Source organism: Neodiprion lecontei, chromosome 5 (genome assembly GCF_021901455.1).
Source record: "Neodiprion lecontei isolate iyNeoLeco1 chromosome 5, iyNeoLeco1.1, whole genome shotgun sequence".
Lineage (NCBI taxonomy): Eukaryota > Metazoa > Arthropoda > Insecta > Hymenoptera > Diprionidae > Neodiprion > Neodiprion lecontei.
Window position 1 is genome coordinate 36359643 of NC_060264.1, and position 55996 is coordinate 36415638.

Sequence of the window (55996 nt, forward strand, 5' to 3'; positions counted from 1 at the left end):
GACATAATTTTGTAATAATGCAAGGGCAATCGATTGCGTTAATCAGTCTCGGTTCGCTGCGAACAGCGGATCAAAAGTTACTGCAAATACATGAAATTTGCACAGGGCTTTTCAAGAGGTGGGGAAGAAAAATTGCAATTTCATAGCTAAAAACTTCCAGATACAGTCCAGTTTCAGTTTATCGAATATGCCTTGTAGTACGAATGTTCGGGTTTCAGTGTGCAGGAAATAGCCAAATAGTATTAACATGAAAGAGAAAAAGAAGTGCAAAAAAGTGATGGGTTATTACATAAGAAATTTTATTATTATATAAGGAAAAAATAGATACATTATCTTAAGCAGAATATGAGAAATATTGTTTCAAGTAGCCATTAACGTAGTTTGTAAGTATCCATTATTCAAGTACCGACCTGCGTACAGTTACAACGCACCTTTGCAGGACATGATATATCATGCATCTATTGTATTTTTACTATTTTATGTAACCTGGATTAACTCGAATAAATAATCGAATTTCTCCGTATTTTCTTCCTAGTTTCTCTGCTGTCAGTCCTATGATGCTCTAAAGGCTATTTTTGCAATCCTTGGGATCTAATTTATAGTTCTAAAAGGGTGTATCGAATCAATTTAACTCGCTGTGAACAACGGATCACAACTCACAGCCAAAAAAACCTAAAATTTCTTAGAAATTTCTTCGTATATTCTCAGCTGTTGGTCCAACAACGCTTAAAAGTTTGTTGTTTTTTTGCGTACTCTGAGGTGCAATTAGCCTAGAAAGAGTCGTTTGAAGAGATTCTCAGACAAAAACGTTTTTGAACTCATGAATCACAAAAAAAGGAAGGCTTTTAATTTTTGCAGTCGAAAATTGCCCTATTCCAAATAAGATAGGATCAATTGTTTAATACACTGTTGCTGCGAGCAACGGATTAATAGATACAGCCGTAAAAACGAAAAATGTCTCCGTATTTTCTCCGCATAGACTTATATGCAACGGAATGATTGTAAAATTTGAGAGTAAGCAATTGGCGCAATATTATTATAGCATTGTCAAACAGCTGCTATTGTAGTTTTACAGTAAAGTTTATACATTTTTACTGCAGTTAGGCACGAAGAGTAACGACGTATTAAGAAGTAATTTTGAAGTGACGATATGAGCAGGTATAGCGAAAATGGCAGCCTACTAGCAAAGTTACTCGTAATGTGTAATAGTTATATAACGGATACCCTGCGCCCAAGTCGAACAGTTAACTGATTTAAATGATGAAATTCAGCCTGCTAACAGCATGGTGTAAGGTAACTAGTTGCGTTTTTGCGCATCCCCGCCGCTTACATGACGTTATTTTGAGCACTATTTTTAAAAGCTATAAAACAGCCGTTCATTTTTACGTTCGTACCGTATTTGACGGGGCCGGGAATAATATTGAAATGTTAAATAATCGGTTACAGAAGTTATGTTGTACTTTTTACGGGAGAAACGGAATTCTTGTCGTGATGCCATGTGGGGATTACGTGACATTACTACTGCGCATCTCCGTTTAGAGCACACCTTGTTTCCTTACACCGCGGCTAACAGCATGGCACAGATCATAACTCACGTCCGGAAAAATTCAGCCATACCACATCCGCGAGTATACGAAATACTCACGTAACATAAATACATAATATAATTCCCCGTCGCCACTTTTTTACGAACTATTATTACATTACAGGGGCAATTTAATGATTCGCGCATGTGTGTGCGGTATCTGTTCAACCGTAATTGGTTCGCCGTAATATGAAACAGGAACCTATAATAGTTCACGATTCATATGCATCCTCCACTACTTTGTAAGCACGTTAGGCAACTGCCAGTTATCCTTTATGCTATAATACAGCGCTCGCACCGCCCGTTCAACACGGGTATAAATGCTAGGCGCATCACGCGCCCAGCAGCAATACATACGGTTGTCATGTTTGCTAGCAGGACGTGTATCCCTGCGCTTGTTTCTTCGAGTCTTCTCATTTTTTCGTTAATTCTCGAGTAACAATCATATCAACGAGATCCAAAAATGGGTGGACTATCAAGCTGTGATAGGTGAGAAGTATATACCGGCCCGACTGGGTATCGGAACTATTACTGAAATTTGGTCCATTGTGCTGGAGGACTTTTTTCGTCGAAACCCGCTTTCGAATTGTTAAAAACAATGCTCATCACTTCTCTCATCCGTAGTGTAAATATTGCCACTAGATTTTTATATTTTCGTGTTTTCACCACATTAAGTGGTTAATTTGAATCGTTTTTTAACTGCATAATACCAAGCTCGTAAAATGAAATATCTGGTTATGAATGCATAATTACGTGGATTTCATTTTCTCTTCCGTTACAGCGAATTTCAAGATACAGTGGCCTTCACCATAAATGGCGTGCCGTATACAGGTTGGTAATTACGAAAGGAGTTCCTGCAAATCTAATAAATCACAGTCTTAACGCAAACGATTATCTGCACGTGAAGTATGGTAAAAATTATATATGATAAGCTTGCTATAATTGTACAAGGTGATTCTTTACAAATAGTAGAGACGGTTATGAAAGAACACGGGGTTCATTCTATCATTAGCAACTAAGTGATATTCTACGGAACGCAACATTTAAGCGGTTACATGGGTTTTGAAGAGCAAAGAAAAAAAAAAATATATACATATTTTCTCTAATTTTTAAAAATTTATTAAAAGAATTATTATATTCCAACTTTAAGCATATCAAAGAACAATATTGAAACAATATTTTATAAAATTTCTATCCAAAAATTTGAAAACCCAGCTGTTGAAAGCTGGTTTTCGGAGACCCCTTAGAAAAAATATACCTTGTGGCGGTCAGGATAACTTATGATGCTTTTGCGTGAAATCAAAAAAGCAAATATTTTCTGTTAGTAAACGGAGAGAAAAATCTGAGAAAAATTACCCTGCTGTTATAATCGTGATGTAAAAGACACCTAATGCAGTTTTTACCGTGCTGAATCAGAAAAATGCGTCTTCACTTTTTAAATTTTGTGCTGCCGAAATACATAGTTTCTAAGCGAGGTAGTAATTTTTTTCATAAAAACCTATAATTTTTTTAACATGCATCAATAAAAACTGCATAGGCGTCTTTTACATCACGATTAGTAACAGCAGGGTAATTTTTCTCAGATTTTTCTCTCCGTGTAGATGAGTAGGGCAGAGCGGGGTCTGTTGAGCCGCGGGGTCTAGTGCTCCACCTATAGTATTATGCACACGGTGTGTGATATCTACGGGTGGGTGGTATAAGACGAAGCAGGGGGTTGAGGGACCCGCGCCACTGTTGCATTAGTCGCCGGCCGGCATTTGTTTTGGGTAGGAGCACGTGATGTTGGAAGTTTAGTGCTAAAAGTAAAAAAACATCGTGCCACTGAAATTTGGTTTAAAAACTACGAATATTATCATACGGTCATCAAGTAAGTATATTGTGATTTTAACATGATTACTGTTAATGTTTTAAGTTTCATAAATAAATTATTTTCAATAAATTTTTAGTTATTTAACATATTAAATGAAATTCGGGGAAGGGGTCATTTGAGACACAACAATTGGGGTCGAATGAGCCATGTTTAGTCATGTTCAAATGACTTCTAATATTTAGTCACGTTAAGAAAAATGATAAAAAGTTTAATAAGAAAAAGAAAAAAAATGTAAAGAAAACAAAACTTCCGTCAGACACCAAAGAGGATGATTATTTTTGTCTAGTGTGCGCTGAGTCCTATTCAATCAGTCTCCCAGGAGAAGAGTGGGTTCAATGCACTAGTTGCCGAGATTGGGCTCATGATAAGTGCACTTCTGGTGTCAGTGCATTTTATGTTTGCATGAACTGTGACAGTAACTAAACTATTTAAGTGTTTTTTTTTTCAATACGAAATTTATTTAAGTTTGTTTTTGTTTCTATGTTTCATATATTTTAATATGACAAGTTAGTATAACCCAATGGCTCTAGTGACCCCGTTGGATGGTTCAAAAGACCCGGCCTGTGGGGTCTTATGAGCCATATGACTGTTTTCATTATAAGGTAAATTTAGTATAGTAAACAACGGATTTGTTAAAGTTTTTTGATCTCAATATGTAGTCCAATACATAAACGACTGATTTAAAATTAACTCTTTTGTTATTATTTCTTTGAATGCACCTTACACTGATTTGAACAAAATGCGGATCAAGTGACCCCGCCTGCCCTACCTACAGCTTGTGATGAAACGAAGGTTTCAACAAAAAATTGAAATTATAATTTTTGTTATAGTCTTATACGGAACTTGTACGATTTTAGGGAAAAATTTAGACCATGTATTGTCTTGCAAAGCAAATTTTGATGAAAGAAAAAAGGATCCTTCGTTCAATTATGAGTTATACTCACGTGCTAACAGAAAGTATTTGCGTTTTTGATTTCATGTGAAGCTATCATGACTTATCCTGACCACTGTGCGGATAATTTTTTCTAAGGGATCTTCGAAAACCAATACTCAACGGCCAAAATTTCATATTTTTTAATAAAAATTTTATAAAATATTGTTTTTTTATATTTTATTAAAATGTGTCATTTATTACATTAAAAAAAAATTAGAGAAGATATACTTTTTTTGGCCTTTAAAACCTATGTAACCCCTTAATTAAGCATAAGCAAATAATACATTTTTTGCAAGTACAACGTAAAATTATGTGTATAATACTGCTGTATAATACACCGAATTAACGAACTGCATCCCTTAGTTGACGAAAGTACACCATCTGGCACATCATTGAACGTATACCTTCGCGAGCATGCAAACCTCCGGGGCACTAAAGCTATGTGCCTCGAGGGTGGGTGCGGAGTATGCATTGTGGCCGTGAATATTGGCGGCAATACAATGGCAGTCAACTCCTGTCTGGTTCCCATTCTAATCTGTCATGGGTGAGTGTAAAACTATACTAGAATGCCAAAAATATTTATTATTCTATCCGTTATAGTTGCAACTTTGTACATGTGGTTCTTGATAATCATATGAATATTATATGTGCAGCATAGTGTAGATCAAGGTATAATTATCCAATATCTTCAGCTTTTTGTTCTTGAATGGTAGGTGGGAAATTACGACGATAGAAGGCGTAGGCAACCGCGGCTCGGGGTACCACCCGGTGCAAGCAAGATTGGCCCAATTTAATGGTTCGCAATGTGGTTATTGCTCACCTGGGATGGTTATGAATATGTACAGGTAATGATGATTTACACGCTGTCACGCAGATATTATCGGCTTACGTTCAACGTGGCCGTCAAGAGGGACATTTTATGAACAATATGTGTCGGTTCCAATTGTTCTAGCTTGTCGCGGGAAAAAAAACAGCCGACAATGAAGGATGTTGAAAACTCGTTTGGAGGTAACATATGTAGGTGCACTGGGTACAGACCGATTCTAGATGCTTTTAAGTCACTCGCGTCAGACGCTAATTTGGAATTAACACAGAAGGTTCGAGACATTGAGGTGAAATACGATTTGAGTTCAAAGATACAAAAATTACCACAAGTCACTTTGAAATTCCGAATTTTATGAAGGATGAAAATATGTTTGTAGGAGTTGTGTGACATAAAGGTTTGTTCAAAAACCGAGCAAAGCTGCAGCGGTTCGTGCGCAACGATACAAAAGAGCAAAGGCATCGGGTTTCGGCACATAATATTTGACAATGCTGAGTTCTACAAAGTTCCTACCGTAGACGGGTTGTTTTCGATTTTTGAGAAATATCCTGACGCAAGCTACGTTCTTCACGGTGGCAATACAGCTCATGGTGATGATACAGCAAACAACTGCCGTTAATATTATTCCCAGGTACAAGTATAATCGCAGTTTTTGTATTTTTAGGAGTATACAGGAGTAAGAAGTCTCAGCTTTACATCGATGTGAATGATATACCTGATTTGCACCGGGTCGAGTTAACCAAGATCGGTTTGGCATTTGGCGCTAACTTAACACTGACGAAAGCCATGCAGAGTTTTAAGAAATATTCAACCTACAAGGGATTCAAATATTTGAATCTGTTAGCGGATCATATCGATCTGATCGCTAGTGTCCCCGTACGCAACGTAAGCTATGTCATACTACTGTCGAGGATAGAGGTATATGTTTAATGGTTTGCATTTGATTTGCAAATTGGAGAAAAATTTCAGATAGGCACTTTGGCTGGTAACTTGATGATAAAACATCAGCACCATGAATTCCCATCCGATATTTTTCTGATCCTCGAAACCGTTGGTGTTCAACTCCACATCCGTAAGAATTTTGACAATTTTGTGACGTTACACTACATTAATCGTGTTGACTGCATTACACGTAGAAATCTTGGATAACAATTGATAATTTTCAGTTGAAAATCCTACAGACAAGCTGAGTGTGAATCTTATACAGTTTCTTGAAATGGATATGAGACATAAACTTATATACAGCATTATTTTACCGCCCCTCGAAAGCGAGTACGAATTCAGATCCTTCAAGGTATACTAATTGTAAATCTATTTACTGTTTAACGGCTGTAAATGCCATGCAATTACTATGCATTGTATACCTCCAGTTGTGAAACTCAGCTATTCTTATTGTTCGACGTGATTCGTACGTCATCAAATTCTTTTTAACTTGGAACAGATAATGCCTAGAGCGCAGAACGCGCATGCGCACGTTAACGCTGGATTTCTTTTCAAACTTGACGAAGGTGGGAAGGTTTTAGAAATGCCAAACATTATCATCGGTGGAATCAGAAATGATTTTGTGAGTATCTTCGGTGCATCCAAACGAGCCCCCAACTGAAATGTTGTAAATAATTACAGCTTCACGCGCGCAAAACAGAAGAATATTTGAAGGGTAAAAACTTGTTGACCAACGATGTCTTCCAGAGGGCGATCCAAGTTTTGCACAACGAACTCAACCCAGATCACATACTTCCCGATTATTCTTCCGAATTTCGGAAAATATTGGCTGAAGGTTTATTCTACAAAGTAAGTTGTACTGGAACAATTATGTTGTATTGTTAGGAGTCGCGGACGTATTAAACAATCGTGATGACAGATAATCGTTCCCGGGTTTCAGTATGTTTTAAGCATAAACCCGAACAATATTGACCCAAGACTGCGAAGCGGGGGAATGATTTTAGAACGAGGGTTATCAACGGGCAAGCAGGATTTTGATACGGATAGAAATATATGGCCCCTGAATAAGCCACTGCCGAAACTTGAGGCCATATACCAAACATCAGGCGAGGCTCACTATATTAACGACATCAAGACAATGCCAGACGAAGTACATTGTGCCTTTGTACTGACTGACGTTGCGAATGGGTACATCGAGCACGTCGACACAACGGAGGTTATGGTAGGAATGATATTATTGTGTTTCGATTGTCTTGCCCTTGACTATTGTATTTTTTACCCTCTCGTGACACGCGCGACGTCCATAAGATCAGAGCGGTAATCTGCATATACGTAATTTCAGAAAATGAAAGGTGTTATTGCCTTTTATGACGTATCGGATGTGCCGGGAAAAAACGTATTCATACCAAAAGAAGCAGAGATATTTTATCTGCCCTTCAATGAACCCGTAAGCTGCCATATATATATTTGTAGATTATTCTATTGCTTACTATATGGAGTAGCTGCGAGTTTGTATCAAAAAACGTACTAACAATTTCCCAAGACGCGAATTGTTCAAGTATCTGCAAGTATGATTTCAATTTCAAAACTTACTGGCACTTTTTCACGACAATCAGATCTTGGAAACTTTCCAAACATTAATTAACAAATTCACAATATTGACTTCACTTCAAGGCTAGCAAATTTTTAATTAAACCGTGCAGGTACTTTCTGCCTCTGCGAAAATAAATTTTACATCACTGATTTTTTGAGACCGAAATATTTACTGTCGAAAAAAACTTGCACAAGTTTTTTATTGTAAATACCTCCGTAAGCTATTCGCCATGAGGAAAATTCTTTCGTCCAAAAATCAAACTTAACCTTGACTTGACTGAGCTAGTCGATACGAATTATGTACGTCCAATACAAGATATGCAACTACAATATTGTTACTACGGCATTACTGACGTCCACTTTCTTTGAACGTACTCCAGTTGTTTGCGGATAAGGAAGTTCTGTACGCCGGTCAACCGCTTGGGATGATAGTTGCATCGAGTAACGCAATTGCTAACGAAGCCGTGAACAAAGTAAAAGTAATTTATACCGGGTCATTTGAAAAAAAGGCAATCATCTCCATCGAAGATGCAATTGCCTCGAAAGATGACAGCCGAATATCTACTCCGGTCGTTATACCAGCTGAAAGTAGAGGTATAGTACTGGGGAAATCCCATCTAATTGCACCTGACCCGGCCGACTAGCACTGATAGTGAACTGACTGAACACGAACAAAGCGATACCACTAACCGGGTCTCAAAATGGATGCGTTCCGAAACTACCTGGCAACGTTAAAGACTCCCTAGAACAGATGCAGAGCTACTCATGAACTTGGAAGCGCAAAACAGATGAAAGACAGCACTGGGAGTTAATATCGGAACGCACCCAATGAAGAAATAAACCACGGTCTTCAATACAGGTCTGGAAACTCCAGTGGACGGGGTAAGTCGCTTATTGAAACTCGTTGGTAGCTCACTGGTCGCCACTAGGTTCGCTGCGATCTTCATATCTTCACCGGCGCGGGCAAGAACGGCCCGGGGGTTCGTATGTAAGATGGTGGTTCAGACAAGGACAGCACTAGTCGCCAAACGCGGTTTATACCAATATTGAGGTTATGTATATCACGATATTGTAACCGCAGCGACAACTAGTGGCCCCACTAGGACCGAAACTTGTCGTTGCTAAAGTACGCATATGATCGTATGCTCCCAGCATAGGAGTTGCCAGACCTGTATGTAAGACCGTGATACCGTTTTATGTATACATACGTACGCTTGTGTTAATTATGGTGTGCAGGAACTGACACTAAATACGTGATCAAGGGGGATTTCGTCTGCGGCGGACAATATCACTATACAATGGAGACTCAGACTTGTGTCTGTTTGCCCGTCGAAGATGGTATAGACGTATACACGTCGACACAAAATATTGACCTCAATCAAATTGCTATTGCGACATGCCTGGGTGTACCGCAAAACAGGTGAGCTGGTGCATGCAAGATTTCGTACCACGGATATCTTACATTCAACTTTCATCATTATATACTTATGTTGCACCCTCTTGGCCACGTGTTCGTCACGTATCCCTGTCGTTGGGGCGTCGTCAATGCCTGCGTTTGAAGTCAAATGGGATTAAATTGTTCCAAAGTTGACGCTAGAACACGTGGTCATGGGATCATACATGCAGGGTCATTCGTCGAATACTGGTCACGAGTGCGAATGAGGTAGCCGATGCTACCTGAAGCCCGGGCGACCTTTGTCTTAACATTGTTGCAGCAACAATGACCGCATGGTTAGGAAACTCAATGGTCGACATGTGGATCTTCCTCGAACCACGTGACAGCCGCGCCCACCAATCCCGGGACGCATTTACGATCTAGTATACCACGAATCTCGGGAAAGGCCCGTTTAAACGCCACCCGATTATACACCAATTGTGTTGTTGGACATCAAACATAATCGAAGGTGGACACATACCAATTCGACACAGATATTTATTGGACACAGTCCGATTGGATATCAAGTTTTATTCGACACAGCCCGATCGGACACCAGCGGTATTCTGGACACACCTTCAACAGACACCAAATATTGAATCAAAAACGGAACTTCTAAGACAAGAATCTTTCGTTTTCCGCATTCAGTCTGAAAATGGAATTTCAGCGTTACTTTTCCAGGTCTGACAATTTTGGTTTCAATTGACTATATTAAATATATTTATTCAATCTGTGGCGCTAGATGGATGGCCGCGCCCGCAGTCCCGCTTGTGTCAGCCGATCGGGCTGTGTAGAATCGATCTGCGTCAGCTGAATCTCGTGTCCAATACAGCTTTCGATAATTTTTGATGTACCGATAATGCTGATATCTAGGTAATCGAGTGGTGTCCAAACGGGGTTGACTTCGAATCTCTACTCATTTCCTCATTGACATATCGCTTGTGTTCAGAAAAGAATAAGGGTTCTTGTAGATTCACAGATTCACTTGTATTCCAAATCTGTATGAAAGCATGGATTTGAAAAATGTAACAATCCTTACCCCTAGCATCAACATACGCGTAAAGCGATTAGGCGGTGGCTACGGGGCTAAGATATCGCGTGCAGCCCAGGTAGCCTGCGCATGTGCCCTGGCTTGCCACAAATTGAACCGACCGGCCAGATTCGTGATGACACTCGAGAGTAACATGAGCTCGATTGGGAAACGATCTCCGTCGTATCACGAGTACGAGGTCGGCGTTGACATTAACGGGAAGATACAGTATCTAAACGTAAAACACTGGTCCAATTCCGGTGCAATTTTCAACGAATCTTCAAGTCCCGTAATAGCTTATCACTGTGGTAACTGTTACGACACAAGTACATGGACCCGCGAGGCATATGAGGTCAGAACCGACCTACCTACAAACACCTACTGCCGAGCGCCGGGTGCGTAGAATATAATTATAATTTGGCAGGAGTACTGTTCAAACACGCATGTATTTTCCGCATGACTAACATACTGCATCGTATTCTGTAGCCTCCACGGAGGGTATAGCCCTGGCTGAGAATGTAATGGAACATGTTGCTAGGGAGCTTGGTAAAGACCCCATGGATATTCGAAGTGTAAACATGAACCCGGCCGACAATTGCATTATGAACGAACTTATCGAGGACTTGAAAGTAACTGCCGACTATAACATGAGAAGGAAGGCCGTGGAGAGTTTCAATCGTGTACGTGTAGAAACGAAAGTTTATCCTCATTGAAGTTCAACTTTGGAAAGATTTGGGTTAGTTGTACATAATGCAGAGCGATTTTCTCTTCGCAGGAGAATCGATGGAAGAAAAAAGGTATTGCTATGGTACCTATGAAGTACCCGTTCACATTCTACGGACAATTTAATGTCCTGGTGTCTGTTTATGCTCGTGATGGAACAGTAGCAATTACTCACGGGGGTATCGAATGTGGTCAAGGAATCAATACAAAGGTACGCAGATAACTGACAGTGTGCATAACTTTACGAGTGATGTTATTTGCACGATGCACGATTTAAAACGAGGCGTATAACTTAAGTATACACGTGCGTGCTTGAGTGATCTTCATTTGGTATCGTATGCTTTAGGTTGCTCAAACGGCTGCCTATATTCTTGGCATTGATTTGGAGATGATTTCGATAAAGCCAACCACCAATCTGACATCACCTAATAATACTGTGACTGGAGGCAGCTGGACCAGCGATTCCTGTGCATACGTCAGTACTTTTGTCTTGTCAACACACCTACAACCCATACTCTTACACAGACGCGCGCACACACGCACAGAGCCACAGATACCTCTTTATCGATGGTACGTATTTTGGTGGGCCAGATAGTACGGACGTATTCTGCCGGGTAACCTGGAACGGACATATCTCAAAAGATGCTTCAAGCTCTGTATACACTTGCTGTAGCATCTTTTGAGATATGACTGTTCTATCTGGTCCGCCAAAATACGTTCTGTTTCCGTAGGACCTGTCGAATATGTGTACAGTCGGACCTCAACTCTCCTCCCTTATGGCAAGAGTGGGGGTAGATGGGATCTATGGAAGGGGTCTGAGGTAACGCCGAGATTGGTTCTCTGGGAACCTGGATTCTGTGGAATCCGATCCCAAGTTATCCATAGAATCGAGGTCCGGCTGTGTGTGGTCGGCTGACCATCTAGAGAAGGACAATGGACATACAGGGTGAGTCAATTGAAACGCCGAGAATGGGAGGCGCTTAGTTGATGAATTAGACCGTACCCCTCAGCCAATCTGGAGTGAGTCGATTGAAACTCCGAGAATGGGAGGAGCTTAGTTGTGTTGATATGGAAGTAAGGTTCGAAGTCTGCATGTAGATACTCACTGTGAATGAGAAACAATAATATGTGTCAATAAAGAATGAGAGCAGTTTGAACACTGTTTAATTTAATACAATTTACCAGCCATCATTATTAACACAACTCTTGTTGTCATATCGTGACTATATTTCTCATTATCACTGAATACCTGTATGTAAACTTCGAACCTTACTTTGATCAACACAACTGAGCTTCTCCCATTCTCGGAGTTTCAATTGACTCACACCGGATTGGCTGAGGGTTACGGCTTAATTCATCAACCAAGCTCCTCCCATTCTCGGCGTTTCAATTGAATCACCCTGTATAATGGATATCTGGTGCATGAAACGTGGCAAGGTATACATGCGTGGTTTTCGATCTATCCCTGAACGATTCTTTGAAATATATCGCTGTCATAACTATATTTTCCTAAATGCTTCCTTTGTACAAGTGTACATTGTGTCTAAAGCACATCTGTAATTGGACCTTTAATGATCTAATGTTCATTGACAGGCTACGATGATGGCGTGCAAAGAGCTAATCAAGAGGTTGGAACCAATTAAAACAGAATTGCAGGAACCAACGTGGAAAGATCTGGTGTTCGCGGCTCATCAGAAGGACGTTGATTTATGTGCACGGTACATGTAAGTAAGACGCTAGACGGTTCGACTGCATATTCAAGTTGTACATTAATCATGACCTATAATACATTCACTCGTTATTCGAAAATATACAATAATAAATGCACATTGCACATACATAAGACATGAACTGAGGGTACTTCAATGTACCAGGTTCGCCGCAACGAAGGATGACGTGAAACCTTACGCTATCTGGGGATGCGCTGTAGGTGAGGTAGAAGTGGATTTGCTTACTGGCCAGCACGTCGTAACCAGAGTTGACCTAATGGTTGACGCAGGCATCAGCATGAGTCCGGAGGTGGATATTGGACAAGCTGAAGGCGCTTTTATCATGGGTCTTGGATATTGGACCAGTGAGGATTTAATATACGACCCAGAGACAGGAGTTCTGACGAACAATAGAACTTGGGTATAACTTTTCGTTACATACATACGGGTGGTCCCTAATGTTGTTCTCACCCTACGAATTCATGCGCGAGGAGTTCAAACTAGGCGTAACAATGCTTTGCAGAATTATAAACCACCCGGAGCCAAGGATATACCTATTGATTTTCGCATCTCACTTCGCAGAAATGCTCCGAATCCACTTGGAGTTCTGAGGGCTAAAGGTATAGTGGTATTTTTGTCTTATTCGTGATACAAAGTAAGAAACGTAAGAATGGTATACAGCTCTATACCTAATTGGTTCTAGAACAGAATTCCTGTTTTTTCCGGCCTGTTTACCGGGTTCCTATGGGTTTGACAAACCTAATATCTTTGATCTTATATTGTTCTATCTAAAACCAATAACCAGCTGTAGCTGTAACCATGTGCAAAAATTAAATGCCAGAATGTTATCAAAATACGTTGATTATAAATCACGGCGAATATTATAACTTAGTTTTGTTTTTTGATTCATTTGCTTGCGAAATGAGACTGCTCGAACAATTATTCCGTAAATGCGAACTCGAATAGAAATCCCCGAATCTTGCATACCCGCTGTTATCATCTTTTGTGGTTGACTCAAGCTTGAGGGTTTTACATGAAAAGTGTACAGTAATGTTTGATTACATTTTTGAAAGTTCCTACCGGACTGATAAATCTCAATTTGTGAAAAGGATTGAAACGTTGTCACACCGTTGTAAAAGGTCGCATCACAAACCATATTACAGTCTTTAATACATATCCATATACTACCAACTACCGAACTTGGCATGCGGCGGAGACGTAAAATAATCTATTATATCAGCGGTCGCAGGCGTAGCGTTTATTTTTTAAGCTCTCACATTTCCACCCATACTTTCGACTAGCTAGTATCATTTACCTAAGAGCTATTAAAATATGCGAAAACGCGACATGAAAGTTAAGTGATTGACCTGCGGCTATTGTACATCCACAAATTTTGGATCCACAGCTACCGGTGAGCCGTCATTGTGTACGAGCTGCGTAATTATGTTTGCGATTCGTAACGCCATAAACGCTGCCAGGGCTGATGCTGGAAATACTGAGAAGTGGTACGATCTACGTAAGTACCTTTATCTATAAGTAGGTACCTCTATCTAAACAATTTGTAGCTGCTATAAACATCGTCAGTCGCCCGTAACCCCCCTCCTCTGCACCTCCCCCACTGCAACCAGATCTGGCGCTGGCAGCTAATCTCGTGCACTCAAGAGTTACTAATTTATATACATATTATGTTTCGTTCAGCTGCTCCGATAACAACCGAACGGATCCTGTTAAGCAGTTTGACCAACAAAGAGCAGATGGTTATTTAACGTTTAAAATTTAAATTAAAGACGGAACAATGATTATACAACCTTAGGAAACAAAAGCATTCAGTACCGCACAGATTATCATTACCCACGGTTTCAGTATTTTATCCGAGGAAGCTCAATCGTGAATCTATAAGCAATTAGCTATACTGTTAAATTTAGTATAACAGCATAAATCCACATATCATGCCTAGTATCTGTTTCATTATTATTTTCCCAAAGACAAAGTTAACACAGTAGAATTACATTATCTCATTGTTTTGTTTTTATGCGCAATAATGTAGACTACCAAGTAGATATAAACTGTACAAGTAATGTATAAAAATATACTCAACTTACTTATTTATACTTTGTAAAAATTATCACTCACTAACGTTTTTCAACTGGGACCGCGTATTGAGCGTTCATACACAGGCCGATATTCCCATTCAGCCATTATTGTAATTCCAGACTCTCTTCGTTACCTCTAAGTTTCTCCCATCGATTTATTTTTTCCAAAGGGTAGCAGATAACTGCTGAAATGAGCATCAGCGAGCCAGAAATGTAAAACGAAACGTCATAACTTCCAGTAATATTCATGAAGACACCTGCAATTCGATATACAGATGTAGACAAATTATCTTTGCTACAGCTTCTCACCTTCGAAAAGACTGCCCATTTATAAATCTGGATATTGGCACTTTTCTCTTACCAGAAAGAGGTGTACCAATAGCCGCAGCGACACCTTGAAATAATAGCGCCAACCCGAAGGCATTCGTTAATTTCTCCAACCCTATCAAATCGACAATCAAGATGGTCCTGAGTGCGGCAAATACAGCTAAAAAAGTAAATTGTATCAATCGTACATCTGGAAAAACCTTGATAATGATCAATGTATCTAGCCCTGATCTATACTTATAATACAATATTCATTATATCGGTATAATATGTATATTAAATTTTCATCGAGTTTAATTGGACTTTTATTCAAGTCTGTTTCAATGCTGGTTTCACTGCAATGGATCAACAACCAGACGAAGCATACAAAATGTGAAAGTATATAAATTGACGACTATCAGAATTATATCATCATAGTGTGACCGGCCTCGAATTGTGCGGGAGCTGAGTTTAATCGGTATCACACACCTGCACTGATAGCTCAACCTCAACATTTCGTATAAAGCGTAGGAAAGTAAACAGACTTGAATAACGAAGCTCTTAGTATTATTCAGTACCATGTGGTATCACTCACAAATACTGAAGCCGAAGACGGCTGCATAAATGAACTGATACTCCGTGCTAAAAGACAATCCGGACCCGATTGTGGCGATACCAGCAATACTGATGAACACGTTGTTTACGAGTAGAGCGTTGACACCTGGTAAGCTCGTGACAAGACCGCAGACAACACGCCCAATAGTGTTGGTTATACCAATAACGGACAATAGGAACGTGGCTGTTCCCTCGTCGATACCGGATATTATAGCTCTGTCTGGAATCGAATTAATATGAACCACCTTTCGTGCAATATCGATTATAAACAGCTATGCCGTAAAGCAATTGACGAGGTAAATAGATAGTAAGTCGGCCCGTGGTTGTAGGTTACCTGGGAGATACGTGAAAGGCGTATAGAATCCCATCATGGTTAAAGAGCCACTGAAGGCCAGAGTTAGGAATGAGGGACTTTTGAGAAGGCTAAAGTCCAGCATTGTCACCAATATACGTCGCACTCCTTCGGGGCACAAGTAGCAAGCTCCACTCTTCTCCTCGTCCACGTCTGCTTCTGTTGGGAGTCGCGTCACCGACATGTGATATCCAACCGAAGACGTCTGATTGAAACGAAATATCTTCGTTAAACTATCAACAATGACCGATAAAAGAACCGTACTGTTACAGGTACTATTTTTTACCTGTGACTTGTAGTGAGACAACCTCCTCAATGAACCACCGTAGAATATGTCATCCCTATAAAATGGTCTCTGTATGTTGTCTTTGCTAGCAGTGGCCGGTCTTGATTTGTAAAACTTTTGACTTGTGTCGGAATTGGATCTGTCTCGGCGAACGCACACTGTATGTCTTCGTTCATTCTGGATACAGTAAAATATTTTAAAATGATTCACGAGTACAAACGTATATCAAATCCCAACTACTACCGAGAGTCAAATTATTTACTGTCGGTACACGCCCATTGAGACGCTCCAAGTCACCGCTCAGCAAATTGTTTTCCTCCTCGACGGTTTTCAATTCTTGATCAGAAAGAATTTTCACATCTGGATATAGTACGGGTTCCGACAATCTGTCGAGACTACTGTGATTGGATTTCACTTGCTTTCCCATTCTGTGGCTCTCTTTGTGAAGTGAATGCAATGATCTGCAGCTATAACAGGATGCATGAGCAACAAATCTGAAGATATATGCATAATAGATGGCTGTCATCCATCGGGATTTTTGCTTACAATTAGTCGATTTTGCGCAGAATTAATTAACATATATCAGCTAAAGTGCATAATGGAAAGAGATATCTCCACACGGAACTTGTACCTCTAATAGACGTACCATGGACATCCGTGATGGATATGCAATACCTCTATTAGACATCCATTTAAACCAATTAATTAAATACCAAAATTATGTACATCAGAGCTTTATTGGAGACCTAAATGTCCGCTTGTTATACGTCTAATAGAACTGTACTAGATATTCAAATAGGTCTCCATTAGAAATTTCATGAATTTTGTGGAGAATAAATTTGGATCTCCAATGGACGTTCTTTCTATCATCTTTCTATCTTCTATCAGATCTTGATTGGAGATATCATGGATTTAATGGGTCAGAAATTATTACCTTTAGTCGACGTTATTTTTATGTCATCTACTCGAAAAGTCTAAGACCTATACAACACAGACTAGACACGTAAGGATAGCCGAATACGTAAATATTGGGTGGAATTCGAAGTAAAAGAAAAGTCAGAATTGCTGGTAGCTTGTATAATTTGGAGGTTTCTTTTATATTGAGAGAAGGGAACGACCATTCGCCGCCTGGTGACTGTCTATAGTATATCCACTTATGTGCATGGATATTCATAGACATCCAGTGGATATCCATCACTGGCTTTAATCTGACCGTAAATATAGGGAATTTCTACAAAGGTCTATTAGAGATCCACCGTGGATATGAACCACTCATAGGGTTGTGGATCATGTATATGGGCCTCTGATAAATAAGAGTGTTCCGTGTGGGTAGGACTGGGTGGGAGAATAATTTAGGACGCATATCAAGTGTAATCTGTACTGCAAAATATTATATCTCTTCTATTCAAAAAAGGTATGATGGATTGAAAATTATCCGCTTAATCCCTTTTAAATCTCTGTTCGTCTGTGTTTCAAAATATACGGTATAATTGTAGTATATCCTGTAGTTGCGAAAGTTTGGAAAATGAGATTTCATTACTTTACGATATTAGGGCTGCTACCAAGCAACTGTGTGGCGGTCGCAAATTCAGTATTGTTGTTTGTACCAAGGAGTCGGCGTCCGGATGGCTGTGTCGTGTAGAGGCAACCCGCAGAACCAGATTTCCTGGACAATGGCACCATCTCAATCTCGGTCTTCTCCTCAGTAGCTTTATAAACCTTCACGCAGGACGGTGCCAAGGGTCGAAGCAACGCTCCGAAAACCGCACAATTCAGCAGCATTCCTGCACCGTGACAACATCAAGTTAACATGCCTGTATGTGTTTATCTACGGTATATGCCAGTGCCGTAGGTATATACCTGGTATATACGGGGTCATTTATTGGTTGCTGAAGCCTGACCCTTAAGCAATTAGAGAGAGCTGCTTATACGAATTTCAGGTGAAATCGACTACGTTAGTCGCAATTGTATATAACGACAACCGATAAATAGCCCTGTATGTATTACATGTAAGGCCAGACGTGTATGCACGATAAGAAAAGTAGGTGTGTCCAGTAAATTGAAAATTAATACATAACAGACTGAATAAGTAGATGAGCAGACCCGCTTGAATGAGAAATGCTCCTCTCCAACCGTAGTGATTAATTAAGATTTTAGTGATTGGCGCTAGTATAAATGCACCAATTCCTGATCCGCAAACTGCTATGCCTGTTGCTAAAGCACGCCAACGTTCAAAATAAAATCCAGCTGATATCACGGCAGGGACGTAAATGAGACCAGCTCCTATCCCACCTGATGAAAATAATATCAGTAAAGAGTCGATCAGACATGTTATATGTAGAGGGAAGTTAAAAGAAAAGACAAGGTGCTAGATATTTTGCAACACTGAGTAAAATGGATAAATCGTAATTACCCAAAACACCGTATGAGATGCACAAAAGTTCAATCGACTGGCCGAAGAATGCCAGAATTAGAGCTGAACAACTTATGACACTGCCAAGCATCGCTACCAGCCTAAATCCGTACTTGTTAGCTAGCGCCGACACGAACGGGCCTGAAAAATACCATGCAAATTTATCACCAGACTCGACTGTTGTCCGATGCTTGATGATGTTAAAAATAGTTTGTACAAATCTTAGGCTTTACGGGCAACATATATTGTGCAACGAGTTGGCAAAAGGCAAGATTCTCAGCGAGTGCGGTTATCACACGCACTCAGAATCATCATTGCCCACGAGTTGCACATGATATTTTTCACGATAAAAATGTAAAATTAGGCGATTTTTGCCTCCTGCTGAAAATACACAAAATAGACGATCTGCCCACTAGTGGCAAAATATTCCTCCGCCAGTAGACAAAAACAGTTTTACACAACGCGAGTATGGTTTACGAGTTTTTCTATGCGTGTTTTCCGTACAAAAAGTACCCGTTTCTATGACGGTCGAGTGAATCTGCGCATGCGCATACGCGGTGTACCGTAAAGACCACTTTCAAGTCCTAGGAGTTAAAAGTGGTCTTTGTTGTACTTCGCCCATGCGCTGTGGCGAACAAATTTGACATTACGCGACCCTAACCCCAATCTCGCGTTTTCTGAAAAAACATGTAACACACTCTTGTTGTATAAAGAATCGTGTGCAACAAGGAGGTAACGGTTTTTTCACCTCGCGTGTTTGAAATATTCGTCTTCGGCTGACTTACGACTCATATCACAAACTTGGGCTCGGTCCGAAAAGATCGAGTTTGTCTCCTTGTTACACATTATACTACTTGCCCACAGTGGAGAAATAGCGCCCTTTGTTCATTTCCAGCTGGTGGCCAAAACCACCTGGTTTTACGTTTGAGTATGTGAAAAAATTATTTCCCGTAAGATACATACGCCCGGATTTCTCTTTCAACGTTGGTGGGAAATTTCCGAAACAAACTAACCAGTGATCAGGTAGAATCCACTCTGCAGAGAGCCCACAAGGGCGACTTGTGCCTTTGAAACGGATAATTCTTCGCAAATGTGAACTAGAAATACGCCGAAGCTAAAGATGATGCCATCCACAACCAAGTTACACATGAAAGAAGCTGCAACTATGACCCAACCCCAGCCACCATCCGGTGGAACGACCATCTGCACCTCGACTTCCTGATTAATTAAAATGAGATTCAGGAGAATAGTTAACACCACTTTGGTATAACTCAGGAGTTTCCAAAATGACAGCTCTTGTTTTTTCAGGTATTCTACTATATAAAAATCCTTTGTGACAACAATAAACTGCACTCTGTTCGCATCGTGTCAGTTTTTTCAAAACCACTGCTGCTTTGGTCAGAGCATTGAACTAGTATATTATATTTTATAAAAAGGCACTGCATATTTCCGGCACAGCAACTTCATGTTACCCGAACAGTTTCCAAGTCAAGTTGCCACTCTAAACCTAAAAACTTTGTTCTTACAATCGATGTGAATAAGATATCAAAACTTCCGTTGCTAAAAGATAGACATTATTGCACTGGCTTGAAGTGTTCTTTTTTATGCTAGCCGTAAGAATTTTCATAACATCAGAGAAAAAAAGTTACATTCATCAAAAAGATGTTCGTAAATAATTTTTTCGGTTACGGAGTACAGTGAAGCAATATACTCGATCAGCATACTCTTTAAATTTCTTTGAAGTGAAAACAACCAAACTCGAATGATAGAATCAATATTCACTCCTTAAGAGTGAACTTTTGGACTCCAAACGCTTGGAGTGAATAAAATTACTCTGAATTTCACTCGACTTGGAATTGCGCTGTTTCCACTATCGCTTAGTGGTTTTTCATGCCATTGGAGCGAATTCTCACTCCAAGAGATCGAGGGAGATGCTGCTGAAAGCTATCAGCTGTTTTTTATTTCAAACTCACTCTGTTATCTGCTATTACCGCAATGCGTTTCACCCAACTCTGACCTGGCAAGACCGAGCCCTCCCAAGATGGTTAAAAACATACTCAATCAACCCGATTTTTTCTGTACGAGTAAAATTCAACATTCCTCAACGCAAACACACCCAAGAAATCAGGCAAGTTTAAATGTTTACTTTATTTTCGTCACGAATAATTTGAATCTTACCTGAAAAATTTCTTGATCGTCATCCATTTCCCTTTCCGAACAACCCCCTTTGCTATGACGACGGCCGTAACTCCGACTTTCAGAAATGTCCTCCACCTCCATGCACTCATTCCTGGAGTGATCTTTGCAGGAAGTTTTCTTCATCGTATTATATCTGCATTAAATCGCACACAGTGTAGGTTAACGAACGTGTAGATCGTGAATCAACATTATGATATCAAAGAACCGATTTTTCACGTTATAGGTTTACAACACATTGCGATATAGAATTTTATAGCACTGCAACGAGGAAGAAATCGATTGATGCAACTAAATATGCATAGGCGGTCCTGGGTCACTAACAACAAGTATAAATGTATTTGTTGCTATTGCCCGTCAGTTCATATACGCTAACGAACGCATCAACGATTGGATCATCTTATGTCTATATACTAGTTGCGGTGACTAAATCCGGATTGATGGAATCCACTCCGATCCCGAAGGAATACTATACAACAGTCTTGCGGGTATCTCGGTTTCAACACGTGAACAAGTATTACCTCCGAGCCTATGACGATTGACTCTCACAGGTAATTCTTTATTGGATGCTGATTTTACAAAGCGCTCTGCCTTGGCCAATCTCAACTATTTTGGAAGTAAGTATAATACCTACTCTGCACAGAAACTGCAGTTACGTTTGGTGCAGATACGTATAATATTATAAAAATTTACACACTATTCTACATGCATAATGTGATCATATTGTTGTGAAATAATTTTGACATACTGGTTACAGCGAGGAATTATACCATATAGCTCAATGAATATTTTATTCTCTTCTCAATATCCCCCTCATGTCTTATATGCAATGAAAAATGTTGATTGTATTCTTTTGGTATCCCCTTCATGTTTGAGCAGTTTGCAAGAATATTTTACGGTGATTGGCCTGAAATATGATCGTCTTTAAGACCCTGGATGCCCCGTACATAAGCAACGGTTGAAGATGATCGAATAAATCACGTTGTCATTATTTAAAGTCTAAAGGTCAAATGATAAGAGATGCCTCCGAGCTTCAAGTTAAACGTTCACCCAGTTGACCTTAACATATAAATACGTAATTTAATTCGAATCGAGATTATTATTCAAAGTCTATTTCTATTCTCTCGTTGCAGCAACGTGGAATGTTATGCACGCACCACAAATGTTCATTAAATTACAAGTGTATGTATATCTATTTTAAAATACTCGCCTATACTTCGCAAATAATTCAACTGCTGAAGTAATATCGTTGTCGGCTGAGAAGATAAATGTACAGAAGTGTAAAGAAATCATGTACATGCATGAGATATAGGTTTCATAAAGCAGACTGAATCACGATGCATTTCAAGAATTTAATGTACAGAGAAACGTGTTTTTTCTTCAACAACCATATGACCTATAATAGTGCAGAAACTACAGAACTTTTTCACAATTCAATCAATGCCGCAAACTGCAGCTATCAGGGGACACTTGTACGCTTCAGTGAATTCGTGAAGGTAAACGCTGATGAAAAAATTCGAACTGCTAGAATTTCCAGGACGAAGCAATTGCAGCTGAACCGGTCAGCGAACATACGTTAGAATGTGACATTATATTGCACGTATGGGCTGTACATGGTTACGAGAAAAAGTAAGGAAGGCGATGATATCTTTTATTAATGCCGTCCAAATATCAAAAACATAAACAATGGCCGTATCAATGGTCAATATACTGCGTTATCGTTTTATCACTCTATTCGAAACAAAGACTCGCTGCGATACTGTAGCATATATTACAGGATGTTGGAATCAAACATGATACAAATGCACATTTATATCATCATGCACACATTCTACCATAATTTTCGATCGGACATTACAATATTCCATAACACCAGGTGTTATCCGTACAGCGTGTAGAGATCATACGAAACTCGTAATTGGAATACCTATGCAACTATGTGTGGCTCTAGGCAGTTGCATTCTTGACCCTAAATCACCGTTAAAATAATTCCACTAAAGAGACACACCTAGACGCATCAGCAAGTAGAGGCATGAGTAATGTACAATACATACATATCTGAAAATATATCGTACCTGATTTATACAAATCTAAGAAAGCACCTATTTTATACATGCAGTGCGTGCGTGTGTGTGTGTTGTATGGTGTAGTGTATTATATCATGCAGAAGGCTGAGGTGCGTCGTATTTTACTACGGGCAAACGTATCACCCTTCAAAAATGCAGTTTGCAGATTCACAGGATTCAAACTATATAACTTTACTCTGTTACCAGAAATTTCAACATACGTTATTAAAGTAGCCGAAAGCTATAAAGCAAAGACGACGATACGCTACATTAAAACGCATCTTCCATTTGTCGCATGAATTGAAAATCTTGTACATACGCGTATGGCCATAAATAAGAAAAATACATAGACATAATATTGAAACGGCTTGACACACGTATAAAGTACGCACGCGCGCGTGAGTGTGTGAGTACAAGTGTGATATAAAACCATTAGCAATCAGCAGTAGGTGTTAAATGATCGTAGCACAAAAACTCCACGCACCAATTCACACGCACGTCGTTTGGCTGCGAAATAAGAGAAATACTAAGGCTGTGCTCTCTTCCCGCGGGTTCATTTACCACTCACTGCTCGTGCAGCGGTTGTATCTACTATGCTGCTGTCTCCGGGGAGCTGATCCGCGGTGACTTAATTCCCTATTTCCGATAAGACAGAAAGTAATACTGCGACCACCACGGTTTGTTACCGAAAGTACGAACTGAAATTTGAAATTAAATTGTCAAAAATTTGCCGCAGTAATGCCCGCGGTGTAATGCGGTAAACGCATAATTTACAGACGTACATCTAAATGGGTCAACATTCTTTGTCATAAAAGCAAAATATTGATCCTTGCGCGACTCAATCTTCTCTTACGCTTTCCCGTGCAACTTTATCTACTGATGATCGTTCCAAAGATATATCGTATTATAAATTATACCAGTCGTGAATTTATAGTTTGAATTCCCGTTGACAGTTGCTTATCAATGCCCTGAAACGCAACCGTACACCTGGTCGTGAAAACTTCGAAGGATTTTAATTTGGATGTAATTTTTCGTCTCATTATAGTTTACAAGTAAAACTTTTAAAACCGTACGGATAATGTTAATATTTACTTTAAAAAAATGTGGTAAAGTCCGTTCGTTGTATGTACCTATAATCACCCAATGTCACATGTCATGATACGAATGATATTGAATGGCGCAGAGAGGAACGTCGGGGAGTTGGGCGATAAACACCATTTTGACCAATCGGTGGGCAGATTCAAAAGAACAAACTGCTTTATATCACCCTGACGCAAAATGAAAAGTATATACTATACTATAGGTATATAGAACACTACAAGCCTACATTATGATTGCTTTTCAGCAAGCTGTCAGAATCATTGACGCGCGACAACGGAGAGCGATATCATTCGATGTATCTACTTAGCTTGTCAGTATAACCTGGAAGGCATCCACTGTACATAGCTGTACATACTTAACAACATAATATAGTCGGTTATCATAATACGTCTGTGATATAACCCATGCTGCATGACATCTATTGTACCTACTACACCTACGCTTTCAGGGTGGCTAATTCTGGCAAAGATAGGGTATATGCGCTCCTATATAGGTATGTCAGTTACATGTTTAAACAGTATCAAGTATCCTATAGTTATCATAAATAGTAATGTCCTTTGACGGCTCCCACTTCTTCTGGCGTACTTAGAATTTACATGAATTGTGTAAATTGGGGGCAAACTCAGTGCAATACAATTCATAATTAATGTATTAGATTCTGACCGGACAGTGGCAGTGGAAAAACACTATAATAAACATATTATCATACACAACAATGATTCACGCCTCATTTGCAGACATGATTCAATATTATTGGGCACACATCAAGTACTGTGCAGTGTACAAAGAATAGAACAATGCGTAATAAAAATTCATATTTAATTCCAAATAAGCATTACCTAAAACATATCAACTTTGTACCATTGTGTATATACGTGTGTGTGTGTGCGCGCGCGCGCGCGCGTGTGTGTATATACCACTAATAATTGTGCTTGCTTGTTTCGACTGAAAAAATAATTATATATAAAATTTGTAATTTAATACTATTCACGGAAATTTCTATAATATATTGATTTATTATATATGTATCTGTAGTTCATAGATTCAAACATAACGGCCTAATATCATTTTTTTTTCACATGTTCTTCGTATTACCAAGCATAAAATGTTAATTATACGTATGTATTTTAAATTTCAAACAGTAGAGTTGTGTTTCTGCTATACACAATTATATTTTATAATACATTATTACACTACCTATGTATGTCAGAAATTTACAATTATTGTTGAATAGTATTCTTGAATTTTCTTTTATTTCTTTCTTTTTCTTACAACTATAGAAATCATATAATTTCAACGAACAATAAGTCCTTCAAATGATAAGCCGCAGTAATGTATTTTACACTAATTTATTAAAGTATTGGAATTCCAACACGCACGAAGTGTTTTTGTCGACGAATAAGAAATGCGGGAATCAACATATTATTAAATTGACATTATTTTGAACATTTTATGAATGCGAAGGGAATTCTCACACCGACACATTTTGACAGATGGTCAAGTTAAACTCTGAATGCGAGTCATAATACAGGGTATTCATGTTAAATCTGCTTATACTTCTAGGGTGTATAGGGGCTGCCTAGGCAAACATTTCGAGGCAAGACACCCATGGCCGGAAACTCATCCTAACGGCTGTGCGGGGCTTTGAAGCATTTGGTACCGCACGCGTGTTCGTAGTGTACGCAATGAATCAAATATGATCACTTTCGACCCAACGTTTTATTCAGCCGTAAACGATAATAAAAAGTTCTCGTGTGAAGTCAACAAAACGACAAGCTTTGGAAAAACGATAAACAATGAGAAAAATAACAAGACAAGCTTCTGTAGTACGGAATATGTAAAATTTCACATGTTCAAACGGATCTTTCACAATCAGTGTTCAAAGTGTCCGCCATCTTAAAGAAGGCACCTCGTGAAATGTCTGTTCATTGCCTCAGGTATTCCAGTGAGTTTATAGTTTTGTTGACTTCACGACTTCACATGAGAACTTTGTACTGTTGTTTATGGCTGAATAAAAGGTTGGGTCGAAAGTGATCGCATCTGATTCATTACACTACGAACGAGCGCGCGGTACCAATTGCTTCAAAGCACTCCACAACCGTTAGGATGAATTTCCGACTACGAGTGTCTTACCTCAAAATGCTTGCCTGGGCAGCCCCTACAGACATTAGAATTGTTTAGACTTAACATAAATACCCTGTATTAAGAAACAAGCTTTGCATCCTAGTTAACTGAGCAAGAGTGAAAATTTGGGCAATTCTACAAGATTTCGTGGCAATGCAGGCACTAAAATGTGTTTCATGCAGAGATACAAGTCTTGACTTGAAAGAAAATCGAGGAACGCCGGGTGAAAAAAATTGTCTAAGCTTCTCTTGCGTCTGCTGTTGCCTATATCCTCGACCTACAATACACTGTATGTATGTATATATAGGTATGTACCAGACTCAGATTAGGTATAGTCAAAAGTGGATGTACATAGTAAACCGAGAGAAGCAAATGCTGGGTGGATCCTCGTTTTGTCTTAGAAATGGTATGCCGACATCCGCACAAGATACTTATTGCATTGTAAATTTACAATGAACCATAATTTATCAAATATATTTTGAACAATTACATAACGCCTAAATATAATTGCAACAATCGCCTCGGACAGCTGACAACTGCTTTACAAGTGTGTGCATAATTAACCCTTTCTTCCTTCGTTATGAACTATAATTGAGATGAGAATTTGATCATCAATAACCTACATACATTACAATTTATAAGTATAAGGGGGATGCTAGCTGTAACGACTCGCTTTGGGGAATGTGATCACTTTGTTTTTCTTCGTTTCCTCCCAGTTAAATATCTTCCGAACCACTTGAAATTGGATCCTACTATATATAAGTCTGTAGAAACTCTTGTTGATTAGCTATAAACCAACTCTGAAGTACCGTTAAAATCGGTGACCCATACGTGTAGAAAAGGTATATATCTGCTTGAGTTAGCATGTCCAACGTATATAGGTATAATAAATTCACTAAACAGATTGCAGGGTTTATTGAAACTTGCTAATCCAAAAATTCTCTATCGAGGGGTCTAATTTAGTATTACTACGTTGTGTTTGGTAGTAACAGGGTGGCCACTAAACCTCCATAATGAAATCCCCTAACATTTCCAGGTTTTCCAGAAGAAATTTTGTAATTTTCTCTGACCATTCGCATAAATTGCCTGTAGCAAATTAATAAAAATATACGTATTTTTTTTTTTTTTTAAGTAAGGCATTTCATTTGGGTCACACTGTCCCATCTAGCCGACGTGCACAATCGTTTGTAAGGTCATATTAAGGAATATTCAAAGATTGAAGAGATCCTTTCCGCAATGGTAAAAAAATTTGTATTAGATTTAATTTATCTAAAGCTTTAAAACATAGTGGGACGTATTCGTATGAAGAAGAAAATAGTAAACGATCCCCTGACTTTCCACAAAAACCCCTGACATATCCCTGACTATTCCAGAATTTCAGAATTCCATGACATTTCCAGGTTTTCCAGAATTCCGTGACCAGTGGCCACCCTGAGTAAATACTTCGTTTGTGTAGTCCATATTTCATTATTGATTTCAGATAAAAATTAAAGTATTAAATCTCTAAAATTACAACTTATGGCAAAGTATTAAAATTTCCCCTAGGCGAAATTTAATTAATTTTTATTTTTTTTCAAATTAATAAGCAAACAGGACCGCAGGTACGAAACGAAATGATATACAATCACTTTCACATTAAAGATAACAGTCTACCCACGGTAGACATAACATAAATACATGTAAAATGTTTAAATAAGTACTGTGAGCCTGGCTTTACATTTCTTAATTGGCAATAGTTTCGTTCACATCATGTTGTATTTCAGACTCGAAGCGTGTCCGAAAGTCCACCAAATAATTTTGCACACACACATATATATATATATATATATATATATATATATATATATGTATATTCTAATTAAAAAAAAAATGGACTGAGCTAAACAATAAGCAAACTGAAATAAAACTCAAATTGTACTACCTATACGTGTGTGGATAGTTCTTCCGTAACCCGATAGACTTTCTGTTTTCATAGGCGCTGACTTTTTATGACTTTACAATTCACTACACTGATATATAAGTTTTATATATATATATATATCACTGATTCTCGCTAGGATACATTTTACTACACTGTGTGTAGGTATTTTAAACTTTCCAATTCATTAACTGTGGCGTTGCACCAATGATTTTTAAAAATGGCTGAGAACTGTTTCGAAAATGATTTCTTTCTACCAAGTGAGGTAAGAGAGGATAGTACAAAATTTAGTCTTATGTGGAAAAAAAATGCTTAATTTTTCTAGCTTATGTTAGAGCACCTAGAACGTATCAAAACGCATAAAGCTAACATAACGATTAATATTGTCGTCTCAACTTACGATTGCAATTCCTAATTTATGAACGTATTGTTTTACCTATTTTGACTGCGAGCCTAACTGGTATTAGAAACAATTTTTGCCGCCATTCGCTATACATTTCGGAAAAAGGGCGCACAAGTGTTTCTTTAATTTACAGACTCGTACAATTATCCCCTTTCGTCGCATCGGGCATATAAAAGCTTCGAATGAAATAATGGGCCTCGTTGTCAGATAACTAAGCAGCTAAGCGCCGGGTGTACAGCGTTTAAAAACTCTCCAAGAATTCAACGTATTACGCAAATTAAATTTCCACAAATTTCCCCCTTTCCAGGATAGAAAATTAACCATCACACAGGACAGTTCGACTCAGTGGGCAAGCCCTTTTCATCGGTCTCTTTTCAAATACAAACGTGGTGTGGTGTCACGAATTATGAAGAGAATGAAATTTATAATAGAAAAAACGTAGTCATCGTGGCCAACAGAAACTCGCCTGCCCTTCAATTATCCATCATCCGCTGACTCTTGCACTTGATAAATTTGAAGCAGAAAACAGTGAATAACATAAATAAATCAGAAAAGTGGCTGTGTTAACTTGACTCTGCTCATGGTAAACGTGTCATATAAAAGGCAGGCAATAGCCTGTGCGCTTGAAGCTATCAGATTGTGCCGTAAAGTGATTAGAAATCGTAGCATTACCAGATAGTAAGTTAGACGCACAATTATCCGTAGATGGTACTGTAGGTATGTACAAATGTATCTATGTATGTACACATAGCATATTGTACTGTACATACATCACATGGTGATCTGTTGCGATTTGCTATTTGAAAAATTATACACCATGAAACATTGCACACTGTTCATTCAAAGATCTCGCTGCAGGAGTAGAATTCTGATATCTTTTTTCAACGTTAACTCGCGGCCGAAGAGGAAGTAGAACTGATATTCATATGCGACGTGAATTTTCATACTTTTCTTAGCAAAAAAACACGCACCCTACAAAAATATTAAACACCCTCTCACACCGGGCAATAGAGACAAAAAAAAAGCCGTCAAAAGAATATCCCTCATTTCAATTTATATTTTTCACGTCAATAACGACATTAAAACTACACGGTAAGGCAAATTGTTAATAATATATTCCCAAACATAGTTGCATGACATTATTGCTTGCAAAACTATTGCATCACATGGTACAGAGTCGTAACTGACTTGTCCTGACTTGTACGGAGTGGGTGTACAGATTTTGTTTAATGTAGGTCACTTTCAATTCTCATCGAAAAATCAACCTTATTTACAAAGGGCAGAGGCGCAAAACAATTGGTCGCGAAATGTGCATATATTTTTTTAAGTGCGCTAAACACTTACGAACATTGAAAACTGTGCAAATTTATGTGAGACGTCTATACAAGGAGTTTATGTGGAATCGAAACACTTTACTCTCCTACAAGCAAGCAATCCAAATGTACGACAACGTGGTACTTGCTCAACTGACATCATTTGGTTGACCACTCGTAGATGAGTAGGTTGATTCGTTTCCACACATTACAAAGACATTCTACTCCCAGCAGAAATAAAAGACACTGCTAAATCCCGTAGCTTCTAAAGCCATTCAAAAATGCATAATACTGATTATTCATCATTTATATTCATATTCAGAAAGTTAGTGTTGACTAAACATTTCAATTGAATGTTCATACAATATTTATCTTGTTCAACTTCGGCCTCTGATTCCAAGAATATCAATATACTTCTGGTAGTTCAAAGACTAGTTCAGCTTCTCCTGCCTAGGTACAGGAAAGACTACCTGCGTTTACTGAAGTGCCGGTTTCATAAAAAAAAAGCAAGGAGCCTACACTTTCAACCCATAATTACATTCTTCGGGGTTTTCATGAAAAAAATCATAATCAAGAATTTTTTTAAATAGCTTAAAGCAAAGTGTACAATCCCAAACAAGACGCTATGTGTTCAATGAACAAATTGCCTCTGTAGTTAAAAGAATAGAAAATAAAATATCACAAACAGCAATGAAAGTACAACGAGTTCACTCAACCATAGCAGGGCTCCGTTAGAAAACTATAGTCTAGGGACTAGGGAGGCAGTTTACGTATTATATGCCTTATTATTATTTCCAGCCACGATAACTCCGCCATACTCGTTTGCGACTTGCACCGTCGTGGTTGTCGCCCGGAAGGTAGATTTTCTTCACTAACCAACTTGTTAATCGAAATTCCGATGTAAATTTTATCGGTAGTTGCAGGACAGTGTAATTTTCCATGGAACCTCAGTACGTCATTTAAAAAAAAAATCTCGACATAATAGATCCTGTAACGGTTCGCAGTCTGAACATCAAAGAAAATGATGCATACTGCGTATTACTACATGATTACGTGAAGTCTCATTTCCCTCGTTGCATGGTCCTATTGTCAATGAATTGGAATTGAATCCACTCGCCAGTCGAAAAGTCGTACAGTATCGATTAAAAAATATACAAGAGACGATTCATGTTCTGAAATTCTCAATGAAGAAAAATAACTTTTTTTACTCTGTAAAATATGAGTAACTTCTTAACCATTAAAGATACAATCTTCGGTAAGCTTTTAAAATTTTTAACTTTCTGCAAAGCATATTGTGAGAATTTTTTTCTTTTTTTTTATGTGCCCAAATTGTCGATATATAGATCTTTCTTAATTCAATTTTTGGCAACGAAAAAGTAGTTCAAAAATTTTCAATCTTTCTTTCTCCAAAAGTTAGATTCAATACCAATCAAATGATCAGGTTTGTTTTTGTTGATACGACTTTTCAACTCCGGGATATCCTTGTTGAAAAATCCTTCAATTTCAGGAATTACCAACATTGACTGCAAAAACTTCTGGAACGGCAATACGAAAATCACGTGGTATAAAGAAATCTCATAAGAGAAGAAAAACGGAAGGTGTTGAGATCTGGAGGGTAGTTGAGTTGAGCTCGATTTCCCCTTACACATATTCCGTAAAGCATCACCGATGCGAAAATGCCGCAGTCAGCGCGGTTCTACATGGAATGCCGATTGAAAGTACCCATAAAGATTTGTTTAGCGCCATAACAATGCCAAGAAATGTATTCCTGTGATTCAATTACCACTTATTAGAGGAATATATTTTCCGGCCATATGTTCGCACGAAACAAAAAAATTTTCACATATTTTTGCTTGGCATTACACGTAGAATTGCGCTAACTGCGACATTTTCGCATAAGTGTTGCGTAGACTTATTGTTAGATAATACTAATTGTAAGAAAAACTGACATTTTACTCCAACGGTAAGGCTGAACATAGAGCATCCTGGCTACCAATTTTCTGTACGCAAAAGCAATTTACACTTTTCTGAACAATCAAAAAATAATTGCAGTACTTAATGTGGATTGTACGTGGAAAGGATGAGTGGCACGATCCTGTACAACTTCGCACGCCGTGTTTAAAATCAACCATTGCCGCTGCAATTATAAATCATTGCCATTAATATTTCAGCCACCCGCATATTTCGAAGTAAGAGACTTCGTCCTCTTCCTACTCCTGCCCTTGACCGGCGTACGTGATATCCAGTGCTTTTGGAGCACAAAGCTATTTATTGTGAGATAAATTTATTCCAAATCACCTATGTTGACCGAATGAATTTACAGTAGAACCTCGATTGTCCAAATCAATTCGGACCGAGCCTAGTTCGGATTAGCGAAAGTTCGAATAATGGAACAGTAATGTCAAATGTAACGATGCTACAATATGATAAAGAATATTAGAAACATTACGCATGTATTTCTTTTTTGTTACTTTAACAAACTGAACGTCTAACTGTAACATACATCGCATCGTTATGACTCTGATTACACCTGAAGTTAATTAAAATATGGGTAATTTTAACGTAGCGCTATAAACAGACTTTCTCCGATGTTTTTTTACTAATAGGGTAGTTACATACGTTCTAAAATTTCAAGACATCATTCGAATAAAGTAGATCGTGCTTCGGATGATAGGGGGTTTGGATAATCGAGATTTTGCTGTATTTTGGTAGCAGTAATTGGTCTTAAAAAATTTGCGAATGTAATTTGAGAATACGCGAAACCCACTATTTTCTCAACACTACTGAAAAGGGAGGATGACCAGTACCCTTAAGAACGTGCAAACATTTACCCCAAAATCTGAAGTTGACAGCTGATCCCCGCTTTATCATCATATTCCGTACGAGCGGGTTATGCTTAAGTTTTACTCTACTCTAATCTACTCTCTCTCTCTCTCTCTCTCTTTCTCTCCTGCGCACACTTTCTACCTCCTCTTCTTTTTTGAGATTCATACTCTCAAGAAACCGGGTACATTCGAGCATGAAAATGTATTTGTTTCAGTTTGCCGCGCCCTCGCCATATCGTACTCCCTCGTCTCTTTGTCGATTCTCGCACTCACTCTCTCACTCAACCATTTAATCTTCACTCTTTCAACCTGTTTCTCACAGAATTTTTTACTAAGTTAATATTTTATATATTTCTCGATTATCTCGATCACAGTATAAAATAAATAATAATTGCCGTACAAGCTCTACAAGTGTGAACCCGTTTGTTGACATAGGAATTGATAGAAGGTCGTAAACTGAACGCAATCCCGGTAACATTTGCAACATTGCTCGCATCATGTCCGTTAACGTACACTTCTTTCAGCTTGCAGGTCCAATTAAGCACAACGTTTTACTTCAACGTTTAAGTGACTATAAAAATCGAGTTTCAAATTCATTGTGAAATTTCTTTAACAGCTTATTCGCCTTGCATTGACCATCAATCTGGGACGCTCGTCGAAGAAATAAAGCACACAAAGGCTTTCGGCAATTATTATAAAACAGATTCAATCTGTTTGATTTCCTTTTCTTGGGGTTCTTGAGGCGACGCAGCCGTCTCAACGATCTCTGGGATATCATCTTCATTTTCCTCTTCAATATCTTCGTCAATAGGCGTTAATGTATCCATTATGACGGGTTGGGCCTGTAGATGCATTGTCGAGTAATCAAAAGGTTAAAGAATATACTTGCTGACTATTTTACTGTAACTAATATGCCACTTTCATTTGAATTAAGTAATCAAAGTATTATTCAGAATCGATGCTATGCCAAAGCATTTTGGAGTAATCTAATTATCCTTTACCTGAGGCGTAGTACATCTCTTCATAGCTGGTGCCATGAAGCTGGTTGCTGCACTAATAAAAAAGAAGAATCCTGCCATATAAAATGAAATGTTATAGTTTTCCGTCGCATCGTATATGGCACCAGCAAGCGGAGATCCAACGATAGCAGCGGCACCTCTGAATAGGATTAGAAGGCCGAATGCATTTGTAAGTTTGTCCAAGCCGAGTAGATCCACCAGAATAATTGAGGTCAGCGAAATGTATCCAGCTGAAAGCATATGCATCATCTATACCTCATAGACATCGTTTTGGTCGTTTTGGATTACGATTCAAAGAAATAGACCACAAACAAACGGAAACAAACATAACTGCCCTCAATCACATAGTATTAGTGGGCCGTATTCTACATATCTCTCTATTATACTTATACAGGGTGTCCCTAAATTGCCTCCCACGGACTGGCCAGCATGATACCTCGTTAAAATCGAACCGAGAATTTCTTTTCCGGAAGCTCGTCCGACGCATAGTTTTTGAATTATAAGCGATAGCGCTAGGCCAATCAGAGTGCATCATTTCGTCTAGATTTGCCGCCACGGAAATTGCTATTTTGTTCGACTGGGTGAATTATTATTATTCGTTTACGAATTAAATATCGGCGCCTCCCCTCTCTCGCTACTGTACCCCTTCTCGGGCGCTGACCTCGGTATTGTTGCCGCGGTACACGCTGCCGGCCGCACATCCATGGGCGCACACTTGTATGTGGAAACAGAAGCGCATCCTCAAGCATAAGGGGTACAGCAGCGAGAGAGGGGAGGTGCCGATATTTAATTCTTGAACGAATAATAATTCACCCAGACAAACAAAACAGCAATTTCCGTGGCGGCAAATCTAGATGATATGGTTCACTCTGATTGGCCCAGCGCTATCGCTTATAATTCAAAAACTATGCGTCGGACGAGCTTCCGGAAAAGAAATTCTCGGTTGGATTTTAACGAGGTATCATGCTGGCTAGTCCGTGGGAGGCAATTTAGGGACACCCTGTATACATGTACTATATGCTTATACATTCTGTACATAAATCATACTCACATATAGCAAGTCCGAAAAAGATACTCATCACTATGTAAGCAGCAAATGAGGTACAAAAAGGTGTAGCTCCAACCGCAATACTCGAAACAACAAGGCAAATGTTATTCATTAACAATGAATCAACTTGCGGAAAGTCTGCGATGTAGCCACAAGCCACACGTCCCACTGTATTGGTGATTCCGATAATTGACAACAGCAATGGTGCTAAACTTGCATCAACTCCCTGTAAGATATTTTAGAAGCGATTCCAGTACTATTAGACATTTATATATGCGGGTAATATTACCTATTACCAATAGTTGAAATTAGGGTTTAGGCCAAAATCGTGACTTCTCTGCAACTTACAATAGTTTTTCATCTTACTATGATATACGCATAGTACTCTGAGGCTCATCATCAAAGCACAAATCCAAGACACGGAAGTGCCTACATGAAAGGCTTAGTCTAATAGGTGAAATATGGCGAGAATTACGTTATGTTATGGACTCTTACTATCTTCCTAAGAAATTCCTGAGGAAGTATAGGCAAAAAATCAAGCCTCAAGTATTTACAATCATTGAATTCATTCAGTTTCGTGTCTGATTTTATTTATGTGTATTCTGTAACCCTGTATCAAAATCCACGTTATTCGGAATTGAAATTGTCATTGAATGGCCTAATCTTGTCGAGTACTATCGAAGACGTGGCTATAGGAGTCATGTCTCAATCATCAGATTATGAAATCTGACAGCAGCATTCAAATCTCCTCTCCCATTGCAGCAAGCTCTGCTACTTCGTGATAACAAAAGTCAACTATATTTTATAGAAATCATACAAATTTTCTAATGCCTTCTGTCAAGACATTTGCACAATTTGGCCATTTCCACTACAGCTTCAATTGTTTTTTTTGAAGTTTTAAATTAGTCATATTCGACACAGGATTTTGTAATAATAAATCAATGAATTTGCACTATGTTGAAAATTCCGAATAAATTTGGGTTGTATGAAAATTTCATCATTATGCCATTACGTGTCACATACGCGTTTGCAATAAACCTTCCTTCAAAGGACGACAAAACCCCAACTAGATTCAATCGACTTTTATCTAAATTTCTCTATATTTTTATTGGGTTCAAATCTGGCACTCCATATCCTTAGGGGCAATGATATTTCAATACTTGTCTTCTTCTCGCATTATTACCAAATATACTTACATGTGACTTGGCAGCATCCACAAGATAAACAAACGGCACGTAAAGTCCAGCCATGCCGAACACATTGCTGATACCGATCAACAGAAATACCGGATCCTTGAGTAGAGACATGTCCATCATTGTAGCAAGAGCTTCGGTAAAAGACTCAGGCAGGACTAGGCAAGGACAAAGTGGCTCTGAAATATCAATCAGAGTGATATAGTAATTCGAAACACAGTTGCGTATGACTCTATATGTATACATATTTTGTGCTCATACTTCTCATTCGATTCATAGTTTATCGTGACGAAATAGAAGGACTAATCCATGTATATTTATCAAACACGAATGAATCATTAAAATTCTAAAACTGTTTACTTAGAAGTTGGGAACTTTTATTGAACATTTAATTTTGCTATCGAACTTTGTTCGATGAAATATTTCAGTTGCTTTTCTTTAACACCATTCGCACTTACGCTGTGGTCCCTTCTCCGGGTCAGCATCACGGACGTCTCCACGTACAGATTTTGGCAACGAAATGATACTTTGCCGGTAATTTGCAAGAGATTTTTGGCTCTGACACTCAGCCAAATTGAGTACACTACCACTGTAGAATATATCCCTTCTCGACAATGGTCGAATCATCATTGGCTTTTCCTTAGGTATGCTAGATTTGCTCGTGGTAAACGTGATGCTTTCACCATCCTGAAAATGAAAGGTAATAGCAATGGCAAGTGCTTTCGAGCATTTGCAGCTTGTTGATTTGCACCTGCTAATGTTTATAGTTTAAGTTTTTACACTTCAGTTGGCAACTACTCACATCGCATTCAGCATTATTGTTACGTGATCCAAGCATGCTGCTGGCGGATAGTCTCAAGTGTAGACTCCGTCGTATATCGCCATTAGAGTTGAGCGTGGTACGGGAATTCTTGATAGCGCTAAGGCTTGGCTTGTATCTCTCCCCAGTACTGGTTTTTCGAATTCTATCAAAGAATGGGACCGAGCCGTTTTTTGGTAGACCTTGCACGTGGGTGGTGAATGCTGGCTGAGAGGCGTTACGGGGAATATTTGCCTTGTTGAACTCAATATTCTCCGGTTTTTCCTGGGTTGGAACATCTTTGGATTCTTTTCCTTCGTCAATTGCTTTGCGGCTCTTGGTCTTGTTTATAGCATTTTTCAAGTCCACACTTCCACTTGCGGATGTTCCACCGGATGACGATTGCTCCTGTACTTTTACCTCCGAAATTGTAGGCAAAGTTGGCACGGTTGGTACAGGAGTCAATGGAGTACCTAAGAAAATCCGAAAAATTCTGTGTAGTGAGCTCTTTGTAAATATACCTATATTTCAAAAATTTTTCTTTTAGAACTATAGTTTCAAACATGTATGACAAATAAATATATAAAAGAGCAACGTGTAATATGATCCAGCGAATTTTTTTTAGAAGTTATGGAATTGAAACGAGTTTGGTAGTGTTAGGTGAATATCACTGTAGTCCTGGATATAGTTGAATACAAATCTAAGTCTCGTATCCTAATAGAGAGAGTAGAATTTGTTATAGTGTCGACTCATTACACAGTCGATATTAACGATATTTGATACTAACGATAGAATTCATTTGCCTTGATTTGCCTATCCAAGTAAAACTAGGTAGATTCTCAATTTGGATTGGCTGTTAAAATTTGCCACATTACCCTTTATTGACAGTATGGACATTTTCACTGAGGGTATATTTGTGAGTGTTCCAGTAAAGTGGGGCATTCACGTGTTGCAAGGAATGGATGAAAATTTAAACAGTATACTTATCCTTATGCACACGTGATGTACGCACGTATGAAAGATTTACCTGGTACTAGCTGATCTAGATTGAAACTGGAGTGTACTCCTGGATCAATGTTAATGGGCATTTTCATTCTTTTCTCCATTGATCCATCCGGTAATTGTACCATGAAGTAGGATCCTCCTATACTGCCACGCTCCATTTGAAACCGTTTTTCTTCTGCCATTCGCTGCAGCAACGGCTTAACAGATGACAATTTTGGGTATTCCAGAGGTCTCATCATTGCGCCAAAAACCTGTAAAATGCATGCATTACATGACAGGACAACACTTTGAAAGGGAGTCAAGTCTGTTGAACTAGACATGAGTGTATAAAGTTGCAAGATTGAGGAAATTAAGACTCACCGCGCAATTTAGGATAAGGCCGGCTAAAATCAGATTGGCTCCTTTCCAGCCGTAAGCATTAATTAACATCGTTGCTAGAGGGGCAAAAGCTATGGTACCTACTCCCGAACCACAAACTGCGATCCCTGTGGCCAACGATCTTTTAGTTTCAAAGTAATAACCAACGCACACGACTGCTGGTAGGTAGATTAGACCGAAGCCGATACCTGTTCAACGTTAAAAAGAGTGTAAGGATAATTAACAGTGTGATTTTTCCCACAACTGCCTTTAACCTGTGAGCATTCGTTGAAAAGCTCGTACAAAAGTCTGCAAAAAATGAAATACCATTTTCAGAGTAAGCCCTTTCGGGTCGTAATAATGCATTGGAAAAGTCTCAATTGCTATTTTTATTATTGAAACGCATGCAGCTATGAATGCTCGGAAAGGTGAGCAATTTCGTAAACAACAAACCACGGTGAATGCGCTTTCAACTAATTGTGTTCTGGTTGTCATCCACAAGTGATCAGTACTTAAACTTTGCCCAGGGAATGGGGGATGGTGATGTAGTTTAATTTTTTTTCGCACCCACAAGGTTTACATGTGTGTGGTATGACATGATACATATACATAATAGCCCAAAATCACGTTTTTCTCTATTATTGGTCAGAAACGAAGTGCTATTTGATATTTTGCAATTCTGCTTGTGCCAGTCGCAAGGGATACATGTTTGAAAATTATCATCCGATGTTTTTCAGGGTTATGACCGAAACTTTCAACCCAGGCCAGGACAGATGGTTGACAACATTTTTAAACACTAAGCTTTGCGCCAGCTCTTTTTATGCAATATTGTTTTGCATGTCCGAGACACGTGGCAATAAAGATATCTCATACGAAATTCTCGAATTTTCAATGGCTAGCCATTTTAAAGTTCTGCCATTTTTGTCTTCGGAAGCTAGCATGTTTAAAAATCCACGGATTGGATTTTCTGGGACGATAGGAGATCACACAGGGTCACTAATGATTAGTGGTTTTGAGGAGATTCGAAGGGGTTGTGGGACATATTGATGTAAGGTTTTACAATGTCAAAACTTATACCTCACCTCCTAATACGCCATACGTTAGCATCAACATATTAACAGAAGATGAAAGTGTCGACAGAGCAAATGCAGCCGCTCCGAAAACGCTTCCAGCCATGCATACAGCTCTGCAGCCATACTTGTTCGTTAAGGCACTGACGACTGGACCTGGAATAATGGGAAGATGCGTCAAAGATAAGCTGTGGGATACAATCCCAGTTAGTTGTCAAGAAACAGGTAAGGGCATGGATCACCGACACGCCAACTCAAATTTGGAAGGGAAAAGAGAGATAAGTTCGGACTGTATTTGCAGATTAGAAATATACAGACATACCGACTATGCCAAGTATCATATCAGATATTTGGTTGTTTTTGAGCTCAATGATTTTTTACAAGTAATCTCTGAATTCTGGAAGATCATTAACGAAAAGCTGTCAGTGCATGGCAATCACTGCTCTGGCTGGCGAAAATTCATTTAATTGTTGAAGCCATGTGATATATACAGTTTCGTCATCTTATCTCAGAATTCTAGAATATTTTTGTACGACACGCAGTAATTTTTCAAACTTTGTGTCAAGCTATTCTAAGCCTTATCTTTCTCGCAGAGCAGCCTGTCTAGAAATGAATATCATCGTTCTTGCTAACCGCATGGTAAAAAATTTTGAATTTGTAATTTTGGCATGACGATACCTCGTGCTCATAATTTTTTCATTCAAGGTGTTGAGCGGACGAGGTTAAACCATGCCCTTAAAAATCTGCGGAATGGATGGGTTACCTGCGCTGAGGTATATGCCAGAGAGTAAAGACCCTACCCATGCCGTCCTGCCTTTGCCTTCTCCATAATAGTTGACAAATTCATTCAAAAACACTCCGAAGGTATAAGCAATGCCATCCACAATCATGTTGCACATGAACGAGGCAAATACAACAACCCACCCATAGCCGCCATCCGGCGGGGGTGGGATGTCATGATATTCGCACAAGGAGCCCTCGTCTTCAGGGGAAACTTCATCGACTCCTCCATCTGCTCCTGTCAATCGGGACTGTTCCTCGACCGAATATTCACTCTCCGTCTGAAAAAACAAAAACAAAAAAAAAAATTAAGGTTCAGCTATAGGTATAAGTGTAAACTTGCGGTGATCGGTGACAAATGTTTAACATAAAATGTGGCGGATAATCTGACAAGGTTAACAATCAACAACCTGGCCTGAGAATTTCTCTGAATTAATTGCCTGGTTTGCCTTGGATTCGATTTTGAAATGCTAAACACCCAGCATTGATCTAAGTACAATTATTGCAAAAATACAGGAACAAGGTTGCAGTCACAACCATGAGCATACTCTGTTACATGACACAAATTATTGTCAGTTCATGAGAAATAAAGGGAAGTTACAATGAGTGTTGAAGGAAATTCACGCAGTAGTATGGTATAGACACGTATAATGACAATTATAACAAGAACGAGAATTAAAATAAAACATGCGGCAAACTTAAGGTGATATTACGACATTAATCGTATAGTCGCGACATAACGAACGCGAAAGATATGTAAATTGTAACAAAGACAAAATTCACCCGTTGTTTTGCGAATAGTTCTTAAATGAATTTGATTGACCTTAATGAATCGTTAGTGACGAAAGATTATTTGTGGCGACGATCAACGAGCTTGTGACAAACATGTTTTAATTAAGCATGGCTACTGTCAAGGATGGTCACGTGGTTCGCATGGGAGTGTGACGAACCGCTATCGCCAAAGGACACACCTTTGCGCCTTTCAACGCCTTCTTATACAGTGTGTTTTACTAAAATAAAGTGCACACAAATTTGCGGTCCGATGGGTGTTTCAAAATATTTTAACACGATTGCTCAACCGTAGCATACCCGGGTTAGGCTTTCGTATGTATGTGTGCGTGTGTATGCTCGCGGTTAGAATACGTATTTTTAGGTATGTGTATAACTACACACTATGCACAGCGTATGATCGAATGCCATTCTGTTCTGGCTTTTGTGCGTATGGATGTCGGTTTGAAAATTCCAGCTTCTCGATTCAACAGTGTGCGAATTGTTGTCATTGCACATCGTGTTCGGGTGTATCTAGCACGTATAATGGCACGACACCGATGCAGGTTACGCATCCGTACGTATCATTGTGTAGATTGGTATATGGATCAACGTACAGGGAAATACTCACCGTGCTTATTTTTCGTACGCGACGAGAACCATATTGGCCAAACTGGGTTTTATTTAAGGAAACTCGCGACATTGTCACTTGTCGAAGTTTATCTACTTTCAAATGTCATACAGTTATTTTGCTATCCTGACAGTATATCCTTATTTTGCCGCGTTATTCACCGCGTACGTATTTGCTTGTGTTAGCTAAGTTTATTTCTCGTTCACAAGTCGAACACTGTTATAAGATTAGGCTCACGATCAGCATCCTTGCATCCGAATTCAATTCTATGAGAACCACATCACTCCACTCGCGATTTATACCTTCCGCGCTCAGCTGATAAGAATAAAACGCAACACTGTGTATTTCCCCTTTGTGGTGAGAACCATGACGAGTCACTCGTCACTCCTCGAATACAGGACTACTATACTTATGCAGATATTTGGCAGCAAGGTTCTACAACTTAAAATTAGAACACGAAAATCATAGGTATATACCGTCCGGAGACCCCTTTTCTTTCATTACATACAGATCATATTACACCGTTCCCACGTTCCATTAACCGACATTACGTCCTACATATTCTAAGAACTCCTGGACACGCTCTGCGAATATATTTCAAAATAGTTTGGGAATAATGGCAGGCTAGGATAAATTACAAGTTCTCAAACGATATCCAATCTCATCACTTGAGCTGACGGGCGTTAGGTTCCTTTTTTTAGAATCGAATTTATAACCGCTTGACGCACCACTCTTATCGTTCTTGTTATTGTTCCAAATGGTGCCAGTCGACTGCTACTGTTCGACATGCCCTTCTTTTCTCAACCGAGGTTCGCAATTCGCGAGTTTACATATCTGGCCTGCAGCAACGCCAACCATAGTCGTACGGAAAACTGCCACTGCCATAGGCGCGACAATCGTTAAGAATTACCATTCGATCATATTCAGGGAGAGTGGATGAGAGACAAGGGGAGAGAGAGTGAAAGATTTACTTCCTGAATAAATGCTAGCCGTAGCTTGGAGTAACAAAGCTACAACCATCGAGTAACCATATCCTACTAAAACAAGCCTGCACAATATTTCCCCGTAGCTTCAGGAAGAGAAGTAGGTTGAGTGTTCGTCGGTGATTCATATAATTCCCCAAGTACGTACGTACATACATACATACAAGAGCGGCGACGACGCTGTGGTGTTTAGTCGATAACAATAAATTCACCGTCTCTTTCTAATACATCAATAGAAAAGGGCAAAACATCAATGTGGGTATGGTATCTGCCGTGTCGGCACTTTCAGTGGTCGGCACTACATCACATACCGAATTGCTGATCTAGTGGATTTCTTTTGACAGACAAACTCCCATAATGCTGGTTTACTTTAATAGGTATGGCTACTCAATACTACTACACTAATACTACGCGTAGGGCCGCGTCTGGATTTACAGAATGGACCAACCAATCGCAACAGTATCTATGCAAAAGTGAACGAATGCGATCGTATCTCTAGGAGCATAAATACCTGGTTGAAGACACTGTGGAGATGTATAGTGATTACGTCTAGTCAGTTTGTCTATTCGGTTCGGTCGCCGCGGACACACCCTTCGCAAGGATTTTCGGGTAATTTGAAATTATCAATATCCTGCTGAAAATATTAGGCTTTTATATAATTGAGACACTCTAATAATTAGCATTGAAAATCCAATTTTTTGGGATGCGAATTTATTGTCAATATGACATCACATTTTGTGACGTAATGTGACTAAACTAAGTGAAAAAACTGTAATCAAAATTAAATTCACGTCTGCAGATACAAGGCGCAGGTGAAAATACCAGAAGTGATGAAGTGAGACAGACAATCTAAACAATGGGTGTTTTATTTGCCAACTTTTGAAAACGAAAGAACTGGAAGTCTTATATGATTGATCAATAATTAAAAATCAGCTAATCGACAGCTGCTTTCAAAACTTTCGGTTCTGAAAGCTGGCAAATAAAAAGCACTCTATGTTAAAATTATGGCGTGTTCGCTGGCTTTTCGTCACTTTAAACAAATATCAGAAGCAAAGTCCTAAGAAAATCGCACTCATCGTTAGTGCAAATGAGTGCACTCGGTGAAAAACGTTATTAGCAAGCTGAGCACCCAACTGCGCACGCGCAAGATAATTGAACTCTATTAGTCGACGAGATAGCACCGCGGCAATAACGCTCCAATATTTTCGCCTGCAAGGCATCTACTCAGCCATGCTCGCGTTATACGAATGTTATACATAGGTATATGTATATTGAATATAGTCGGTAACTGTAGAAGACTTGCATTCCTGGACCACGATCTTACATACAGGTCTGGAAACTCCTATGCTGGGAGCCACGATTATTCGCGTCCCTTAGCGAGGACAAATTTCGATTCTAGCGGCACCACCAGTTGTCGCTGCGGTTTAGTTACCAGGATAACAATAACCTCAATAAATACGATGAGTGAGCGTGAGTGAGCGAATACGTATCGTGTTAGAAGTATGGCCGACTAGTGATGTCTCTGTTGGACCACAGTCTGTGGTCTGGACCCCTCTGGCCTCGCCTGCGCTGTTGATAAGATCGCAACGAACCTAGTGGCGACTAATGAACGTAAAAATAGTTTCAATAAGCGACCTAACCCCTCCAATGGAGTTTCCAGACCTGTATGTAAGACCGTGGACTCACTAACTCGGTGTACAGAAACCCATTGGATTCTTTGGGTTGTAATCTTTAGTTTGTTGATCCATCTCTACCTTTCCCCCGAACGATGGCAGCACTAGTTTGTAGTCTACTCAGAGCATGTATGTACGGTATATGCTCTAAGTAAGTCTGTTGTGTAGTCTGCAATAATGCCGTGTCCAGTTCCAAGAACTCTGTCCGAATTCACGTGTTTCCTAGTCCAACAATAAGCTAGGAAAACCGCACAAAAACCGTCAACTGGTGGATAAAATTGTGGAATCGTGGACAGAGGGCGCAGCGTTTTAAAACTAAATCTCGAAGGCAACAATAGTAATGCCTGAAGTTTACTCGAGGCTGCCCTGATAGTATACCGTTTCGATCTTACATATCGATTAATAAAAAATATTATGAATGGATGTGCCTCTAATTTTATTTGTCTGATGCTCGATACAGTTTCTGTTATCATTCAAGCCATTTCTTAAATCTGCGTAAAGCAGTAGCAAGTACGGGCCTAAACACTTCGTGGTAGCGAGTGTGCTGTTCCGTTGGCATGGTTCGTGTAGATTAGCGACACCAATGCGCACGAATGCAGGAACAGACTACAACGGTTGTTGGCAGTGTTCAATAGCAGTCATTACTGGTGCTGTACGATTAATCGATTAATCGACTGATTGGAAAAACGATTAATCGAAGCTACCGATTAATTGCACAGTACTAGTCATTGCACGTGCTTGGGAAAAGTACAATAGAGCCTCGATTATCCGAATCCGTCGGGACCGGGCCTAGTTCGGATTAACGAAAGTTCGGATAATAGAAATGCGTTGTCGTAGATAGCGGTCTTACATACTGCATATGGGAAAAATAAGAAAAACGGGCAGATATTCTGAGCGATTTAACGTGATGCTTGCGTATTTCAATTATATACATAATTTCAACAAATTATCTCGGAATCATGTTTATTTTATTTTTTCTTCAACCAATCTAAAATATATACTTTTTCATACGTTTGTAACGCTTTCGGGTAATATTCGTAGTATTCACTTTTTAACGACAAAGTCGCTTGGATAAATTATTATTGAACAGAAGAAAAAAAAACAAGAATCAGAAGTCTTGCATGGAACACGACGATGCCATTGTATTTATCTCTAATAGCGAATTTTTATAAATTATTCAGTCAAGTTTTCTTCCGTGTGAATTACTACTTTTATCAATGATACGTATCTTTGTAGCAATTCTTAATGACCCCTTGCGAAATTAATTTGCCTTCGAGCATAACGAAGTTCGTTTTTTCTTTCGTTTGAGAGTACTTCTGTTGAGCGAACGTCGAAAACATCGGACGAGCAGCATTTCGAACGAAAATCAAACAAAAAAAGGCATTTTCATTATAAAAAAAAAAAAAAAAATCGCGCCATGGTTCGGACAATAGAACGTTCGGATAAAGCAAGTATACGTTCGGATAGCGGGAGTTCGGATAATCGAGGTTCTACTGTATAGGCTGTTGGGTGATATTGTACAGAACGTCATTCGGTTAAAGGTACTCCCTAATTGATTGTAATGTCATTTAAAGCCGGTGAGAAAGTTCATGATGTGGGCCTCTGTCTTTATGCTACAACTCATGCAATCTCCGGCGAATAGATCAGCAATACGCTTGGTTCGAATCAATCATCAGGAGGCAGATTCAATTAAACAAAAGATGTAGGCCAGCCTTATAAGCGGAAATATTAGTAGAAAATAAGACCCCTGCAGAAAAATGAGATTATACTGAGTCTAAGCTACCGATTACACATGCATGCATTGTTTTCACTAACCCGTCGTAGTAAGAGCAGTATAAAGAATACGTGTGAACTGCATATTCGTGGATGGGATAGAAATTGTAGTAGAGTCATATTCAGATATTTCGTGCAGTTTCAATATCATATGCAATGACGCAATGCTCGACAAATTAATTCTATAATGGCCAGGCTACAGCAATTATACCAACTGAACGACACAAAGCCACACCGTCTGCTTCTCATCAAATTTCGCGGTACACTTGTATGTATGATACAGTACACGTAGGTATATGGCAGTACATCCTATGATAGATCCATTCCCGTGATGACCCCCTCCCCTCTTTTTCCCGACTATAATCACCATCACGAGACTGCTACATTGGTTACATCCGCGAAGAATTTCCTATGAAAATAACGCAAAGCATTTCATTGTTGATTACCACAGCTGTTTAGTTAATGCGTACGTATGATACGTGATGGAATATCAATATTTTCTTTACTCAATAGCCGAGCATTAACGGTTGTACGCAGTTACTGATTTAGGATACATAAAAGCCTACCACGACAATAAGATAAACATAGCAAGGAAATGACAAAGCTTAGTACAAGTGCAATGTCCATTGCATGATCCGTGGATGCTTAGAGCACAATACGTTATAGTGGCTGCAACCAGAGAATTGACGCTATCGCGAATCATCTTTTACTCTATGCCTACCAGATATCAACATACCAACACTGATAAGAAGTGGTCTAAACACTTGAGCGATAAAAATATACCTAGTCTATATCAAAGATCTTGGATCCTGATAACAACAGGTCTGATCAGTGATCGCACTGAACGCTGAACGTGTGATCATCAATCACACTCGAAATGTTGAATAACCAACGTGGGTATTTTTTACACTTCAAATATGCCAACGCCTCTAAATCAAGTGTTCCCATTTACAGGATTATTGTTGATGGGAACAAGGTCCATACGAATCCATTTCGACAAGGTCAGCGTTTCGCATGGGAGAAGGAAAGATCAATGTGAATCAAAAGATTTTTAGCCCTACAATTTTGTTACAGTGAACAGACTTGACAGTGGCTCAAGCATATATGCCCTAGTTTAAGAAATCCGATAAAAAATTATAGAAGCCGATAAAAATCGATCAACATTGAATCGGATTCAATTGGGTCAATCGGCAAATCCATGTGTCTAGCTTTCGCTGCCGTTAGAAAATAAGTAGAAAGCAATGATTCTCAATGTGATCTTAATTTTTATCGGATCAAATAGGATCTAATCGCATTCTAATGTTTCTATACAATGAAGAATAGAATCTGATAAAAATTGGTCAATTCAATGGGTTAATTCTAACAGATGTACAATATGAAATATTTCAACCAGAAATTCGATTAAAATCGATAGAAAAAAATCAGTCGGTTTGAATTATTTCCTTTAATCAGGATAGTGCAGTTTCTACTATTCTTTACCTGTCAGGCAGTACCCAGCATTTTTTCATTCGCTAACAATGTTCCTATGTATGATCTAGACAGCTCTATAGTCCCAGAGGTTAACAGCTCATCGTTAGTACCAAGATAATGATTTGCTTGTAGGTGCTCCTGCACTGAAAGACTAAACGCCGTGTTGTTTTCGAGCAATACCATGTAATGGCATAAGATTATCTGTAGGTTTAGTAGGATTTGTTCCGATATTCACTACGCATTTCAGGATAACGAACTGTCAGCTATCGTGTACAGTGCCTCTAGTAAGTATTGCGAGTCAGTCATATAGTATTTGACATAATCATCGCGAATCCATTTCCTCGAAACCCTTTTTTTTCAATTAAGCTGGTTTGACGAAGCGTCATTTTTTCTAGCTGTGCCCGTCTAAGTTGGCGCGTATAAATTATATGGCAATTTCGTTACTGTTAATTGCTTGTTCAACAAACATATATACCTTCTACAATGCTTTTGAACAGTATAGCTGGACCAGCCCCAATGTTCGGTATGGTTGATACGAATATGAATTGTAGTCAAGTCGGGGTTAGCTCGGAGACAAACGTTAAACTTTTAGATTTTGCAATACTGTTGAATTTTTATTCAAGACATTATTTGACTGGATAATAAAACTATTAAGAACTTATTCCAATATGCATGAATGGGAAATTTCACAAGTAACCGCTCTACAGTAGTAAACATAGGCTTTACAATGAGTCTGCTCGAAGAATCTCGCGCATCGCTGTATATACACAAATCGCGGCGATGTATAGATACCTAAATGTATAATATGGGTAGATATACACATGTATTAGATACTGCATTGATCGAGGTAGTTCAATAATTATAATTTTCAACTTTTTTCGGCAGCAGCCTGAACGTGCTTTAGATGAAACTTATCCGCTGCATACATGTATGAAGTACTTTTGAAAAGATTTTCAGACAATTGTCAAGGTGAAGTGTGTATTGAGTACAAACATACCTACATACATATATAGTCCTCAAAAAACATTGCAGTGATGGGAATGAATATTGTATGAATAGGAAAGAATGAATTTGTATATAAATAGATCCGCGAAGCCGTGAAAATTTAATAAAAATAATAATAAAAGAATAAAATAATGGCGTAGTACCTTGTTTTTGGGTGTCATTGGAGCTATTTATACGCTTGACTGAGTTCGCGAGGTTCCCACCGACTATATAACGCAGGTTGGATTGATTGTATCTCGAAATAAGAGTTTTGCAACTGACAATGTTAAAAGATCAGGGAAGAATGAAGATCACCAAAGGACTGAGCCACGGTGCGGAAAGACACCGCGCGCGTGTGCCGCGATACTCCGCAACTCTGCCGATCGTGCGTGTACGCGCAATATCTCTACAGCCGTACGTGGAGAGTCACATGTAATTACGATAGCGAAGTGCAGACACTCATCCTGCATCCACCCACAAGGCCCACCAACATTTATAACAGCTGCGCTCGCTGATCGCAGTGTCTTCGTCGGCCAGTGTACGGACAATTTGCCTAATGTGATCCCCTTGCTTCTATAATATACGTATATATTCGTTATATATACACACAATACGTATAATACAATCAATATTATGCATATGAATAGTTTTTCCGAATGCCGGGCACACTATTTGGCCTTGTAATCGCTTTGGATTACTCTCTGTCGCTGTGATATGTTAGTATCATACAGATATGTACACGTAGGCATATTGTATTATACATAATATCATTAGATTTTTAAGCTCACCAGTATTATTATGGCGCTCTCATAAATCCGTGAAATTTTTGCAAGTATATCTTTAGCTCAGCCATAAACTGACGTACGAAAAAGCTTGACATTTTTTGTAACAGGTCACATGACCGCATGATCCCGATTGCCGCCACTAATTCTTCAGATTTTTCGGCATTGCTGCATTATCTCATATTATATGGTTCATACATATCCAAAAAAACACCGTGTCCAGAAGTGCTTGTAATAATGAGTTAAATAAATAATCTTTAGCAAAATCTGTCGAATAAGTTAATGCAAATACGAGTTCAACTTTTAAATGGTACATAAAATCATTGTTATTTGACACAGAGTTTGCGAAATTGTTTTCCGAAATATTCAGATAAACATTTTCCTTTAAGTTTTCGTGATTCATATAAGCAGGTTAATGTCCGGATAGGGTTTCAAGTTTTAAGTTCGTTTCGAAACTGGTTCAATAGTGCGGAAAACGACACGATTCAAAGTTATAGAGATAGTCTTTCCCAGATTTTGTACAAGTCGCGGGGACTGTGTCCTGTATATTTGTATTACAGTACACATATTTGATAATCGGTTCCCTACCCGCTCTTCACTTATTCCGTATATAATATAGATGTGCGCTCGTGAGCCGCATGATCGACACCATTGGATCATTCACAATCAGATAAAAAAAACTCTTGAACGTCCAGTCAAGTCCAGTAAAAACTTATTCGAGTCAATATATGTCACTAGGGCAATGAAATCATTTAAAAAATGCCCGAATCGTCGTTGAAGTGATTATGCGTCATTTTCAATCGTTTGAATTTTGTGAGCCGTTGAGTGGGTCACTATTCAATTTTTCTGCATACTCAGACAGGTTGCACCAGGGTTCAATTGTCAAGTGTTTTCAAATTCCGAACATCTGTGTAGGTATAAAATTATGCCAAAAGTGGCGCATTCTGGAATACCAGATAATAACGTGAAAATAAATCTTATGCGCCGGTAACTTTAGATTTTCCGTTTTTGAGTTTTCGATAAGAGGAGAGGAAACTACAAATTGAGTAACAAAAGTATCATTTATCAATGTTGAAAAGGAATAAAGAGAAATAATTTATTGTGAATGACCGCATTGTGTGTAGCTTGCAAGTATTGTGGATATCATATGTATACCCATGAATGTACGTACGATGACACGCACATATTTATGTATATGCTGGAGTACCATCGGTACAAAGTTTTCTCGTATCATTAATCATCACTTGAAAAACAATGTAGATGCATATACCACCTACAAAATTTCTCTCTCTCTCTCCCTCTCTCTCTCTCCCTCTCTCTCTCTCTCTCTCGATCTCTTTCACACGCAATCGGGAGAAAAAGATCAGAAGAGCCAGTGCTCGTGCGATGGACAAGTATGACGAAATGCGGAGCCGTCGTGGAGGGGAAAAGGAAATACCGGGATCTGTTTGCCTCTGTTACCGTCGGTGAGCTGCAGCTATCAGACATTAAAATCTACACAAAGAATCGTGTAATCGCAGTACATACTAATTCTGTCCGCTGCAATGGGAAATGAGACGACACTTTCTAAGTATCAAACCCGTAAGCAAGATTAGTTTCAAAACCCAACCGTTGGCCTTCTTTGGAAAGATTAACTTCCCCCACTAGTCGTAGCTGCAGAAAAGCACGGAATTGATATTCTGGGTACAAGTATACATATAGTCTGCCCTGTAATGAAAATGTTTATGTGCCCAATCACATAATGTTTTTAACCAATTCAGCGTTTAATATATTTATAACGTGGTTTGTTTGATGAATTCGATAAAATATATAAGAAATCTCATAACAAATTACCAAAGCATGATTCGTCAGATATGCTGGATTAGAAATCATACAATCAAGTATGTAATGAACTATATGAATTTTAATTTAGTACGTCCAATGATTCATGCTTTCGTAATTTATTATGTCATTTCTTATATATTTTGTGGCGCTGTCGGGAGGTTAGTAAACGGATGACGCCAGAGATTGTGGTTGATAGTGATATGGTATTCACTCTTGGTATTAACAAACTGTTTATTATGAGAGAAATCGTGTTACAAGAATTGGATGGTATAATAGAAATGCGAAAGCAGAGAAAAAGACGAAGCTAACTATTAGATGCGTATGCGCAAAGAGCACGGCGAAGACTGGTTACAGATGAGGAAAAAGTGCAGGCTCGCCCCCGAGTCGAGGCCAAGGGTGGCGTCGCGCCATAAATGCCACATGTAGGGAAATTCCCGACGCGGTCAAACCCTTGGCTCTCGGCTAGCGCGGCGAGGCCTGGACACGCGAAAGTTAACTTTAAAGAGCAATAGTTGTAAAAAGACAGAAATGGAGAAAAGGAAATATTGCGAAAGATTCTTCGCCGGCTTGCTGGTGGAGGTCCGCCACATATATGATCGAATTTACACGATAAATCATATAATAAAACAAAAATTCTTTCAACACATTTTATAATCTACCACACGAACGTTTTCAGTAGAGCTGCATGGGAGATCATGCTGACCGCTCGCTCGCTCCTGCTGACTGATCGTACCAAACCAATGTAAAATATGAATACGTGCCAAAACTCTTTATCTACTTCCGAAATGGTCATAACTAATACAGATAGGTATGCGCCATCTAAATGCACTATCCGTAAGCAGCTCAGACATCTCACCGAATTTTACAAGTTCTTCTGCAAAATAATAATTATTACCTGGTTGCTGTTAGCGAAACAAACATAGCTAATTGTAAGTACAACAAGTGAAAAGAATTTCCGGATCCAAAGTGAGATGTGAGTATAGCTTTTTCCTACTCGTTATATTCATAATCACTGAGTTAAAAAAATATATACAGAACTATAATCAACCCATGAATAAGTAATGTGATGCATTACTGAAATGCAGAAAAATGATTGCCCATTCTTGTACTGAGAATATTTCCCACAAGTTTGTTCCCAGATGGACATATTTTGACCGACATTCGTCGCGGAGTAGAATTGTCATGTTCCGACAGCTTACTTGAGTGCATTAAGTTTCCCTTGTGAGAGAGATGCGACATCCCTCGATGGTTCAAAAATAATATTTGATACTTTCTCGTATATATTCGAAATATTGTCCATCTAAATCAAATTCTAAAATTGTCGATCATCACAATTTTTCGTAGAAATTCGTATTCTTTTATGAGAATTCATGAAGTTCATAAAAATTTGTACTTTTCAACGAAATTCTAAAATTACTACGAGAAAAGAAATTTATGTTGACTGGGTCCGAAATTGTAATTATCTTTCATGGGAAATTGTATGTCTTTATAATTATTTGTAGAAACTGGTAGTTTTTTACAAAATTCCACGAGTTACTACGAAAAAAGATCTATTTTTTCCGTATCGGATATTGTAATTATCTTTCAAAGAAAATTGTAGATTTTTTTAACTTGTCGTAGAAATTCGTAACTCTCTGCACAATATACTAGATTTTCGATGATTTTCAAATATTTCCTACAATTTTTAACGACCTACAATCTATTGTAGATTGTTGTAGAAATTATTTTCACCACGTAGGGTGAAGCGGCTTCGTTACAGTCAAGCCCCATGTATTCAGTAAGAAATAACGATCTATCCGATTGATATAAGTTGCATGTAATGTCTTTCTTACAATATATACAGCTGAGAGTTTGAAAATTTAATTTTGATGTCGAACAATAAAAACCGTCGATAATTCTAACTGAATATAAAAATTAAGTCACGCAGGACTTCAGTTTATGTTCGCAGTTTGGCGTTAGATATTTATTCGTATGAAATTTTACAGTCAAGAGTTCGTCAAAATTTTCGCTTCGAAATCATGAAACTAAAACACGTAGAAATATCAAACGAATGACTAATATATATCTCCGGAAATGATGGGTGACACCTACAATTACTATAAACATTGATCTCATCATCCTATCTATGTTCGTGAAATAGTTACAGTTGAAATCATTGCTACGAGATTTTCAAGTAACCGTTAGAAATATTAAAATCTATAGTAAAACTATCTGAGCTAGTCAGGTTTGAGGTAAATACATGGGTTTAGCGTAAATGAGTAGCTCGATTGTTCAATTCAAGAATTTCAATACTTTAGTAGAAAGAGATGTACAAATTATTCTCTAATAACAGAAAAATAACTCACTTGCTTACGTACGAAATATGCACCTTCTAGCTGCAATAGACTGAAGCAATCGATTATTGCAATGCTAGTACACTCTTCGTTATAATCAAAGCCCGGCACAAGCCCGAAACCGATCACTAATTTTATATAAACCATAAAACTGTAAACGGTGCACGTAACCGTACATATTTTGTAGAGGAACATTGGGCATCCGGCGTAATGTGAATCGCAACATTAAAGTACAATGCGCAGAAATCAGACTCACCGCAACAGAGTTACCCCGATTAGATGAAATTTGTAGGCCGTCGTCGTCGACGATAATATCCTCAGATTGTTCTTCGCGGCTATTTGCCGGTCCCATCGCAACGAAGAGAGCAAATTAGAGGGCGAAGAGGGCTTAGGAACCCCCCTCTGCACCAGGCTAGCCCCCCAACTAGTCCCCGGCCAGCCCCCCGACCAGTCCCTGGGTAGCCCCCGACTAGCCCCCGACTAGCGACTACTCGCGCTACCTACACTGGCCGAACGACTCCCGCGGCGTTTTGCGTTTCGCACTTCCTCCGGGTAACAGCTGATAGCCACTCGGATATGTGGAGCCAGTGCGACGGCGCCCTGAGATCAATAATCGTACCTCCTGGAGTTAAAATGAGGAAAGCTTGCTGACATATACAGATAATAACTGTACAAGGGCGTTTAATTTCGATGGCGTGTAGAATTACCGGACATTTTCGGAAATTTCCAAGGAAAACTTCATCATGCTTTCTGAAAAATTTTCCACCGCTTTCCCAGATCAATTGAATTTTTTTATCTCTGTATAATAATGATAGTATAACACAAATGAGAGAACTTTGGACATTTTAACCGTAAGTTGAAATTGTAAACGGTTAATTGTCCCAAATGAAGCAATCATAAGTAGTACTATGAGAATAGATCAACTGTAGACACCCTTCATCAGCGAGTTTCGTTACTGACATTTTGCCTTTTATTTACCACCAATTTCAACTGCGAGACATCTCTTATGGAAATGTATAGTGAGGTGTCTCATACGTTTCTCCCCCTTCAAAACTGGTCAAAACTACTGGTTGGAATTATTTTAATATATTTTTTCACTGAAATATACTTGCAGATTAATTATAATGGAAATAAACATTCTTGTAACAATATATTTTTTACACAATCAGTGGCATATGAAGTAAGCCTTAGAGCATCTGAGAGAAAGTTGACAAAATAATGTTTGAACTATGTCTTAATATGGCTCCATTTTTTGAAGTCTCGTAACGTCACGAAAGGCATCTTTTCGACGTTGAGCCATCTTTTCAAGATCGAAAGACATAGCATAGGGTATCTTTCAAACGTCTTTCTGACGATTGTCGGTCTTGCCCAGCAAATGAAAACGAATTGAATCGAAGTGAAAAAATACGTCTCAAAATATGCCATTCTGTATTTGCCGAAGTCTCGAATTTACTAGCACTAATGTTAATTCTCTATTCTTCACTATTCTTTACAACGAATTACAAATCAATCTTTGTACATTCTCGTGAATGCGTCAATACATTCAAATCCGCAGTCAAAAATAAATTATAAAATTATTATAAATTATAATATTATTCATCAACGATATAGTTTTTACCTCTTTGTCTAGCAATATCCTTTTATTCGCCGATGACATTAAACTTTTTATGAAAACTTGTAACCTATCTGACTCCATCAAGCTGCAAGACGATCTTAGTGCAATAATGAGCTGGTGCAATATGAATAAATTAGGGCTAAACCTTAGTAAATGTAAATCAATGTCCTTCGCTCGAGGCTCTTACATTGTTCATGAGTACACACTAGGTGGCTCTCATCTTTGTTCACGGGTTGATTCAATTAAGGATCTTGGGATCCTATTTGATTCTAGTCTGTCTTTTGCACTTCATATTGCTAAGATCATACGTAGGGCCGAAAAGTTGTGGTTTTTTATTGTTCGGAACACACTATGTTTTAAGGACTGGGAAACCATCCGTTATCTGTATATGACTCTCGTTAAATCTGTCCTAATGTACGGCTCCACAGTTTGGCGTCCTCACTACAAAAATGGCATTTATGTGATGGAACGTCTTCAGCACGGAGCTCTGCGTTATATGTCAGCTAAGGCCTTGTCCCCTATGCATAAGTTTGATCACGACTACCATTAAGTTGCTGTTAAATTTAGTGTTCCTTCCATCCTCTCATCTATGGAGATTGTTGACTTGCTGTTCCTTTTTAAGGTTATGTCCGGGAATATTCTATCTGTTGAGTTGCGAGGGCTCATACCTACTCGGTCTGAAACTTATGCGACTCGGAGTCCTGACCTTTTCTACCCTAGAGTGGGATGTGCTCGCTTTTTCGACTGTGAGCCCGTCTTTCGTATGTGTACTCTGTACAATAATTGTTCTTTCATTTTGCCCGACTTGTATGATTTTTCGTTAAGCGTTCGTCGTGTGACGTCATTATTGAAATCTAAGTTTTGGAATTTTTATTCTTAAGTTTTGCTTCATTCTTTTATCAAGGTTAAAATTGGTTGTAACAGCGGATATTGATCGTATTTGATTACTTATAAGTGTAATGCATATGTATCTTTTTTTTTCTTCTTCAAAAAGGCTGCGGCCGTATAAGAAATAAATAAATAAATAAATAAAAAGATTCCTATTCACTCAGAATATACGTTATGTGAATTCCGCTGTATACGCATCATGGTATTACGTTCTCGAGCCCTCACACTTGAATAAATTCTAACCGAGGGCAAATAAAATATGTTTATCTGTATTCTCAATTTTTGATTGAATGAAGAATGATTCCCATCTGTGTGAGTTATTCCAGTAGACAAATTCGTGATGGAA

The 55996-nt window shown here is 38.8% G+C and overlaps 3 protein-coding genes across 23 annotated transcripts; 1 reads left to right on the forward strand and 2 right to left on the reverse strand.

Moving 5' to 3' along the window:
- Positions 1–1905: 1905 nt before the first annotated feature.
- On the forward strand, positions 1906–15329 carry LOC107217249 (xanthine dehydrogenase/oxidase). Of its 10 annotated transcripts, none has more exons than XM_046742243.1 (24): positions 1917–2074; positions 2367–2416; positions 4753–4933; positions 5103–5234; positions 5342–5501; positions 5592–5802; positions 5877–6097; positions 6182–6284; positions 6379–6506; positions 6654–6776; positions 6836–7003; positions 7074–7376; positions 7497–7601; positions 8128–8341; positions 8984–9167; positions 10228–10607; positions 10699–10892; positions 10988–11146; positions 11282–11410; positions 12529–12659; positions 12810–13065; positions 13168–13264; positions 14050–14160; positions 14908–15329. In XM_046742243.1, the coding sequence occupies exons 1-24, from the start codon at positions 2049–2051 to the stop codon at positions 14910–14912; spliced, it is 3771 nt and encodes a 1256-aa protein (XP_046598199.1). In that variant the 5' UTR covers positions 1917–2048; the 3' UTR covers positions 14913–15329. The 10 variants fall into 10 exon arrangements, 9 of the variants coding, with proteins under 9 accessions (XP_046598204.1, XP_046598199.1, XP_046598197.1 ...); XM_046742241.1 differs by lacking the exon at positions 14908–15329 and adding an exon at positions 14343–14755 and having other exon boundaries at positions 1918–2074; XM_015654685.2 differs by lacking the exon at positions 14908–15329 and adding an exon at positions 14343–14755 and having other exon boundaries at positions 1918–2074; positions 7095–7376.
- On the reverse strand, positions 14592–24258 carry LOC107217251 (monocarboxylate transporter 14). 8 transcript variants are annotated; one of them, XM_046742252.1, is made up of 13 exons: positions 22981–24258; positions 22116–22161; positions 20888–21041; positions 19723–19927; positions 18710–18850; positions 18379–18588; positions 17837–18080; positions 16559–16763; positions 16297–16473; positions 15993–16215; positions 15639–15878; positions 15099–15224; positions 14592–14994 (listed from the first exon to the last, which is right to left on the reverse strand). In XM_046742252.1, exons 1-13 carry the CDS (start codon positions 23018–23020, stop codon positions 14843–14845), a joined length of 2163 nt encoding a protein of 720 aa, XP_046598208.1. In that variant the 5' UTR covers positions 23021–24258; the 3' UTR covers positions 14592–14842. The 8 variants fall into 8 exon arrangements, with proteins under 8 accessions (XP_046598208.1, XP_046598210.1, XP_046598214.1 ...); XM_046742254.1 differs by having other exon boundaries at positions 22833–24257; XM_046742258.1 differs by having other exon boundaries at positions 23456–24254.
- A 3485-nt stretch (positions 24259–27743) lies between these two features.
- Positions 27744–53554, reverse strand: LOC107217277 (monocarboxylate transporter 3). Of its 5 annotated transcripts, none has more exons than XM_015654743.2 (11): positions 53404–53554; positions 39910–40207; positions 39159–39302; positions 38080–38285; positions 37742–37970; positions 36718–37187; positions 36374–36602; positions 35919–36094; positions 34726–34948; positions 33657–33904; positions 27744–33497 (listed from the first exon to the last, which is right to left on the reverse strand). In XM_015654743.2, exons 1-11 carry the CDS (start codon positions 53497–53499, stop codon positions 33348–33350), a joined length of 2469 nt encoding a protein of 822 aa, XP_015510229.1. In that variant the 5' UTR covers positions 53500–53554; the 3' UTR covers positions 27744–33347. The 5 variants fall into 5 exon arrangements, with proteins under 5 accessions (XP_015510229.1, XP_015510231.1, XP_046598205.1 ...); XM_015654745.2 differs by lacking the exon at positions 53404–53554 and adding an exon at positions 48373–48573; XM_046742249.1 differs by lacking the exon at positions 53404–53554 and adding an exon at positions 42054–42128.
- Positions 53555–55996: the final 2442 nt, after the last annotated feature.

Excerpts from the sequence above, each read along its gene's own strand:
- LOC107217251 (XM_046742251.1), bottom strand. The coding sequence starts at position 22,204 with ATGTACATGATTTCTTTACACTTCTGTACATTTATCTTCTCAGCCGAC. Across the intron at positions 18,851-19,722 it reads TGGATTCTACCTGATCACTG|GCCCGTTCGTGTCGGCGCTA; the intron begins GTTAGTTTGTTT and ends GGTATTTTTCAG. Across the intron at positions 15,879-15,992 it reads GCCTTTCACGTATCTCCCAG|ACAGAGCTATAATATCCGGT; the intron begins GTAACCTACAAC and ends ATTCGATTCCAG.
- LOC107217277 (XM_015654743.2), bottom strand. The coding sequence starts at position 53,499 with ATGGGACCGGCAAATAGCCGCGAAGAACAATCTGAGGATATTATCGTC. Across the intron at positions 40,208-53,403 it reads ATCGGGGTAACTCTGTTGCG|ACGGAGAGTGAATATTCGGT; the intron begins GTGAGTCTGATT and ends TTGTTTTTTCAG. Across the intron at positions 38,286-39,158 it reads AACGTATGGCGTATTAGGAG|GTATCGGCTTCGGTCTAATC; the intron begins GTGAGGTATAAG and ends AACGTTGAACAG.
- LOC107217249 (XM_046742241.1), top strand. The coding sequence starts at position 2,049 with ATGGGTGGACTATCAAGCTGTGATAG. Across the intron at positions 5,235-5,341 it reads ATGGTTATGAATATGTACAG|CTTGTCGCGGGAAAAAAAAC; the intron begins GTAATGATGATT and ends CAATTGTTCTAG. Across the intron at positions 14,161-14,342 it reads TGAGAAGTGGTACGATCTAC|CTGCTCCGATAACAACCGAA; the intron begins GTAAGTACCTTT and ends TGTTTCGTTCAG.